The 72,089-nt window shown below is 47.8% G+C and overlaps 1 protein-coding gene across 1 annotated transcript; it reads right to left on the bottom strand.

Moving 5' to 3' along the window:
* Nucleotides 1-20,275: 20,275 nt before the first annotated feature.
* Nucleotides 20,276-47,537, bottom strand: LOC115325565 (putative ferric-chelate reductase 1). The gene is made up of 4 exons (XM_029986319.3): nucleotides 47,435-47,537; nucleotides 38,220-38,434; nucleotides 32,229-32,442; nucleotides 20,276-20,392 (listed from the first exon to the last, which is right to left on the bottom strand). Exons 2-4 carry the CDS (start codon nucleotides 38,428-38,430, stop codon nucleotides 20,332-20,334), a joined length of 486 nt encoding a protein of 161 aa, XP_029842179.2. The 5' UTR covers nucleotides 38,431-38,434; nucleotides 47,435-47,537; the 3' UTR covers nucleotides 20,276-20,331.
* Between the last annotated feature and the right edge of the window lie 24,552 nt (nucleotides 47,538-72,089).

Genomic DNA, 72,089 nt, shown 5'->3' with positions numbered 1-72,089 from the left:
TGGGTAACTGGTGTTTTCTTTTGTTTTGATAGTCAGGTTCTCTTTCTCCTGCTTCCACATAGGGCATGCACGTGAGTATGCTGGATGGGGTTCTTTACAGTTTGCACGATTACAGTGAGCTTTCGCACGCATCAGCTACATACTCCGTGCTCCCACATTTTGGGCATGTTTCTCTTCCACGGCAGCTGCGCGAGCCGTGCCCAAACCACTGGCACCTGAAGCACCTTTGGGGGTTTGGGATATACGGCCGGAGTCGACAGCTTATGTAGCCAGTTTTTACAGAAGCAAGGAAACAATGACGCGCAAAGGTGACTATGAGATGATTTAGTGGGCGTTTCTGATCCACCTTTCTGGAACATGATCCTTCTTACGGCAACTACTGCAGCAGAGCGGAGGCCCTCAAGGATCTCTTCTTCGCTGCTGTGCAGGAGGTCGTCCTCAGAGATGACCCCACGAATGGTGTTTAGGGTGCGGTGAGGAGACACTGTGACTTTTACATCTCCAATGGTGTTCAAGGTGAGCAAAGCAATGCTTCCACAAGCAGGTCTCCGGAATACAGTTTTTTCGCATTATAATCGTCTCCAAGGCACGAATCAAGGACTTTTGCAACAGCAAAAGGTGAGAGCTCGGACATTGGACGCTGACCATTTTCTGAATGAAGTACAAATATCTTCGTAAACATGTCTGATTTCGACTCTTTAGCTATGACAAGAGGTTCGGGGCGCAAGTGCTTGCCTAGTCGCCACGAACCGGGTTTTGGTATAGGAAGGCAGCCATAAAAAGGCAAAAAAACTTCGGCACCTGTGGCGCACCACCCACCACGGAGTCCAACAAGGGAACAGGCAACACCTCATAACAGTTCGGGCTTGTCTGAGTATGCTGCTCTGCCAGTGCTACGAAGATGCTATAACCGAGTGTGGTTTAAACGAGAATATCTATTGCCACTCAAGGTTAGCCCTTGCCGCCAAAGAGGGGCGAAATACAACTCCCTGTAACGCCGAATTAGAGCGCAGCTCTTGAGGAGGAGGGAAGGGTACTGAGGGTCACGTGTTCTCGGGAGGGGGTGGTCACGTGACCTGAGGTCACGTGACCTTGGTGGGGTCACATGACCCCCTCCCCAAAATCACGTGGGGGTCACGTGACCACCCAGAGAAATTTTTCCGCTAGATTTAGCGGTGGAAGTTTTCCACTAAATTTAGTGGGGAAATTTTTCCGCTAGATTTAGCGGGGAAATTTACCCATAATGCACCGCGCGGTTACGCCGACGGTGACGCCGACGCCGCTCAAGCCGGAAACGGGCGCCTAAGAGCTGCGCTCTAAAAGGAGCAAGAGAAATGAGAAAGAAATGAAGGAAACAGGACAGGTAAAAGTGAAAGATCGGAGGGGATAGTAGAAGAAAAGGCGACTAGACTGAATCACCCTGGCCGGGCCTTAGCAGGACTCCCGTCTACGAGAAGCAGGGGCCGAAGTGGGGTATTGCCTCACCCGGGGGGCCCCGAAGGGTCCAAACCTACCCCAGGCTCGGCTCAACCACCAGGATGCCCTTTTTCTCTGACACGGGAAAGCCACGCATAGCCATACGTGGGCGGGCGAACCCGCATGGCTCAGGGTCCGTGGTGACGCCACTCACCCAACACCTGCTTTCACAGGTGCCCCCTGCGGGGAGTGACACTAATTAAAGAAGAAAACAAAAGCTGCGATAGCTATATTTGTGCGGTTTGTGCAGGTGCGTTATACGGCCAGGGGGACATAGTATAGGGGGCTAATGGTAACGATCAGTCGTCTAATTAAGTACAATTTAATTAACTTTTTATTACTGAAAATAGACATGGTGCCAACTAGAAACTCGAGAGCGTCATGGAAAACCACCAAATCAGAAATTTTCAAGAGACTGAGATCGCGAGAAGCATAGTAGTGCGCTAAAGGTACCACTCGTGAAGCAGGAGTAAGGCTACCGGTCTGATAAGGCGCTCGCGTGATTTTTTCGTCAGATACCTGACAAGACACTCGCGGGTACATGATTGTTTGTTTTTGTTTGTTGGTTTGAGTTCTTTTGGCAACAAACTCAGTGGCGCCATCTATAGCCCCGATACACTTCCGGTTCACGTATATTTTCTTATCTGTTTCTACTCATCATCCTTTTAACGAGGCACGGGCCAGGGAGACGCTGATCTCCCTATGGGGGTTCGCGCGCTCGACAGGAGTGCACCGCCGAATGTAAACTTTTCCTATTTATGTTTCCCTTCCCCCAATGAGGCCATGGCGCCGCCCTTTTTGAAAATAAAGTTAATCATAATCATCATCATCGTCATCATCATCATAGGGGTGAACTAAGTCTTCCTCAAAGCGTTTCAGGGCACGTTCATTGCTATGTTTGTATGTTATGCACGTGTACTTTCTGGCTGTCCACAATTGCGCTCGAGCTGTGGGTGGACTCTGATATAGAACATGTAAACTGTGCTTTTGCAAACTGTGGAAACGTCTATATACCTTTCCACAGTTTGCAGGGCTCGTTGATTGCCCTCGGTTTGTGTTATGCACGCGCACTTTCTGACTGGCCAAAACTGCGCGCGAGCGCCGGCTGGACTATTATTTAGCACGTGTGTACTGGTGATTTTTGCAAACAGTAGAAACGCGTATACTGCGAAACATGCCATCTAGTTAAGAACCGGATGTGGTTGGGGGCCATTTGCAAACAGTGCCACCACGTTTCAACTTACGCGAGAAACAGCGAATACACAGTGGACATGACCGGGCGGCGCGAGAAGCTCACGTGACGGATTTAAGAACTCGCCCGCTACCAGATTGTCGCGTCGGGCAGGAACTCAGTTCTCTCAAGAGAGGCATGTTTTTGTGGAGTGGCGCCACCTTTTGGCGCCAAGCAGTAAGGAGATACAAATAATAAATATAAAAACTTCTGAAGGTCAATTAGTTTATAAATGTTGCACTTGTGCGTTAGTAGTAAAAAACACACAGACATAAGAAAGCAATAAAATAAGACGTGCACTTCGGAGGAAACGAACCTTAAAATACGCATACTTTGCCTCCAAACGGCGACGACCCAGAGCACTCGGCCACAGTGCAGACGTTATTTCCGTTTGTATGGGATTTATATTAACTTCTTTCTCCGATGTACACTCAGGGCGTTTTAGTTTTTCGTTGATTTCCGTTTATTACGATGATACTCGGAACAATCATTACCCGTCGCTCCTGAAGTCGGCAACGGCGGTTCATAATTTGTCATATTTCCAGTCACTTTGTCTTGTTTCGGCAAGCAAATTGCCTTTTTTTTGCGATCGAATCGACGACATGCATTTGCGCACGTCGTTTGGCAATCGTATCAATCGTATCCGTACCCCTCGGACATGCAATACGGTTCACTATACTCTGTTTCATACTTAGTGTGCAACGCTGTCAAAGCTACTGGCGCGAGCATGGGGCTTGATCTCGTTGATCATTTGCGCGCGTTCTCATGCGAACAAAAACAATAGATGAAGCCACGCGCTCGCGCTAGTAGCTTTGACAGCGTTGCACGCTAAGTATGAAACAGAGTGTCAAATCTCTCTATTAACAAGTCGGGTTTCACTTCAGAAGTCTCGGCGTAGAAGTCCGTCCTGCATGAGCACGCGGAGTATGAGACGCTCTCGTGCCCTGCGCGCTCGCGCACAGCACTTCAGTAAACAAGTGATACCGAGGAGACGCTTCACGCCACACCACTTCGGGCAGAATTGATACGGGATGCAAAGTCCCTTGATAAAATTCACGCTTGGCGTTTCTTACAAGCACCGCCAACCATTGCTCTAGGAACGCGCTAGACACGCGCGGTGAACAAATACTCCACCGCCATTTGCTTCCAAGAGCCGTTTATTTCGGTTCCTTGCCGCAATTTGCTTCATTGGCCGCACGAGGCACGGACCTCGTGCATTGGCGCATTTGACGCCGCTTTTAATACGAGCACAGGCACATCAAGGTTTTTTACCGGGATTCGTGCCACAGAGACATTTTTGTCGTCATAAAGCGGCGGTACGTGGGAACCAACGTTACTAGATTGCTTCAGTTGCGGAACTCCAGCTGAAGGGGGTCCGCCCTCAGTTACTTCAGTCCGCCTCTCGTCGTTTGCAGCGCCATCTAGATTTTGGTTTCAGAACTGTGTGTTTCATAGAGTACGGTGAAACGCCATTTAGACGCTGTGCTTCAAAATGTACGAATTCCATGAAACCATAGAATATACTGTAGTTACCATAGTCTGAATGTTACTCACAAGAGTGCAAACAGTCCACATCTTGTACACCATGGCATCAAGAGCGAGAGCAACCATTCTGTCAAATGTGTAATAGGACTTGATGCGCTGGATTTTTCTCTCTACATGAATGCTTAAGGAAGTAATTTCTGCCGTTTTAAAAACACACCTCTGGGGCACTCAACTTTTGTTTTGTTGAAAACGGTGGCAGGTTCAGTTCAGCGCCTTCCTTTCCCAAAAGATTCTTGATTTTAAATCCTTTGTCTGCCATCACTGTGTCACCTGGTGTGAACTTTTTTTCCAGGAATCCACTCTTGATCACAAGCTCTTTTCTGAAGCCGACCCCATGAACAGCTATGCGACAAACCTTAAGAGTCCGTTATGTGACATTCCTATTAACCATTCGAAAGTGTTTATTGATTTACACTGAGAGTATATTGATGTCTGCAGAACCAGAGAACTTGATACTTCGCTTCGAACTTCCGTCGCATCAATAATCGCACGTGTTGTTGGCTACCGTGCTTTAAACTCTGCAGGCATGGTCGAGTCCACAACGTAACGTGGTGACCACCATAGCAGCTCTGTCTGCCTGACAAACAGCAGATCAACCCATGTGAAGATTCTGGTCACAGTGTTGGCGGAAACATCAAAGATGTGCACCAAGTGCGTGTCAAGAACACCGAGAATAAACATGACCAGCGTCATGAAAAGCTCGTCTTCACGAAGCGGCGTCTTCAGCTGAGTCCGGGGTATGTTTAAACCGTTCAGGGAGAGGGGCGATGCAATATACGACTTCGGAGGATGCTTCTTGTAGACAGGCGTCCTGGCATTGCCCAACCAAGATGATTCCGTCAATTGCATTCCCCCACCTCTCCTTTCTTTATCTTTCTTCTCCTCCTTCTTCTCTTTCTTCTTATTTCACCGTCTTTGGCCTTGAGGGCTAACTTTGGGTGGTGGGAGATCCCACTCTATACTTCGTTTCAGCTTCGGTCCAGACGCAGCCGATGCTACAAGCGCGAGCGTGTGGCCCGGAACAGTGCTTGCACTGCACGAGCGCGCGTGCTTGGCAGGGATGCTGAAAGCCCGGAGCTCGCGCTTGTTGATATGGCTGCGTCTGGACCGAAGCTGAAACGAAGTATAGACTTACACTGGGTTACAGTCTTTTGATAACCCTGGTGGCGTAGTTGTGCTAGCCAAGCATTTTTTTGTTAAAAAGCCTCTGACACGCCAAAATTTTTTTTTTTTTATGCTAGGCGTTGAAATGGCATGTCAGGACATTACAAAATAATTGTTTCACTATAGAGGTGCGTAGTTTTTTTTATAAAAAATAGAAACAGGAGGCCCAATTCAAAGTTCCCGCCAGTGGACTGTGACGTAACAGTGTACCGCAAGGTGTTGGGGCGGTCAGAAGGGAGGCATCGACATGCGTCACTAAAAGCGGGTTCGCAGGAAGTCACGTGAGTTTCACTCCTCGTGCTCTCCGCGACCGTGCCTATGACTCTTTTAAATTTTCTGTTCTTTGTACGAGCGATTGTAGAAAACGAAGTTTCAGTTCCACTAGCTCTTTATCGCTGTAGCGTTGGTTAGTTTGCGTGCAGTAAAAGTTGAGGACGAAGACTCAGTGGATCGACGTGATGGAGGTCAATGATGAAAGCGTTGTGAGTACAAGCCAGTGTACGAGTGCGTGCCGTCAGTCCGATGATACAGAGCTATACTGGGCACAAAAAAAAGCTATAAAGTTTTGAAAAAAATTTTTTTTTAAAACGCTCGCAGAAATTAGAATTGCTTGCGTACGACACATCCAATTGCATTGCTGAAGCTTCGGACACCGAGGTCGCCGAATCATCGTATATTCTCCAGGCTGAAGATGCCTACCGTCTCTCGGAAATGCATGCAGTATGATCTCTTCTTCAGTTGATGAAATACCGGGACAGTCCCTCACACAGCACCTTCTAGGCACTTTAGTTGATCACGTTAATTCACTGACTCCTCTTCTTCTACCTTTACAGCAACATTAAAAGGACCATGAAGGCAATTTTATTTTTTTCAAAAAATAAGGTGTTTCCGCAAGCATTGGGGTCCTGGCATGCCACACAATATTTTCTAGAACAATTGTCACTCTTATTTCTGTACCTGCACATAAATTTGCGAAACCGAAACAAAAATTCAGTTTTCTTTCCTTTTTCGCCTCTGGAAAGAGAAGTGACGTCAGGGAGCATTGTCGGCATCGGTAGGATTTAGTGAACACTCAGTGTGGTTCCCGTGGTTCGCTCTAGTGTACGGCGGTCTGTGAAGAAATTTGGAAGAAATGGACGACAGCGCCGCGCTCGCAAACGAGTTTGAGCTCCCGTTCAGCGGCCTCACGCCGACTAAACGCGAGATGCTGCTAAGGACGCAGAACTCTGGCTTGGCGACCGATGCAGCAATGCGCAGCATTGCTGCATCGGTCGGCAGTTTATGCAAACTAACGTCCTTTCGCGCAACCTACTACTGCACATAAACGCGGCATGATTGGTGAGACACCAGTTCGCAAAGCGAACACGAGACGACGCACGAAACCAAAGCCAAAAGTCCGCCGCCTCCGGCGCTCGTACCTCTTTTTCTTGTTTTGTCCATGGTTGCTCGATGCTTGTTACGCGCCCGAGGTAGCAGTGCGGGATGCGTTCAACCTGTGAAAAACGGAGGGATCGCTTCAGATTATGCTTTTATACACGGTATGAAACCTATTAATTCCCAACTACAACTTCAAAATATTATCCATCGTTCAAATAAACTTTTTTCATCACATCTCACCACCGAAATCAAAACCAAGAGCGCGTCTATCGTTTGAACCAATCGCCAGACGAGGAGCCCGTTGTCGTCACGCTTCGGTGCACTTTAGTTCACCTTTCTGCCGCCGCCTCGGTGGGGTCTCAGGCATCGTTCCCGGCTAGAGCAAAAGCGCGCGTGTGTATGAAGGCACTCTATTCCCGGCGCTATTATTACCGCTCCTGTTTGCTCGATTGGTGCGGCACCCAAACTTCTGTTGTGACTAAAACTTGGTCAACAGTATCTGAGACGTGCCTGACATCCATTTCAATCGTCGAATAAAACTTCGAAACCGCCTTCATGGTCCCTTAAAGCGATGAAAAGCAAATAAAAGAAGCCTTGTCTGTTTGGTTATCGCTCGTGGAGGTGCGGAGAATAACAAAATATTAAAAAAATATTACACGCGCTCGCGGTAAGCACGAGGAGGGATACAACTCACGTGACTTCCGGCGATGCCTCCCTTCAGAGCTCTTTTTCCCTTCTGACCGCCCCGACACCTTGCGGTACACTGTTACGTCACAGTGCACTGGCGGAAACTTTGAATTGGGCCTCGTATTTCTATTTTTTATAAAAAAAACTACGCACCTCTATAGTGAAACAATTTTTTTGTAATGTACTGACACGCCATTTCAACGCTAGCATGAAAAACGAAATTTTTTTGGCGTGTCAGGGGCGCTTTAAGCCACATTACCTATCCCCCTGCATACGTCGGCAAACCTCTCACGAGGGCCTTCACTTACCCTCACTCACCTTCATCTTCACAGGTGAGGTGAGGGTGAGTGAGTTTCAGAATCAGGAAAATTCATGAGTGTGAGGGTGAGTGAGGGCCGTGAGGGCTGTGAGGAGCATGACTGCGTGAGGGCCGTGAGGGCGGTGAGTGCGTGAGGGGCGTGAGGGGTGTGAGGGCCAAGAGTGCGTGAGGGGCGTGACGGCGGTGAGTGGCGTGAGGGCGGTGAGTGGCGTGAGGGCCATCAGTGCGTGAACAAATTGGGTTGTGGGGATATTTATACAGCGTGTAGTTCGTCAGCCATTAAAGTTGTGACGAGTCACACGCTGTAGATGAGCAATTTAGCCAGTGCAGTACAACCGCTAGCCTGGGGTCTTTAACGTGCACCACGCAGTAGTGATACACGACCGCATGCCGGAACGATGCTCATCCAGATCGAAACGGGCAGGGGTGGGGCTCGAGCCCAGGATCTCTGGGTTCTGCAGCGCGAGCTTTCGCTCCACGCGCGTCGAGCTGGGTGTGCGCTTTAGCCCACTCGACCACCGATCCCCCATAAGTGCGTGAGGGGTATGAGGGCCGTGAGGGCGGTGAGTGCGTGAGGGGTGTGAGGGTCATGAGTGCGTGAGGGGCGTGAGGGATGCGAGGGCCGTGAGGGGAGTGAGTGTGTGAGTGGCGTGAGGGCCATGAGGGGGTGAGTGTGTTAGTTGCGTGAGGGCCATGAGTGCGTGAGGGGCGTGAGGGCGGTGAGTGCGTGAGGCCTCCTTCATACGGAGCAACTTTCTCAGCAATTTTGGTGTTGCTGGTGAGTTGTTCCCTAGCTTTCCCTAGATCACCGTGCCCTAGACCGACACGAATTTCTGAGATTGGTTCCGACTCGAAACAAGCGAGCAACTCGGAGCAATTCGAAGACGTTTGAAGCGGCTGCATCTAATCAGGGACGCAATATTTTCACGTGATACCTCTTGCCGGAGATGATGACAACAAAGGACTTGGTTCTGCTTTGAAATTTATCGTTTTTGGAAATAAACTGTTTCAGAAAGATGCATTAGTATTCCCAACGAGGTTGAAATGCATAAAAACACGTTGTAGCGCGTAATTGTGTGTTTAAATAGTGCAATAAAAATAAAATTTTATGATGATGACGGCAAATTGCAGCAATTGGTTGCTGCGTGTGAATGCGGGCGGCCCGTGTTGCTGGTGTTGAAACGTGAAGTTTCTGGTCAAAATTGCCCCATCTGAAGCGGGCCTGAGTGGCGTGAGGGCCATGAGCGCGTAAGGGGCATGAGGGGTATGAGTGCGTGAGGGCCATGAGGGCGGTGAGTGCGTGAGGGGCATGAGTGAGGGAGGGGCGTGAGGGCGGTGATTGGCGTGAGGGTCATGAGTGCGTGAGGGGAGTGAGGGTATGAGTGCGTGAGGGCCGTGAGGGCGGTGAGGGGCGTGATGGCCATGAGTGCGTGAGGGCAGTGAGTGCGTGAGGGGCGTGAGGGCCATGACTGAGTGAGGGGTGTGAGGGCCGTGAGGGTGAGTGAAGGGCTAAAGGTGAGTGTGACTGTGAGGATGAGGGTGAGTGAAGGGCTAAAGGTGAGTGTGACTGTGAGGATGAGGGTGAGTGAGGGGCTGAAGGGGAGTGTAGCTGTGAGGGTGAGTGAGGGGCTTAGATGAGTGTAGCTGTGAGGGTGAGAGTGAGTAAGTAGAGTAGACAGTTGGGCGAGTTGGTAGTGAGTGCGCTTGTCTGTCGTCTACGTGTTCCTCTTCTCTGTCCTTGTCCCTGTGTGCGCAACGGTCACTATGTTCAGAGTGAGTAAGGGTGACCTAAAATGCCGACCTCTGTCCCTGATGGCCTCAGTGGTGGGCGGTGGGCCATAGATTGTGAACACCTTCCGATCTCTACTGGTGCTAAGCAAAAACAACGTGATCGGACTATGACAAGAGTACGCACCGAATTCCTTTCAACATTCCTCAACAAAAGCAGCTCAAACTAAAAAGGCTACCAGGGTTTTTGTACTGCGCTCTGAGAACACTGCTAAACCACTGCCCAAGGTGTTTCGTTTATTGTTGCTAAAATTCTTCAAAACACACTAGGAGAGAAATATGAGTCTAAGAAGCTCTTTTCAGTCGATCTTGTTGTGGAGGTATTCCAAAACTTCCAGGCCACACCTCTGCTGAATATTCGAGATGCACATGATCTCAAGGTGATTTTCTCCTCAGCACACACTAAAAACTGTCCGCGGTGTGCTATCAGGGGGTGATCTGGCAAACACCTCTTAGAAAGAAATTGTAGAGGCTTGCAAGCTCAAGGTGTTGTCGCCGCAAAGCGAACCACATTCCACGGGTTGGCGATGAACGGCCCACTACAAATATAATCCTAATTTTCCAGAGAAATACGCTGCCGCTTCCAGTGAAAGCAGGCTACGTAAATTGCAGAATGTGGCCGTACATTCCGAATCCACTCCGCTGCTTCCGCTCTCGTCATGGTTCGCGCGCTTGCCGTGGTCGTGAGACCTGCTCCAGATGAAGTGGCAATGACCACCCTCCTAATGCTTGAGGAGCCATCTAAAAGTGTGCCACCTGTGATGGTGACCACCCAGCGTTCTCTAGAGCTTGACCCACTTTAAAAAAAGGAAATTATTGCGATCAAGGTGAAGGAGAACATTAGTTATCAGGAGGAAAAGCGTCGTGTCTTCGCTTTTCAGAGATGCCCTTCCGCCGAGGTGGTGTCCAGCAGGGGACCTGCACCGTCCAAGGCAACAGTGGCGACACAGGTGTTCTTTTCAGACCATGAAAAACAGCTACAGTCCGCCACCCCCAAGCTAAAGATTTATCTGCCTTGTACATGGCTAAAATTGCGCACAAATAGACAGGAAGAGAGAAGAGGGAAGAGAAAAGAGACAAGCGCAAACTCACAACTCGATGTATTGAAGGAAGACAAAGGAACAGCCCTCGGTATCAGCTCGAGCCGAGACCACACTCGCACGGGGGTACCCGAGCACGCGGAGGACACACACCATCAACCACACTCAAACGACTGTAGAAAGGATATTTTCTTGTCGGTTAAAGCACGGCCACTCGATTCCCCCCTGTTGGTGCGGCCTGCCGAAGTTTTTCCGAAAACAAAAGAGCGCGCGTGAAAGGAGAACTTCTCCCATTTTCCGTGGGGGCGCTGCACATCGGTGAGCGGTCTTGTGAGCTGAAAGTACTCTGTTTCACCTTATGTTGTACCGCAGGAAAGGCTGTAAGCGCGAGCTCCTTGGTCTGGGGCAGATCTCGGCGGCACAAGCTCTCGAGCAGTAAGGGCAGCTGTCAACGCTATGAGCTCGCGCTTCCAGCCTTCGCTGCGGTACAACATAAGGTGAAACGGAGTATAGAGAAGGCGCCCAACGCGCTCTTGCTCCGCTACCCAGATAAAATATCTGCCTGTCATTGGCTTCGCCTAGGGTGCCTACATGTCTGTCTGTCTCAGGGTGAGGACATCCATTGTTGTCCTGAATGTGCCAGCGCGTAACGCTCTCGCGCACTCGGTGCGTGACTTGGTCGGTAAAATGGCGTCTGTGCATTAGCCAAACCTACGCGCTCGAGCGAAGTGACACCGGATAGCGTGCAGTTCAAAATTCATAAAAAAACGAGTGGGCGGAAAAATGGCTGAGATGTCACCACTCAAGCAAAAGCGCGCGTGTTTATGAAGGCACTCTAGCTTCGCCGATACCGAGGCGTTGCCGCGGTTGCGGAAGGCAGCAAAACTCGCTTTCCCCCCACCTATGCACCGCTGTGCTTGGCGAAAATATCGTAGTGTCACTCTGCGCTCGCGTATGTGGTTTGTGTTGGCATTATGGAAGCTGCCGGAAATGTAAATGCGCGTTCTAGTTCTGAGTGCCAGACGGCGACGAAATGTGCCAACTCCACTCGTGAAACAGGAAATCCTGCAGTTGATGAAGTACAATGAAGTCTCTTCCGAACTTGAGTTCGCACCGCTGACTTACGTGGTTGGCTACTTGGCCTTCGTTTGCGAACAAAAGGTGAGAATTTTTATTTGTAGAAATTGTCGTCATTTCAAAGTAATTAGCTGAAACATTCAACCTAGCAAAGCATTAAGCATTTCTAAATGAAAGCAAGGAAGGCTAATGTGTAGAACCCTCTAAACTTTGCAGATGACGTGTCCTGAATGCAAGCGCAACTTAAGGGAAATGCATCACATGACGGATCATATCAGTCCATGTTTAGCCTTGACCAAGGAGGACTCAGCTATCCACGACGTGAAGCTGTCTGGCTGTGCAAGCTCGCGTGCACCTTTGTCGAGAGGGCTCTACAGTCGGCAGAGATTCGTGGTTGTGGAAGGATTTGCAAGGTCCTCTCGAGCGCTGTGCTTCCACACCTTATGGACTGCCCGCTGATGTGGTGTGTTAACTGCCGAGACCCCTACCACAGCAAAGTGCTCTGCGAGCTCTTTCTCAGGAAACTCCTCAGACCTTTTTTGGCAAACTGGGCTGGTGACCTAAACAGCCCACTAGAGAATATATTGAGGCTTTCGCGGAAGCCTCTTTCCCGAAAGGTACTCCGCGCTTGTGAACTATATGACTCCCTTGGACGGTTTCTTGTGAACGATGAAGTTTATTTTGCTGAAGTTATGCACGCGGAATTCGATATTATATTGTCTTTCGCAGATGAATAAATGGCACAGCTCGCGCGTGCTCGAGCGTCGGTTAAAACCGGAAATCGTACGGCCTAGCTATATCCAACTATAACTCCTATATTACAGTGGTAATAGAAACGGTGCATCAGTTACGGGAACAAGAAAACGAGAATTCGCTCATACTGCCAGCAGAATAAAGCTTTAACGCGCAGCCTGCAGCTGAGTGAGGTTTTCGCAGAAAGAATCATGTGCTTTTATTCTACACAGATTTGTCACATCATTCATGCAATCTGGCACTCGTTTCAATTAAGACTTGCGGCTTCACGAAAAAAAAAAATCTAAATAGCCACACCGGGCCGGGCCGGGCGTACCGCTCCTATCTCACTATATTTCGTCTTACCTTAGCATGGACTAACCGCGAACGCTGTGCTAGCGCGAGCGGCTAGCCTTTACTGCCTTGACTGGAGCACTCGCTGGACGAGCGCTTATGCAGCCGCCGAGGCTTCCTTCGAAGCAACTATCTCGCGCTTTTAGCACGCGCGGCTAACAAGTACATACTGACGTGAAACGAAGCATAGAGTTCCTCGATATGCTCCTCCGAAAGGAACTCTCTCACCAGAGCTCTGTCTCTCACCGATAACGAGCGCCACGGCCGGCGCTGCGGGGTAAAGTAGAACTATCGTTCTCACCGGCGGAGTGAGGCATACGGCAGGCCGCTCCCAAGGGGAGTCCTAAACGAGTGGCCGTGGTTAAAGCCACAGAAGGATGGCTGACACAACGCTCGCCTAAGCGGAGTATACTAAAAGCTTCAAAAATTACCCGAGTGTGTTTTTCGGTGAATCTGCCAATTATCGAGCTTTTGTGAAGGAGGTGTATACTTACACGCTTGACAATGCAGAGGTAGGTGACCCCCCACCGTTGAATTTAGAGGAAGATTGTGCTCCCTTAACCGGTCATTAATGCACCGCCTTGTCTGTCCTACGTAGGATCTACCACAGGATACACTGGACGGTGTATTAATGACCGGTTAAGGGAGCACAATCTTTCTCTAAATTCAACGGTTGGGGGTTACCTACCTCTGCATTGTCAAGCGAGTAAGTGTACACCTTCTTTAGAAAAAAACCTCGATAATTGGCAGATTCACCGAAAAACACAGTGGGGAAATTTTTGAAGCTTTTAGTATACTCCGTTTAGGTGAGTGTTGTGTCAGCCATCCTTCTCTGGCTTTAACCGACAAGGAAATAGCCTTTCTACAGTCGTTGGAGTGTGGTTGATGGTGTGTGTCCTCCGCGTGCTCGGGTGCTTTCGTACGAGTGTGGCCTCGGCTCGAGCTGATACCGAGGGCTGTTCCTTTGTCTTCCTTCAATACATCGAGTTGTGAGTTTGCGCTTGTCTCTTCTTTCTTCCCTCTTCTCTGTTCCTTTCTATTTGTGCGCAATTTTAACCATGTTCAATCATTACCAACTCGCCCAACTAACCACTTTACTACTATCTGCCTTGTCATTCACTCCACTTGCAAAAGCAGCTGACACACTTCGTGGTACGAAGGACCCAGGTGCCACTGAAGCGATGGAGGCGATTCTATCGCACCTTCGTCCTGCGACGTCTCCCAAGGCAGGGCAGTGAACCCCTCGCACCTCCTCTCTGGGGAGAACTTCGCCTAAGAAGCAGAACGTTCTACTTGCAGCGGTGCATACGAACGGAGCAGTCTGTCGGCCCAGTACATCGACCGCCCCCCAACAGGGCGAGGCAAAGGCCGGGGGTTGCCCCTACGGTCGTCTGGCCGCCTTGCCAAGAAGGTTCTGGACGCAGAGGTGAGACCTGTCGCTGCCACCCTTTCTGCTCCAGAAATTGACCTAGAGCAATGGAGTGGCGGACACCAAATCGGAAACAGAAGCGGCAAATACCAACAGTTTTTCCAAAAAGATTATTCTACCCATTTGCCTTTTTCCCTTCATCCCTACCCATATTAGGAGCATTTCCATGACAAATTACTGCGATCATTCAATGCAACTGTCGTGGTCTTTAGTGGAACTTTGACGACGTGGAGTTCCTTTTGGAGGAACACCAGCCACGAGACTTTTGTCTGCAAGAAGCTCACATCAATGCAGGTCGCACACATTTTCTTAGTCGCAATTCAATTAAAAAAAAATATATATAGAAACGACGCTTCTGGTCTTGGGAGACGGGTTGCAGTGATTGTTCTCAAGCACATTCCCTACTGTGCGGTCGATTTAGCCACTGGGCTGGAGGCAGAGGCGGTGCGCCTCCTCCTTCACAAAGTGGTCACTGTGTGGTCCTTGAACATCCCTCACTCTTTTGCTCTTACCCAACTGGGGGAGCCTAGAAATTAGGTGTTTGGTGATTGGTGGATGGCGTCACCACGGACCCCAGTCACGTGGGTTGCCATACCCACGTGCAGGGGGCACCTGCGTTAATAGGTGCTTAGTAAATGGCGTCACTACGAACCCCAAACCATGTGGGTTCGCCCACCAACGTTTAACTGTGCGTTGCTTAACCTGTGTGCGGGAAAAGGAAATCTTGGTGGTTGAGTTGGACCTTTCGGGGCCCCCGGTACTTTATCTGCATTCGAACATGAGTGTGAAGTTTTGAAGCGATGTATCTGCACATCTGGTCGCCTGGCGGGCGAGTGTTTTAATCTGTTTGTGTTTAATCTGTTTAACAAGTTTCTTCGGTTCACTTTTCTTTCAATAAACTTCAGTGGCGAGTCAGCCGTTGTCCTGTCGTGTTCTTTACCCGTTCTTCGTGCCTGTTTATCTGAGGCTGTTTTTCATAATGTTTAACTCTTACCAGCTGGCCCAAATCACCACCCTACTCCAGCTACAGGCCTATTGCCCTGCCTAGCTGCATGTGTAAGACATCCGAATGACTGGTAAACAAAAGGCTTATATTCATTCTTGAACAAAACTCCTTTGTAAGCACTTCGCAGTGTGACTTTCCTGCTGCCAGGTCGCTGCCAACCACTTCGTACGTTTGGAAGCAGCCCTCCGAGAGGCCTTTATAAACATGCAGGTTTGCCTTACAGTATTGTTTGACCTTGAAAAGGCTTACGATACTGCTTGACGATATGGTATTCGCTAAAACGTTCTCGAGGTGAATATAGATGGCCATATATTTAATTGTATCGCGTGCGTTTTGCAGGATCGCATCTTTCAGGTGCATTTGGGAACAATCCTTTCAGCATCTTTCATCCAGGAGAATGGTGTCCCGCAAGAACGTGCCTTGAGCGATACCCTTCCTTTCGTCATGTAATTTAGCTAACCGTAAGCGCCGAATTCAAGTAACCATTCATTGAGTGAATAAATGGGCTGATGAGGATGGTTTCAAGGTTTCTGCTGAGTAAACCAAGGATGTTTGCTTGTCCCTGAGAAGAGTAATGTTTCCCGAACCATCGCTTAACATAAATGGCACACTCCTTCCTGATCGACCGGAACACAACTTTCTCGGTGGGACGTCCGACAACAAGCTCCCTTTCGACCCCCCCTATGAAGGCGCTGCAGCTGAAATGCGAAGAGAAACTAAACATACTAAAAGTTCTTTCACATCGCACCTGGTGCTTGGACAGGGTATGTCTTTTACGGATTTACAGGGCTGTAGTGCTCTCTGCCTTGGATTAGGAAAGCCTGGTTTACGAATCTACGAAACCATCTACCCTCAAAATGGCTGATCCCATTCACCACCAGGGGATTCGCTTGGCAAGGGGGGGCATTTCGTACGTCACCGGTACTTAGCTTGTCTGCTGAATCGCATGAGTGCCCACTCGAGAGGCGTAGATTTCATCTCGCCGTTCAGTATTTTCTAAGAATCCACTCTGTTCTGCGAAATCTTGCTCATAAAAAAAATTGAAAACATAAGCTGTGAGCGCTTATTTCAGCACATACCATCTGTAACCCCTTCATTTGCACTACTTCCAAGAATCGCCACGGAAAAATGCACTTTTGATGCTCTTTCTCTTATTCTTGGATTTCAAGAAAGAACTGCACCATGGAAAGTTGCCGATATTCGTTGCAATTTTTCTTTGACCAAGCACTAAAAAGATTCAGTTATCCCGAGTGTTCTCAGGCGTAAATTTCAAGAGCTACACAGCTCCTACAATGGCTATAAGCTAGCACTTCTTTATCGATAGATCAAGAACCAACGACTAAGCTTTGCTGCTATTGGTCAGGGCTACACATATGTAAAAGGGTTAAATGAAAATGCCTCGATTTTTACTGCTGAGTTTCATGGTGTGATAACTGCAGTAGACCACAATGCCAACGATCGATATAGAAATTCCGCTATTTTTCGGGCTCTCCTAGCTCACTCCAACCGCTCAACTCTCCAACTTCTTGGAAGCACCTTCTGCTGGTGCAACTTTGTAATGCACTTACAAAAGCGCAGATGAAGAAAATACAGATTAAATTTTGGTGGGTTCCTAGCCATATCGGCATTGATGGGAATCAGGCAGCTGCCCGCTTAGCTTCTGCATGTGTAGAACGGACAGTTGACTATGACAGTATCCCTGCTACTGATTACTGAGTACCACTAAATAGGCAAATAAAGTTCGCATGGCAAAGGGTATTGGATTCCCGTCTACAAAATAGACTCCATTTCATTAAATCCGTCCTCAGTGAGTGGCGCAGTGACAAACACCGATAGCGTTTTTATGAGATAGAATTTTTTGCAGGTTGAGAATAGGACACACCCAGCAGGTTACTCATAGTTACCTCCTGCATAGGAAGAGTGAACCGACCTGTGGTATTTGTTCAGAGCCACCAGGTATCCTTCACATTTTTATAGCCTGTCAACACATTGAAGAGCGCCGTCGGACATGTTTGTTTTATATTTTATCAAGAAGAAATACTATTTTACTGGGTGACGAGTCTCTTGTCCCACTCCCGCAAGTTTTTATTGTTTTGGAAGAAAGTAATTTTCTGCGGAAATTATAAACACCGTTTAGAAGTCTAGTTTCTAGTAGTGTTTACTTTGAGGCTTTAGTCAATCTATAAAAAATGTGGCTGTCCTCTACACGATGTTTCTTGGGCACTAGAGCCCCGATGCTGCCGCGCCAGAAAAAAACACGAAAACTAGCGCTATTTACTTACACCTCGTTAATCTTTTTTTAGATTCGAATTCTTTCTTTTTTGCCTCACAACATTCTTTTCGACAATCACTGTCCTGCGAAACTCAATTTGTTTACTTTCCCTGACGAAGTACTTTCCATTCTTTACCGAGGATTCCGGGTTCACTGCTTCTTCCTCGACTTTTGCAAGGCGTTCAACAAAGTCTCTCACAAACGTCTATTTTTGAAACTTTGTAAACTTAAAATAGACTCAATGTTTTTTCATATATTCAATCCTTTCTAACGGATCGTTCGCAGTTTGTTACTAGCAAAGAAGCTGATTCTTGTCCTAGCCCTGTTACTTCTGGTGTTCCCCAAGTGTCCGTTCTAGGGCCCCCTTTATTTCTGACTTATATTAATGAAATGCCCATTTGGTGAGTCCCCATTCATTAGTTTAATTGCCAGCAACTGCGTAATCTACCGTGAAATTACTAACGAATCTGATGCCATACTTCTTCAAGGCGACCTTTGTGCGGTATCCGAATGGAGTAACGTGTGACAAATGTCTCTTAATGCTAAAAAATGTAAAGCTTAGAGGGTATCTCGCGGAAGCACGCCAACATCATCGTACTCAATTTGTAACACTCCTCTGCAATTTGTGTCGTTTTATAAATATCTTGGTGTACATATTGGTTTTAACATGTCTTGGAAATCTCATACTGATCACAGCATCATCAATACTAATAGTATGCTTGGCTACCTAAAAGGAAGCGTCTCTTCAACACTTATGTCCTTAAAACTAATTTTATACAAAGCCCTATTTCGCTAAAAGCTCGAGTAAGCCCCAGCAATCTGGGATCCCGGTCAAATAACGCTCGTGCATAACATCAAAGTTATGCAAAATGGTGCAGTACGTTTCATGTTCCGTAACTATCATTGCACGGCTAGTGTCTCATCAATGAAAACCACTATATAACTACTTCTTTTTCACTACGCCGAAAAATATAATGACTGTTTTTTTTACAAAACTTATCATTCTAACGCCTCACTGAGGGACTCATTTTTTCTCAAGCCATCTTTTATTCTCAGCGCGTCGATCACCACTTTAAACTTTAAAGTATGTATACCTCACTGCAAAACCTTCACGTACTTTGACTCCTTTATTTATACCTTCCTGAATTTTTTTAATGAATCGTAAATTGATTTATTTAGTGTCCTTGACAAATCAATGTTGCTAAGCATGTTAGGCTGCACTATTGTTTACTTTTCAGCAGTAGTGCATTGTTTGCCTTTGTTCTTTACTTTTGTGTGACCTTTTTTATGTTGACTTTACCAACACCATCTGTAAGAGCATCAGGACCCCTCTGGGTCCTGATGCTCTTGAAATTAAAAAATAGTAAACCGTGCAATTCTTTCGGGCAGACTCCTTTTTTTCAAGCTTGGCAACCAGCCGTTGGCTTAGCCAGTACCTGTGTGGGTCACTGGAGGTGATATTTCTTAACCACATTCGGGGTTGTAGATTTAAATAGACGAAAGTCTGAATTAAAGGCGGGGGACATAAACTGACACAAAGAAAGTGACGCAATAAGGCCTATGAATAGCATTAGCCGCGAACTGCACCCTTCCTACTTTCCACCATATGAAGAAAAAATCTGATTTCTTCGTGTATATGTATTTCGGAATACCAATTTTTGTAATTTTTGAGGCGGTATTTTGGGGATATCCCATAACATAAAACACAAATGTACCTTAATATTTGTATTTTGGCCTCTTACACTCTAATCTCAGTATTTATATTTCTGAATACTCGTTGGAGGCTTTCTGTTCAACTCTGCACTTCATTGTCACGAAGAATGACTACATGGCAACTTCGATCCCTCACAGTGCTTTTCTTTTTTGTCTTTTCTCCTCGGGTTCAAAGTGCAGCAAATAGCAGTTTGCTTCGTCTTTCTTTTCTTAAATGTCGGCTTTGAATTTTTTTTCCATAAAACCAGATTATCTAGCCAACTTACCCGATTCCCAAACGACATCAAAGTGACGAAGAATGGCGGCGGGTACGGTATTTGCAAATTTCACGACCTATAGGGGGCGCATTTGTTCCTATCAAAATGGCTGTCTTATGAACGATCGTCGCGGAAGTGAATGGTTCCTGATTCATTCCAACTTGTGGTATTTCCCTTGCTGCTGCCTGCCCTAGAAAATGATACAACGCACTGGTTCAATAAGACGCAGCCATTTATTGACTGTGATAGCCGCTCGTCGCGACCCCAAAAAGGCCCCGGGCATAATTATGCGCTGTCCTTTTATTTGCGAGGGAGCGCAGCTCGTGTGAACGATTGTTCTGGCCATCTTGTGGTGAAAAATTTCCAGAGATGATTTAACATGCGGGAAACCCGATCCAACTCATTTCATTCACCTTGCGCTCTGTACCACCAGGCTGCCCGCACTTCTGCCCATTTCCAGAAAACAAATACGGGCCGGCACAGGAGATCTTGGGGTAGCATTCCTTCTGGGTCGCCGAGATGAGAGTTTTTGCACATTAGCTATCACAGGTCCCATTGAACCTTTTTGCAAGGCTTTGGACCGCCACCAGCTAGATCTGGCGGGTGAGGGTCACCAAGCGACGTGCTGCTTCAGGAACATAAAGGCATCATAGGTGTTATATGTATGATACTCGCCAAGGTGTGCTTTCTGAGCACGTGAGATTATACAGACGGTGCTGTTTCCGTGGATTGCATCTGCTGCATGTTTGTAAACAATGGGGAGAAGATATGATTTTCAAGCCCATCCCTAATAATATTTCCAGTCACGAAGTTTCATAGCTGGGCGTTTATTCGTCGGTTTTTCTGTACAAACATTGGGCCGGGTTAAAACAACGTGCTTGGAATGGCGTGGTAGAAGTCCTTGAATTCTTTGACGACCGTGACCCTGAAACAGAATGACAAAAAATGTAATCTGTGTGCGGGGACTGATTCCTCGAAGTATTCGCTGAACCTTAAACATCATCCTCTTTGGCGCTAGAAACAATACGGCGTTCGTTGTGGTTGTCGCGTGATAACGTTACCCTGCGTCATTGAGTAAATCATATTTTTTTCGAGCCCGAGAGAAATCTTTGTAGCACCTCCGGAAGTTGGAGCGTAGAAGAGGCAAAAAGAAATGTATACACCAACTCGACTCTGTTACGTCACGCTGCGATTGTGGTGCTTCGGGCGCACTTCCGGTCTGCATTATGAGCGGATATCGCCATGTGGGCCGGGCATTACTGTGTTGGTTTGGAAGAAACCAGACTTCAACCGGCTTTTTTGTAAAACCGCCGCGACTGGGGCTGCACCAAAGGAGCCGGTAAAGGTGTCAATATCAGTTTTCACGTGTCTTCTTCCTGTCCGGTTCGTCCGAGAACGTAGATAGGTGCCATGAATAGATAAATACCAGACGCCTTTAAACCACAATTGCTTGTGCGGAAAAACTTTGGGCTGAATTCACGGCTACGTGTGGTCGTCAGAAATATTTCTTTTTTTGTACCGACACCAACGCAGAAAAACCGTCAAGTTGTCCGGACTACCCGCGGACCACGTTCAGTACGCAATCACGCTCAAAGGGCCGTGTTATCGTTCAAATTGTCGTCTGCTCTTTCGTAGTCGTCTGCTTTTCCAAACTATCGTCTGGATGTCCAAAAGACAACGGCCCGTAGAACTCACATTAACGCGGTAATGGTGATAAAAAGTGAGGACAGGTCTCTAAAGACTTTTCAATTTGGAGGTTGTTTGTGGTAGGTGGACTCGAATGTAAACAGTGCATGCAAGGGCATTTTTAGCATTGTTACCAGTGGCTTTCACCAACTTCTTATGTCTGATTCACATGGTCAGGCTCTGCTTACGATTTTCAGTATTTCGAGCATCGCAGTTATCCTCCTCGTTTTGGCAGCACGAGTGACGGCGTGATTGAATATAGGGTGCAGAATCTTCTTAAGTGAATCAGGCTTTAGCGTCCATTGTGCGGCGCTCACACGGAATAAATCGCGGCACGTCACATTATTTACACAAAGTTTTGCGGTGTAACGAGCCTCTTTAATCTCGCGGAGGCCTCATGATGCTCGCGCTCATTTTAAAGTCCTTCAGGGATCATCAGGGGTTCTCTGCTGGGTTAACATCTTGAAAAATTAAAGTCACATGTAATTTTTTTTAAAGAACAATCTGTCAAGGCTTTATTATATAGTGTATTTACCCCAATACTGTATTAAATTATGATATTGTTCGGAGAGCTATTCACGATAAAAAGTTAAATATAAAGAATCAAACATGCTAATACTGATTATTGGGGAAAACTTAGGTTCTCAAAATGTCTGATTCACTACCGTGGACAACACAATTTCTTATGAAAACTCTAGGCTAATATAACTGCAAATTAGGGAAGGTTCCTTTTGAGCGTTTTCTAATATGTATTTGTAAAGTGATGACGAAATAACGGCGCTACTTGAGCGCAGTAACTGTAACAGGTTACTTTTCCAGTTTTGTAACTGTAATTCTAGCAGGGTTACTTTCCAATTTGTAACTGTAACTGTAGCAGGGTTACTTTTTTTTCTGAGTAACTGTACCTGTAACACTGTTAAATTGAACCAGTAACGCGCCCATGACTCTGTGGAGCGGACATTTAGAGAGTTCGTAATGTTGCCACGGAATGGCGCCACAGCCCTGTCTGCAACTTCCCCCTTCGCCAAATTTGTAGCCGCCCAGAGGGGGGCGGCGGGTGCACCACTGAGACTCGCGTCAACCCTCCCTCTCCCCCCCCCCCTCCCCCCCCCCCCCCCCCCCGAGTACTACGCTCTGCCTTCGGCCATGTCGCCCCCCCCCCCCCCCCCCCCCCACACACACACACACACTCCCGCCGGTGCTGCGGCCGCTTGTGCTCATCTCGTCTCCTAAAGCTCCAAGAGTTGTTCATCGGCGTTCAACCGCAGATTTATGCTTTCGCGTTCAACAACTCATGAGAAGTGCTTAGGTGCCCTCGGATTGTTTAGATTTTGCAGTGAGAAAATGGTCGGTTGTTGTGCGGTTGGATGTTCTAATCACAGTCATCAGGGTTTTCGTTTTACATTTTATTTATTTAAAAAAGAAGAAAAAAAAAAGACAAACGTCGCAAGCTTTGGTTGAATAAAATCAAGCGCGAATATTGTGGACGCCCACGGAAGGCTCCCGACTTTGTGAGGTAAGAAAGCTTGTTTCAGCTTGAAGCTTTTTAAAAAATTTAGTTTCCGTCGCAGTAGCAACGAAAACTGGCCAACTTGTTGCTACAGAAATCTCGCATGTAATGTGAATAATTACAGCACGAGACAGAGACGTCCCATCCGTGAAGCGTTTTCCTCTGTTTCCTTCTAACAGCGAAGTGAATGAATTTATGATTTCATGCCTTCTAATACATTTTTTTTAATGAAAAAGGCTAATTTGGTTGTCTTTTTTATCTTCCATTAATGTCGATGTAATGATGTGCCGATGGGTTCTTGGATTTTCTCAGTGCCCTTAGGAGCGCTCAATCAATTGCGTTAAATCTATGAAAACGAGCAAGCTTACCATTCGCGACAGGATTCGGTGGAGGTACGCCGTAAGCTCGGACGGCGTGGCCATACCATATCAGGAGTAGCGACCGCTTCGGTCAAGCAATCTCGTTTGACGCGATGCCGCATAGTCAAGAGGAAATGCAATTGGGAAGAAAAAAAACTCTGCGAAGCTTTCGGGCGAAGAAATTCAGCTCGCTTTACAATCGAACAGATAATTTTGGCAGCACCAGTGACGTCGTGATTAAATATAGCGTGCAGAATCTTCTTATGTGAATCAGGCTTTAGCGTCCATTGTGCGGCGCTCACACGGAATAAATCGCGGCACGTCACATTATTTACACAAAGTTTTGCGGTGTAACGTGTCTCTTTAATCTCTGGGGGGGGGGCCACATGATGCTCGCGCTCATTTTAAAGTCCTTCATGGATCATCAGGGGGTCTCTGCTGGGTTAGCGATGGCTTCCTCGCATACGCTCGGTTATTTGAACACTTTACGTAAAGCCCCCCTTCTTCGAGTTACAATTTTTCATCGTTGCGCACTGCCGAAATAACAATAGCCGTCAAATAGAACAGAAAATTGCGAAATGTACTCGAGCGTAATTTGCGCGCCGCACCGCACGTGTGCGAAGCGTATGAACTGGCTGGTGACGCGGCGCGTACGGAAAGAGAATCGACCGGGAACCAAATAGATATCGCTCTTGAATAAACACGACACATCCCAAAAACATTCATACGTTGGATGAAGCCGAGAGCCAAGCATGTGGGCACAGGATTGAGGCGTCGGTTGGGCTCGAAGATGGCGAAATGGGCATGGTCATGGCGCGCTCCGTGGTGTGTCAGTGACGTAGTTGACGAGCTGTCTACGAGGCCACACCAGCAGGCCAAACTCTCCCCTATTTTTGCGACTCCAGAAAAACGGACGCCACCAAGCGGGAAAACCGGGAACCAGCTGGACCAGGTCGCTTTGCGCCCCTCCGTGTCTCTGGTGTCTTTCGCGGATACGTGTTGTCGGCGCGGTGGCGAACAATGTAATTTGACGAAAGTCCGAATATTTCTTAAGTTTGCCTGAGTATTCATTGGTGTGGTGATGCCTCAGTAGATTGTTTCCTTCCATCACGTGTTTGAAAGCTCGTTTACTCCACTACATGCGGTCGCGTGCTTCCGATTTCTTGGATGGGGAGGAATCACGGAAAAACATTTTGATTTCTTGTCTGTCTCGAATCACATTCAAAGTGACGACTACTTGGTGACTGATAAGGGGTTTCTTTGTGAGGTTGTAGACCAGTGGACTGAGGAAGACAGACGAGGTGTTTCACTGGAGGGTACTCCAATGTTGCACTCAAGTGAATGGGAAGGTTCGATAGCTGCTTTTCTTGAGTTTTGTTGTGTTCGTTTAGCTTCAAGTTTGAGTTACCCACGCCGGTGGTGCGTTCGCTATTCATCTTGGCTGCTTTTCGGCGAAAAAGCCTCTGGACCACACTGAAGGAGTTGGGCTGATTTCGCAATTACTTGATTCAGGAAAACCTGCTCGCTGCACACGATTAATGAGGGAAATTATCTGCTTTCAAAAGGTGGGGGCGCGTCTCGCAAAGTTAAAAGCTGTCACGGCGTTATGATATATCTATCTACCCCCGTCGAAGCCAGCAGCAATATACGTCTACATTGCTCAGGTAGAGCGGCCACAAAAGATACTAATTTTCTCCGTTCAGGATTCGAAGTCAAGTTCAATGCAGAGGGGTTATGCGTGAATCTCCCATGAAGACTCTCTTCTCTTTTTCCGCATTCGTCTCCGTGCTACCGGCTAGAACCATTTGGCTGAGTTTAAGTAGTATCGCTCTGTCTGTCAAATAAAGTTTTGATCAGCAGTTCACTTTATAGCTAGTCAACTAAGCTCATATTTCAATTCGAAGAATATACTAATATCGCTTTAGTGGGACATAGTACGTAAAAATGACTTCTCGAATTGAAATACGAGTATCCGCTGCTTAATGGGGCGCCAGCGGGTTAACGTGCTCCTTCGCTCAAGAAGCGCTTGTTTAATTTCCGTAATTTTCCTGCAGCTTGCGTTCTTGACCGAGCAGACGACTAGAGCTTTTTCTTGAGCGCAGATACGCACAAAAGCTCGATTTGGCGGATATGTCGCATGGTCGAGGCATGCGGGTTAGCTGGAAATTTCTCTCGGTGGAACAATTCTGTAGTCATCACCGCTTTTCTTAGATGCTTAGATGATCAAAACAGATTAGAGTCTATTACCGTCTCTCTGTTTCGGTTTTGAACAAAATCTCGGAAACGAAAGTTTGACATAAAAAGAACAAAAAAATGAAAGCCGCTTACAACTCCCTGTAACGCCGAATTAGAGCGCAGCTCTTGAGGAGGAGGAGGGAAGGGCACGGGGGGGGGGGTAAACTAACCAGGGGGGTCACGTGACCTTGGGGGTCACGTGACCCCCAATGCCGATGATGTCATCACTGACGTCACTGATGACGTCATCCGTGACGATGACGATGCGGGTACCGATGACGTCATTAGTGACGTCACTGATGGCTTCACCAGTGATGATGACGATGACGATGCGAATGTCGGTGACGTCATCAGTGACGTCGCTGATGACGTCATCAGTGATGATGACGATGACAATGCGGATGCCGGTGACGACATCAGTGACGTCACTGATGACGTCATCAGTGATGATGACGATGACGATGCGGATGCCGGTGACGTCGTCAGTGATGATGACGATGACGATGTGGATGCCGGTGACGTCATCAGTGATGATGACGATGACAATGTGGATGCCGGTGACGTCATCAGTGATGATGACGATGACGATGTGGATGCCGGTGACATCAGTGATGATGACGATGACGATGGGGATGCCGGTGACGTCATCAGTGATGATGACGATGACGATGCGGATGCCGGTGACGTCATCAGTGATGATGACGATGACGATGTGGATGCCGGTGACGTCATCAGTGATGATGACGATGACGATGTGGATGCCGGTGACGTCATCAGTGATGATGACGATGACGATGGGGATGCCGGTGACGTCATCAGTGATGATGACGATGACGATGTGGATGCCGGTGACGTCATCAGTAATGATGACGATGACGATGCGGATGCCGGTGACGTCATCAGTGATGATGACGATGACGATGTGGATGCCGGTGACGTCATCAGTGATGATGACGATGACGATGTGGATGCTGGTGACGTCATCAGTGATGATGACGATGACGATGTGGATGCCGTGACGATGACGTCATCGGGGGGTCACGCGACATCGGCGGGGGTCACGTGACCTCGGGGGGTCACGTGACCTCGAGGAGGGGGTCACGTGACCTCAGGGGAGTCACGTGACCTCGGGGGGGTCACGTGACCCCCCACGAGGTCACGTGACCCCGGTGGGGGGCTCGCGCGGTGCATTATGGGACATTTCCCAAGATGCACCGCGCGGTTACGCCGACGGCGACGCCGACGGCGACGGCGACGGCGACGGCGACGCCGCTCAAGCCGGAAACGGGCCCCTAAGAGCTGCGCTCTAAAACACCCGGAAAACAAAACTATGCGCTGCAAGTTTATATGCACCAGCTACACTTAACCGTCTCAGTTCAAATACCAAAATAACTGGGCATTAAACAAAAAAAAAGTTGTTAAATTGAATGTGCCACCCGTTCAGGCGGCCCGGCCGAGCCGATGAGACCTGGACCCAGCCGCCATGTTTGTTTGGTGGTGGCGCCCCCTATAGGTCGCTGGAGTCGCGAATATGGCTCTGCCTTGGGATAGAGTAACGGTATATGCTCCGCTGGCGGAGCAGGAGAGAGCACTGGCAATGGTGCTCATAGGGCGGCCGTGCTGGGTCCAGGCGATATTGTGGGAAGCGACCGTCGCTTCTGCAGACGCCCCGGAGGCGCGGATGGCGTGGTTGTGAGGTGGCTTGGGGAGCACAGAAGATATAGTGCGTCGACACGCCTTGCATGTGCCGCTGTCTCATTATTATCTTTTATTTTTATTTTTTTTGTACAGCGGAGCTGTTAAGGGCTAGGTTTCCGAGGATCGTGTCTGGTACAAAACAGTTGTCGACAAAAACGCCTCTGGACAGCTACTGCCATCTATAAGCGCCGTCGCTCGTAGATGGCGCCAACCTTTCCAGCTATCATAGAAGAATGGATAGTTGGGCGGCGCGTTGGCGGGAATTCATCGTATGAAAACAGCGCGAAAAACAGACGACGACAAAGAAGAAGCACGCGTAAAGAGCGCAGCGCTCGTCACGTGTGTTTCTTCATCCTCGGCTGTTTTGTGCGCTGTTTCCTACGCTCTTATCAGTTTCGGCTTGGACTTAAGATCGGTCGGCCGCGCGCCCTTTCGGGGAAATAAGACTGGCTGCGGAAGGAGCCGCGACGTACGCAGCAGCGCGAATGGGTCCGTAAACGCCATAAAGCCGTTGTCGCCTCGACTTACACTGCGTCGAGCGCTTCAGATTCCCTTGCCAAAGAAGAGCACATCGCTTGCCTAGAAAGGCGCCACCGAGAACAAAACCAGCGAGGTAAAGGGCGCCGGCGGGCCAACGCCACGGACGACGATCGTGCCACGGATGCGAAGCGCAAGCGCGAGGCTCGGCGACGACTGCACTCCACGCCGCCTGAACAGTTCCCGGGCACGACGGCGATGTTCCGAAGGGAGTTCGTGGATTATCCGTTTGGCGCCACGTGCGACCAGGGTGTTGGAACGAAATGTTTTTCGTTCCGTTTTCATTTTCGTTCCATACAAAAAAGTTCCGTTCCGTTTCCGCTCCGGAACAAAAAAATAATGCTCCGTAACGGTTCGTAACGGTTTCTTTCTATTAAAAAAAGAAAAAGAAAATATCGCAACAAAAATTAAAAGGAACGTAACGTTTATTTTTACACAAAAATAGATAATTCAGGCGCTCTAGAGGAATCCGCGGAAACGACATTGCTTCTGAGATCATGTTCATTGCCTTGAGCATGAGATCATGATCAAGGCACAGAGCATGATCTCAGAAGCAGCACGTCATCAAGTGTGCTCGGTGAAAGGCAAGACCTCTGGTCCGATAAAATAAATTTCAGCGCCGAGAAGGCCCTGAAGGCCCATAGGGATGAAGAAGTACACTTTTGCAACAGTGTCTCAGACTGCCATATCCGTAGAAAAACAAAAGATGGACTTCTACAACGCCGGGTCACAAACTTCCCTCGATTGCCGTGATCTGTTGTCTGTCTGTGTCGTCCGAAGAAAGCATGGAGAGAGAGGGCGCAAGCAGAGCCGTATATGTAGAGAGTTTGGCCATTCGTTGGGAGGTATAGGAGTCAAATGAGGAGGCGCCATTGGCTGAAAGCTGGCTGGGCGTGTTCCAGGGCGTGTTCCAGGGCGTCTTCAGAAATTCGAATGTGACCAACCAGAAGCCGGAAATAATACCCTGGCGGTGGTCGCGAGAAACAAAGCTGATAACTGCATTGGAGTAACTCTCGATGACTGAAAATATGATACACGTGATGTTTCAATCACGCTCATCCAAAATTATGTGGAGGAGTGCGACTAGCGGAACGATCGACATAATCCGTACGCCAAGCGCCGAGGGCCGGGAATCCGCCGTCCGAGCGGTCACACTCTGTCCGAGCAAACCAGAGTTGAGTGGCGCATTCGTTTCTTACATCTTTCTGCATGATCATGATCAAAACAACACGTGCACCCTATTTTCAAGCATAAAGAGTTACTACACTTCACTCTGACGCGCTTATTAAAACCATATACGAACATAGACCTTTGATCAGAACTGTTTCTCGCTACCACCACTAGGGGATTCTTTTCGGCTTCTGGTTGGTCAAGAGAGCATGCCAAGCCCTCTTTCCGAGTCTGCCGCACGCCCTGGCTCTGCCCGCACCTCCCATTGACCAAACTCTCTACATATACGGCTCTGGGCGCAAGAGCCATGGAGAGCATTGCGAGCGTGTGGAGGCGTCGCGCCACCGCGCTCTCATTGGTGGGAAGCAATGGCGCCTTGCGTCATGTTTTTTTGTTTCTCGTTGTATTTTTGTCTTTGTTTTTGCTATGCTTGTTCGCCCGGAGTTAAGACGTGGGGGCGATGGCTTGCTTGTCTTCTCTTTAATTATGGTACAAACCAACGGCTGTCTCTTCGCTGCGCGAAACGAATTACTGAAATACCTGATATTTTCCCTTGAACCGAAAACCGATAAGAAAATTTTTCGGTTTCACTCCGGAACAAAATAATAAATAACGTTTCGATTACGTTTCCGTTCCGCCCAAAAATATCGTTTTTTTCGTTTTTCGTTTTTGGTTTTCGTTTTGTTCCGATACCCTGCGTGCGACTGACTCTGGGTCGCCGGAGACGTATGCACGATCGGCGGCGTGTCGGACGAGAAGAAGCGGGAAACGGGCGCGTGCGCGTTGCGGCAGTGTATCGAGTACAGCTCCGCTGGTCTTCCTTCTTCACGAGAGTGGAAAGGCTGAACGTTTTTTCTATGATTTTTGTAGAACGTAGTGGCCGATGAAAACGTTTGCACTTCGCAAGCCATAGCTGCGCGTTTTTATCTGGTCCGAGGTTTCCTGATGTTCCGGTCGCGTATCACTGCGCGAGCGCCGCAGACGCGAGCAACGCGATCGTCCTCCGCGAGCATACTGCACCCAGTGGCTACACATGGTGTTAATCGTCAGATTGTTTTTGACCTTCGTGCTATTTATTTCGAAAAAAGTACCTTCCTGTTTCTTTGGATTTTGGTGTAGGGTGTATACATCCGCAAACGCAAACCGAGAAACTAGCTCCGCCCGGAACTCGGCGCCTGCAACATCTCTTTCCCGCATGAAGTTTGGATCCAGCTTGGCGCACGCGACCGCTTCTCCTCTGATAGAGAGTTGACGGCGAAAGGAAAAGGAACGCGATACTGTAGCTCTGCAAGCAGATCCTATGCAGTTACTCTACCTTGGGCCACCGCACACGCCACCTGACGGCGCCCCACCTGTGATCCAAGTGCGCTCTTGACTCGCTGTCCCCCCTACACCTCGGCTGCTAGCTGTTACTTCACGCGAACGTCGTGCGGGTGCGCGCTTTGGACGCCCTGGAAGCTCCTGGCATCGACTTTGCTGACCCGTAGACGCCCACGGGTTTCGGTTTCGTTCTTCGGCCTGCCACGCCGTTCTTGACGCGCAGTCGTCTTACCAAGTCACCGCGCCGTAAGCGCACGGTGTCGTCGCCCCTCTATACACACCAGATGCACAACAAAGAAATGGCTCTGTCGTTTTCCGCGCATCGCAAGCACGTCCAGCATGCACACGCAAAGTGACCCGATGACCTGTTTTAGGGAGAAGAGGGGGTTCGGGAACTCTCACCCCGCGGAAAACGCTGAGAGGCCGCATTCATCATGCCTAGTTATAAAAACCGCTGCGCAAAATGCTAACGCCTTTCTTGGAGAATCAGCGCGGCGGCAGCAGCGATTTCAGCCCACTTTTTTTAAGTGGTGAAAATAAACACATGACTCCAATAAAAAACTTGCTGAGTTTCTTATCAGTCAGTTTTAGGAAGACTCCAAGAACGCGGGGAATGCAGGGATGCGCTGAAGTAACGACTCGGGCAGCAGGCGCAATGCCGTCGATTCGAAAACGCGAGTAATATTATCGTCCGCGTTTACTCGACGCCGTTCCTGCACCTGCTGTGCTGGTGTTCATTTTAGCGCATTCCCATGCTTACTACGTTCTTGAAATCCTCCTTAATTTGACAAATGTTGTCATTTTTTATTTCTAAATTTTGATTTCTAATTTGAACTATATATCAATTTACTTTAACTTAAAAGTAAAGTAGCAAGTGTTAGGTAAATAGTTTGCCAATTAGTGTTTTCTGGAGTCTGCTATGGCTGGGAGTTTGTTTCTGAAGAGTTTTATTTTTCCAACCAGTTTTAAGAATTTTTGAAAGTTTTCGCAGAACTCGGTATGATTGTCATAACGAACCAACTATTTTTTACAGTAGAGCTGTAGTTGCCTAGGGTTCCGTGGATTTTTTATGTGCGTCAACAAAAACTTGCAACGTTGTCTCTTTATCGTCGTTCAAAGCGTTCACGTGCCTAGCTTCCTTCCACTTTCGCGGGGACGCTCTCCCGTCGCGCTGTCTACTTTCTTCCGGGTGGCGGTCCCGTCGCCCGGAAGTTCTAGTTTCCTCCGGCTCCTCGGGGCGGCGATAGTCCTCCATGCGAATGTATATAGGCAACCAGAAAGACAAGTTGCGTTCTTCATTTCAAGTTCTCTTCTCTGGTCGTAATGGGGAGGCCGTGCATAGTCCGGACTTCCGAAGATCAATACGCCTACGAAGAGCAACCGCGGGTACGGCAACGAGAATGGAAGCGGCGCCGGCGGACAGCAAACACAACCGATCAAGATCGTGCATAAAAGTGCTCGCCCCTATGTTCAAAATGTTGTCACGTCTGTGTCGTGTCCTAAGCAGCTTCGCTGGTCATCAGCCTTCACTGGGTGGAATGGCTCATTTTCGTTTCTTTTCTAGGAACTGACTATGGTAACAGGGCCCCTCACTTTAGAAACTGCATTACGGCGACGGGGCAACAGCAACCGATACAAGTCCGAAAGTGCCTCGTGGCGCTGTGGATTCAGCGTCGGCTTCACGAGTTGCGGGTCGGCGGTTCGAATCACGTTCTGGCCGATACTTTGTTCTTCACTTTTTTTTTTATTTAGGTCACAGACGCTATATTTACGTGTAGGGACAGGGACAGGACCGCGTGGCGTGTGTTAATGTGCTTGTAAACTACACGTTATTAATTCTCACTGTTCCCACCGCATACCAACACAGGACGGGCTCCCTCACTCTTGCTGGCTGCACTACGGTGAATAACGAATAGTCGGACGCCGCGAAGCGGCGTTTTCTGGTGGGCCAAGTGGATTCAAATTTTTGTAATGAGCCGCCGCAGACTGTCGCCGCGAAGCGGCGTAAGCGCAGCGCGGCGGATGGGTGAACCCGCGCCCCCGTTATTCGCTAAAACGGGGCCCCCTCAGTTTTGCCGGCTGCACTACAGTGACGGACCCCCTCACCCTTGTGAGTGCCTTCTTTCTAACCATTCATTCGGTGTAAGCAAATGTGAAACAGAACAGCAAAAATGGCGGTGTCGACTGAAATATCTGCGGCTTCGTTTATTTTCCAGCTTGTTCAAAGATCCATCGGGTGAACTTACTTGAAGTGGACCTTGCCGGACCTGTTCTCTGGAACCAGCCACTGAACCACGACCCTCTTCTTCAGGTTCTTAGAGGTGTGCGTGATTCCAGAGCAGTGGCTGAATGCCCTCGAGTCCGGTCCGGTACTCCTGAAGGAGCCCACGTCCATCTCGTCCTCGTCGAGGGCCTTGATGAGGAACCCCATGAAGGGAGAGGCCTCCGAGGACAACGTCACTGCACACGAAAAGTATGCTTAACCCTCAATGTGATATGCCTTTGAAAACACTTCAGATTGCACAGTGTACAGTAATGGTTGTGGTGCAGAGTCTTGCCAAGCCAGAGCATCGGGGTCGGTTATAATTTATTGTGCAAAGAAGCCCGCGATTGAGAACACACGTATATAACTTTACAAAAAGAGCTCTCTGGCCGCCGCCATTTCGCGATTTGAGTAACCCTATTAGCCAGAATTTTCTGCCACCTGCCTGAGCTATAGAAACCCGTTCATCGCGACTCCCCACCCGTATTGTGCATTCGGAGTTCACCACTTTGTCTTGTAAGTTCTCACTTTATTTGCGTGTTCAGGAAGCTTACCCTTTTTTTTGTTATTTTCCACTGGGAGAGCCAGGGAACACGAGGGCTCGTAGCCTGTTCGGCCTTCGCAGGAAACGAGCGAAGAAAGCGAACGTCAAGTAGTCAGCGGCGGAAACATGTAGGCACCCTAATGGCGCATTCACACTGGAAGCGGATCCGCGCTTGCAAAGCGGTTGCGGATGCGGTTCGCTAGCGACCCCGTTCAGACACACCGACAGGCGGTCGGCGGTTTCTCGGCGATCACGCGTGATCTTTTGAGGCTTGCCTTTGGCAACCCTGTTTTACAATCCAAAATTTACTATAATCAACGAGTCGAAACCGAACTTTTGCTATTTTGACACTGTGAAGATTTTTCTCCGGTATGTTCGCATGCGTCACGAGTTCAGGCAGCGAAAAAAGAAGTAACTCGGCTGTGATTCGCTAGACTTCGCCGACCAGGAAAGCCCAGCTAGGCCCGCCTTGCTGACTCAGAACAGGATGTCCCCGACCTTTTCTTCGAAGTGGACCCTTCCCGCATGAATAGCTGACCTTGTTTTCGGGATAGAGGGCCAGTTTCCACCCCTCGTTGTTCACTCTTATCATTTTCGAAGTTGCGAGCGGTGGGGTGGACCGTGGTGTGGGGGAATATTTTCGGTGCTAGCTGGTCGTGGCTTCGTTGGTGGCGGACTTTCCTCTCGTCACTCGCACGCACGTCAATGGAGCCTACTGTTTGTTTGACATTAAGCTCAAATAAACGCCGTATGAATTAGCTCTGCATCGTCTGGTACGTACACTTTATTCCTCGATGAGGTTCCCTTTATTTCTTTTGTTGGTAGTAAACGTTGCAGGTCGAGCTAGCGCAGGTACCCTGCCCGCTCCGCAGTAGTACGTTGGCTACGCAATCAAGCTCATGACGCCTCTAACGGCCTTCGTGGTGGTCATGCCATGCACGGTATCGAAAGCTTTCAATAGTTCACACGACTATCTTACGGCGAATTCCACTGGGCGTTTTGGAGCGCGCCGGGATCAGTTGACTAGATCCGGATTGGAGCACAAGATCCGAACGGGGTCGCGCCGCCTACGGATCCTCAGTGGAACATGACCACTGCTCCGGGATCGGCGGATGCCTTCCCGTCATTCAACTGCCCAGGAATCCTCTTTCGCGGCCGCCGCGGTCGTTTCGAAGACGTTTTCGCTACGCGGAGCTAACACGTGTTCGACGCACGGGTGGCAGGAATGGCTCAGGCGCTTCTAGCAACGATTGCCGGAATGCCCGCAGCGTCGGCAAATACCTTCTCTTCTTCTTCCTGGAAAACGAACCGGCTGTCGAGCCAATGGGTAAGCAAGCGGTCATTAGGAATTCTTCTGATGTCGAGACAATCTAGGAGCCCAGCCCGTGACGTGCTTCTTCTTCTTCTGAGGCGAGATGGGCGAGATCAGGCGAGATGCCTTACGAGCAAGGAAGTCACGTGTGTGCGCCGAGGGCTCCGAAATCGTGGGAGCGACTTTTCTCGTGGCGAATTCCACGGGTCGTTTTGGAGCGCGCCGGGATCGATTTTTCCGGAGTGAGCCTATTTCACAGGGCGATCGGGATCGAGACGAACTTGTTCCACTGGTCGTTTTGGATTAGCTCCCGCTCCAGATCTCGATCTGGATCAGGGAAACGTCGCTCCCCCGATTTCGGAGGATTCAACTGGAAGCCAGCCGGGTCAGCCCTCGGCGCACACACGTGACTTCCTTTCTCGCGGGCATCTCGCCTGATCTCGCCTCAGAAGAAAGGGTGATGGCCGCTTGCTTTCCCCTTGGCTCGACAGCCGGTTCGTTTTCCAGGAAGGAGAAGAGAAGAGAAGGGTTTTGCCACCCTACGGGCATTCCGGCAATCTTTGCTAGACGCTCCTGAGCCATTCCTGCCGCTCGTGCGTCGAACACGTGTTAGCGCCTCGATCTCGAAAACGTTGATGCTTGGAGCTTGGAACTTGGAACCAGCCGCTACCAGACACCTGATTTGTTTAAAAAAAAACCAGAACGTTTTGGGGGAATGAATCGATCACATAGCAGGCGGTAGACAAATAGACAGCGTTGAAAACTATTTATTCCACCGATTGTTATGAAGGCCGATGGTGTCGGTGTCGCAGTTTTGAAGCACTGTCAGTTCAGCTCAACACCACGTTACAAACGACGGTTTGGGGTACTGCCGGTGCTAACGCAATTTCACAGTAGAAATAGGAATTGCATGAAAGAACCGGACAGAAACACTTCATACGGTGGCGTAAATGCCGAACATATATCAGCGATGTCACTTTCCTCGGTTAGGGCTATCTGCTTTGTCAGCGAATGAAGAACATCTTGATAAAATAAAGAGCGGAAAATACTCCCCGTGTCAAGTTTTCTAATTACAGCCACTGGTTGATGTCGTACCGTGGTAATTCCCGGCCCTTCGGACGCACTAGCGCTTTGTAGAGTCACATTTCCAGCGATTCCGCGCCGTACACGAACGAAGGCAAACAATCAAAATGACGGAGTGTTCCCCGTGTTGTCCTCGCCGTCAGCACGGTGTGACAGGGTTGTCGGACAACAAATCGGGCAACACTGTTGCCGGGCAGCAGCAACATGTTGCCCGACTGTTGTTGAACACGTGTTAGCACCGCGATTGCGAAAACGTCTTCAAAACGACCGCGGCGTCCGCGGAAAGGGGATTCCCCGGCAGTCAAATGACATGAAGGCAAATGCCGATCCCGGAGCAGTGGTCATGTTCCACATGGGGATCTATCGCCGGCGCGACCCCGTTCGGATTGTGAGCTCCATTCCGGATCTGGTCAACTGATCCCGGCGTGCTCCAAAACGCCCAGTGGAATTCGCCATCGGATCCAGATCAAGATCTGGAGCGGGAGCTAATCCAGAACGACCAGTGAAACATGTCGGTCTCAATCCCGGTCGCCCAGTGAAATAGGCTCGCTCCATAAAATTCGATCCCGGCGCGCTCCAAAACGACCAGTGGAATCCGCCAATTAGTGAGTAGAAAAGCTGACTTTTCGTCGATCAGGGACGGGTTCCGACGTTCTACGGGCAGAGACTAGCGAGCTTGGGGTGTGCCACCCGGAATAATAAACAAACTCTTACCCGAACCAAATCACCGGTGCGAAGCCCGTTAAAATTACGGATCAATTCTTTTCGCGGCGGATCCAAGTGACGGACGTGAACATCATGTTTCTCCGTTAATTTGTCGAAAGCTAGGACTACAGCGCCTTGGACGCCTCACCAGCGAAGGGTGCCATCTTGTTATAAAACAACACTGACGTCACGTCAGCGTCGCGTTGTGATTGGTTGCCGCTTTGCGTTTCGTAAAAGCGGTTGGGAGAAGTCGGTCTCAAAGCGGTCGGCAAAAACGCGCTCCAATCGCTCGATTCTAGCCGCTTTGCGGTTGAAAACGCGCGGATCCGCTTCACGTTTGCGGATCCGCTTCCAGTGTGAACGCGCCATAAGTCAGCGACGAAGCCTTTCGATGTTCTTCGAGGATTATATCTGCTGAGATTATCTCCGAAAAGCCTTTCCGCCTTTGTTACGGGTCTTCGCGAAAAATAGCTAATAGGGTTGGGTTCGAGGAGTGGGGACGGAGTAATCACGTTCGTTCATTTGCTTTGAAGCTGAGCAAAACAGCAGCTATCTACCAATTGTGCCCCAAAACACACCGGATTCCGTCCGATCGTCGTGAAGTGAATATCGTCGACACTGTATATTGGATATGCTGTGTTATTTGAGACCTTTTTCAAATCATGTTCGGATAACGCGGCACCATGCGGTACGTACAGTATGTATTGTTCGATTGATGAGACTCGTTGAATTTCATGTTATGAGCGGGGAATATCCCGTGCAGTTCAGATATCCACGGTTGTCAAATATTTTTGACGGTTAGGACCTTTGTAGATAGACACGGCTGAGTGTATTGTGCCGTAAAAAGATCAACCTCATATCAAACAAACGTTCCAGTTGCATTTTTTCTTTCGCGCACGGACTCACCAAAACAGCTTTCATTTCTTTGTTTTCGTTTCCAAAAATAGTACAATGTATTCTTAAAAAAGCCAGAAATTCTATTCGCCATAGAACAGAAAATAAAAAATAGAACGCGGCAGTTTAGCTTCCCCTAGCGTCCGGTAGTGCAACTACGCAGGCTGCCACAGCCCACTGACGCGAAAACCCGCAGCCCAGCGCAGTCGGACAAGATTGACGTACCCACTGAAAACCAGGGACGCGCGCTGTAAATCGCTTCGTTTGAGACTGCCGCTGGAAAGGTCATTAGAAGAAAATCTCGGAGTACAAGTGCCATAAAATTATGTTCTAAGTTCCGCGAGAAACGAGTTCCTTTATAATGAGGTTACAGTTTGAAAGTCATTGGTACACTTAGGCGGTTTTTGGGGCGTCGGAAAACCTTTCAATACCGGACTTTTTTTTCAAGTGTATGCGCTTTATTCCACTTTAATATCTCTAAGTTTATCTACCTTTCTTGTTGTCAAAATTCAATATTTCAGTTATTCGAATTAAGTGTACGTCAAACAACAGGTTAACTCTCAAAGGTAATCACTTTAGGATAATCTGGCCACGTTTGCATCTCGAATATAAAGCTTTCTTTTATAGGACGTTCACCTGCCTAATAATAATGACAGTGCGAACATTTCTTATTATTCTTTGAATTCACATTGAAAGAAGTGGCTTCTTTCCTGGAGGAAAATTAATGTCTACAACTCTCTTTGCACGCTCAACCACGAGCCAAGTATAGCACAATGCAATGAACTGGCTTCTTCTATTTCCAGTGCTTCCTATATCCGTCGCTGTGGACGCAGATTTAATTCGTGATGACGCCAACTGTCTTCCTTGGAGTTGCATAATCACCAACTAATGATTGAGTAAATGTTGAAATTTAGTTACTTGTTAAAGTGCGCAGAGCTTTACAGAAAACACAATCCAGTTTCTGTTTCATTCTTTTACCGTTTAGTGCTACGAACGTGTATTATACTTGGGAAGGAGACGTGCTCATTAGTTTATTTGACTGGTGCAGTGCGTCATCGGCTGAAAATGATCAATTTATGGAAATAGCAGCATACACTGACGTCTGCGGTACTCTGCATGTACACTTAGGACTGTGAAAATCTCATTTCCATCCTACAAACTAACAAAACATGTATTGCTAGCAGTGGAAGTTAAAAACTAGTAGTGGCTGTTAATATGGTCGCGAAACCACTTTTAATATTGTGTATATAATTTATTTAGTCAAAAGCATAGAATGGGATATTCCTTAGTGCTTCATAGACACCCCAGCGCACATTCGTGAAAGCATTCACGCAGCGGCAAGATGCCTTTGGAGGCCCCTACCATATTCGAAAACTGCTTCGTTTTTCGTTTGCTTTTGATTTATTTGATCTAGAGACTTAATTGTGAACGCGCACCTGTGATGACGTCGCCGGGCTTGTAGTCTTTTTTGTTTTGGACGAGACGGTAACCCTCGGCGTGACCCTCAGCGGCGCTCTTGGCAATGTGTCCGTGATGCGGAAAAAGGTTTCCGCAGGCCTGGTCGTCAGCTCCGTGCGGGTGTCCCACGCAGATTCCAGCAAACAAGAACACCAAGACCATCGACATCGCTGCCTTCAGTGCCATCATGTTTCTGCAGTGCAAGAGAAACGCTTTTATTGGAAGAGGGGAAAATACAGAACGATATGACACATGACTGATGCAACTAACGTTCGTTCAGATATGACAGGTAATTTAGTGGTTAGTTTTAACCTGACGCTGTACAAGTAAATGAAATTGTGCGTAACGCGACGCTAGCTGGTTGTGTGAACAAAAAAACATTTTGACAAAGATCAAAGAGCGTGTTGGTGAATGTGCTGTTTCTTCTTGTCCCGAAGTGTTTGTATTATTTCTTTTACTTTTGGCACCATTTTGTTTTGAGGTTTCTTTTCAAATTTGAAGGCTCCAATAAACCTATCAGTGAAGGAGGACGTGCTCACAACGAACAATAATATAAGCGGTAAATTTTGTTGGCCAAAGCAGTTTTGAAGTCAAATCTAAGAAAAACGATTACTTGTCGATGTCGTGTTTGCGCTGGGGGTGTTGCGCAGTATGCGTTTATCAACGACAAAGATATATTTTTTTTTACATTGAATTTATTATGGCTCGTTAATGTGGTACACTGTTCCTCCTTTTGTTATGGCGTACACAGTTTCTAGAGCTGAAAACCGACAAAAAATGTGTGTTTTGTTCATAAATGCGCGATACACAAACGAGCGAAAAACAGAAGCACCTATGTACACTCGAAAGATGATATGGGAAAACAATACGTCCGTTTTCAACAACGTCCGAAGAGGCAGGTTTTAACATCTCGAACGTCCTGTTGTCGCCTGTCATTGACGTGGATGGGAAGGTAAAATATCGCTGCATTTGACAATGCGCATACGTCACCTCCTCTTGTCCTGATTATGCTACATATCCTGCCCTTTATGTATACTGCTGGCTCACGCTCACGTCACCTTGCGTGTTGGAGAATGGGCATACATATGAATGGTCGCGTATATGGCTTCTCATTTTCGGCAGCCGATAGGCTAGAGTTACCTTTTACCAAATCAGTAATATTATTAACATACATCAATGACTTAACAAATTTTCTATCCTCCCCCGTGCGTCTCTTCGCAGACGACTGCGTCATCTACAGAGCCAGGTGACCATAAAACACTTCGAAATGACCTGATATGAATGAACAGTGGCCTAACAAGTTGCAGATGAGCCTAAACATGGCAAAGTACAAGTTACTAAAATTCACCCGTCGAGCCACCTCGTCTAACGTTTCCTAACCCCAAGGTATCAAATGCGTTGGTCACTGCAGTTTGTATAAATGCCTGGGACTTCACCTCACCAGCGATCTCTCATGGAACAACCACGTTAACAAGATTGTTGCAAAGCTAACCGCACACTTGGATACTTAAAGTGTAACCTCAAACTCTGTTCGCCCATAGTCAAAAGGCCCGCCTACACAACCATGGCTTGATCCCAACTAGAATAAGCATTATCGATTTGCTCATCATTTCAAAATTTTCTCTCTAATAAACACTCTTACAAATGTAAAACAGTGCACCACTAAGGTACATTCACTCTGAATACTCTTCCTATACCAGTACCACTTCACTTCGTTTTCGGGCTGATCTTCAAAAACTTTCTTTTCATCGGAGGCTCTCCCGACTTGCCCTTCATAAAATTTATTATCACAATCCGCCGATGAAAATTGCCCTTCTCAGCGCCACAGATCGAATTTCCGCTAGGGCTGACAATGTGTGTAACATCAAGTTCACCCACACTTCATCCTTGCTCTTCGAAAATTTCATGCTACCTCCTGCTGTTCACGATTGGAATTCACTACCCAACGACATTGTAGTCGAAATTAACATCCCTAAGTTTTGCGAACTTATCAATGTTTTCTTGGGTCAAAAGAACGAGTTATAAATTTGTGCAGTGATTTGCAAACTTGTTATCGCCATCTATTGTTTGTACCGCGTTTTTTTTTTTATTGTTTTTTTATGTTTTCTTTTGTGTTTAAACAAATGTCTTCTTACTCTCCCTTGTGTTATACCCGGGCACGGGTCTTCGAGGTAACTATATAAAAAGAAGAAGAAGAAGGAGAAGAAGAAGAAGAAGAAGAAGAAGAAGAAGAAGAAGAAGGAGAAGAAGAAGAAGAAGAGAAGATTGTTGGTGTAGGGGACTGGACGCACCGACAAGCGAGTCCAGTGTCTGCACTGGAAAAAGAGAAAAAGACGCGCGCTAGCTATGGACCGATACGCGGAGCGGCTCTGGTTACCGACACGGCCGGAAGGCCGCGCATGCGCGGTAGCTATGTGGGCAAAAGCGGCCCGGCTCCCCGTGTTATCGCAATTGCGTGTATGGCGTGCGCTCGTTATTGATGTTGCAGGGATGCTTGTAGCTTTATTTGTGCGTCGTATTTTTTGACAACGTATGTCGTATGCTATGCCCGACTATCTGAGCTCGCTACTCGAGTCTGAATGGCAGCGGTATCGAGACAAACTGTGCGTGGACGGCGTTACCTACGAGGATCCCTACGCCGTTAACAAGGCCTACTGGACTTCCGACGTGAAGTTGGTACCACCGAAGTCGACGGCTCACGTCGTCGTTTATTTAGTTCTTTCGCCAAGCCAGTTCATGGCCGACACGGTGCAGGCGTACAAGTCTCTCAAGGCCTACATTTACTTCGAGTCGGTTACCGCACTGCCAGCGGGATCCGCAGACTATGGGTCTGCGGAAGTGTATCTATTAATTGATTAAATACACAGAGCGTCTTCGAGTCAAGGTATGATATTTTTCCTACCCTCTTGACCACAAGGCACGACAAGCAGTAACGCTTTGTCCGTTCTGCGGTCTTGGCTGTAACACGTTACAACTAACGGCGTTGCCAGTAACGCGTTACTTTTTTAAGTAACGTAGTAACCTACTCGCCACGTTTTCGACACAGTAACGGGTAACGTACTTACGTTACTAGGGAATTGTAGTAGTCTGTTTTCCTCCTCCGCGACGGTATCCGGGAAGAAAACGCCGCAGCTGCGCATGCGCGCTGCCAGCCTTGTCTGCATAGTTCAAGGTGGTGTGGCGGATTACGGAGCCCTATCTGGGTGCTTAGCGGGCTGCGGAAACGCTCTACCAGACGTGTACGTTATCCGTTACAAGTAACGAAATTACTTGTAATTCCTTACATTTATAAGTAATTTTGTAACGGAATAATTACATATTTTCTAGAGTAATTTTAAAGTAATTCCTTTACATTTTTGACGTAACGGATTCCTTGTAATTCGCTACATTTTTTTTTGTCAGAACCAACCGCCTCCCCCCGCCCCCCTTCTAAATAAAGATTTTTTTTTTTTTTTGCATTTTTGCAAAGTCGAGCACAGTGACACTGTCACGCAATCGACCAGCGCAAAGGCAGGCTTGACACTCTTCAGTTTCGCAAAGCCTTTTTTTGCAACACCAAGCCCCTGAATCTATCGTTTTTTAGACCCTAACATCAATGTAAAAAAATTCAAATGAACAATTCACGAAAAAAAAGGGGGGGGGGGGGGGGAAGGAGGCAAGTTATTTCCGTTTTTTTTTTTTTTTGTTCCTTTGAACGAAAAAAAAAGAGGTGGACACCAGGTGATTGTGCGCCTCTTCGGGAAGCTCAGGGCGGTAAGTGCGCTGAAATGAATTAACAATGTCCTTCTCGGCCTACGGCCATTTTCATAATGTCACAACAGGAGACAACGCTCCTTCTACCCTACCCTTTTTATGAGTCAGCTTTTTGCGAGCATTTAGAAAATTGTAATAGTCTTCCCTTCTACTTCTTCCTGTCTTGCCCCAGCAGGACGCATCTTATCTCAAGCAAATATTTTTTCAAATAAAACATAATGGCGGCTGACGTAGACTTGATATTCTGGGCTTCAGGAGAGAGTGAAATTCGTGAGTCGGGCCATAGCGCGGCTTACTTAGTACTCTACACTTTGCTGTTCGTGGCATCAGTGGACGTCTATCTGGAGAACACCGAAGTAAACTGCAGTCGGTTCGTTCTCCGTGCGTTTTTGAACGGCACCAAGAAAGGTACACACGGCGAACGTGCGTTTACATTTCCCTGTTTTAACCAACGTTCTAATTAATTGTTGTTATGAGTGTCCTTTTTCTTTTATTACTTAAATTTATATACTGGAAACTTTTTTTTATTCACCGACGTCTCAAGTGAGGCTCCAACTGTTCAGAATCAAAGGAAGAAGAATATCGAGCCAAACCTTATTTATTATTTAATTATCACCTTACTGTCACAACTATGTTTTGCTATTGATGCTTCTACAGCTTCGCGATTTGGAGAATGGAGAATTTTAGTAGATCGGTCCGATGACTCCGATAACGATATCCGGTACTTCGCCGCCATATTTGCGTATGCATCATATCGTTATCGGGTGCCGTTATCGCGGGTATCAGAGGTATCGGAAGGATCTACTAAATCTCTCGAATAGCAGGCAACGGCTGCAACGACGAAGCTTTGCTCTACATTCGAGGTAAATAGTACTACCCTTGCTTCGCTGAAGAAGCTCAATGTAGAGCATGAAGCATTCGTGAGGAACAATATGGCAGTCCCATCCAGTGCCTCAACTTAAATGGTATTCAGCGTAGCAGTCGACATATTGAGTAAGAGATAATGCAAAATGTCTGACGAGACACTTGAGGGCCAGCTGTCGCTCAAAATACTCAAGGTTATAGAATGAAACAAGTGGTAAGAAAAATAACTTGAATAACCCTTTCACCTTTGTTTCTTACTTGAGGACAATAATGTTAAAAGTAATGCCACGAAATTAACGGATTACTTTTTGGGGTAAGAATCAGTTACTTTCATGGGAGGGTAATTGTAATTGTAATAAATTACAATCTAGCCTTGAGTAATTGTAAATGCAATACCTTACTATTTTTCAGTAACGTGTACAAGTCTGCGGTCTACTACAATTCCCCACTATTTCAAGTAACGTAGTTACGTTACTCGTTACTGCTTCTCAAGTCTTAAAGGGATACTGAAGCGAAACTTGAGATACACCTATTATGGTCAGAAATAGGTTTAATATGATCAATGATATCCGTAAATCATAATCGGGCGTCTGTATTTTGAACGGATGACTATATTTTTCACCCTGAAGGGCCCGATTGGGCGCGCGTCCAAAAATCAGTCATCGGAGAGCGCGATGCGTCTTGGGATATTCGGCGCATTCGTGACCTCACTTGTGCCAGCCGGGAAAGGCTACGGCGTGGATGTTGTGGTTACGAGCGTTGCCACTTGGTGGCGCGTCGACGATTTACGACCTGTGACAACGTGGCCGTTTGAGATGTGCAAGGGCTGTACGCACGCTGCACCACGGCAAGTCGGCAACCACGGCACCACTGAGAAAACCAGCTCTGAGGTCGGATTTTCAAAGCGAACTTACGACGAAAAAGTGCGTACGACAAATTTGAGAGAAAACCCGTATTCTCGAAACGAAATTGTCGTAACTTTTGCGCAGGTTACGACAGAATCCTACGACGGCTCCGCAGCTTTTACGATCAAACCAACATGGCCGACAGCGTCGCTCAGTTACTTGGTAGCGACGACCAACGGACATTTATTTTTCTACGTGCTCTCCTCGTGCGTCCCGACTTTAACCAGCAAGAAAAAAGGAAGGAGTACTTGAAACAGGCCACGACGACCAAGAACGCAGGATCCAAAACAAACCCGAGAAGAGCTACAACGGCCAGAATTCTACCGAACAAGCGAGCACGGCAGAATATAGTAGGCCTAGCAGCAACACCGACTCGGCGCACCGTTCCTCCGGCGGTCCTTGGCCAAGACCGTCTGCCCATGACCGGCTGGCCTGCTGAATGGAATATGCCCGCGCGACCCTTGTGGGCCCTTCCTGGATGAATAGTTTGATCCCTGAACTAACTTTCAGAGGTCAATCTTTTCCCCTTGTCATCTCCATCCCCTTGTTTTCCGAGACAGCGGTGACGAACGCTGTCGTCGAAAAGGGACTCTCATTGATTCTATCTCCTTGTTTTGTATGATATAGAGCTCACATAAACGCCATACGGATTACCTTTGCAACACGGTATGTATACTTTGTTATTAGTATGCAATTTTTATTCTGACACGACGCTAGGTCACTGTCGAGCTATAGCAGTTCGTGGGAGCTACGCGATCGTCGGTTCAACCTTTCTTTGCCTAGTGTCAGGTCAGTATCGAGTTGCAATCGTAAAAGATCGGTCCAGAAGTGCTTACCGAAACTCGGTCTAACAAAGCGAATCCAGCACTTCCATCAAACGCGCGTGTCCGCTCCGAGTGTGAACAGGTATTTGTGTGGCTCTTGCTGACACTCTCGTAGTTCAAACATATCTTTTTTAACGTCGGCTCGAAACTCGCAGCAACTAATACCGGCCGTGCCAGAAGCACGCTCGGGTCGTGTCGTGCAAAGAGCCGCAACGAGAACGAGCTCAATGTGGCCAACTACGCTTTGGCTTTCTCCGCCAAGACTTTGCAAAAGCGTTCAGGCCTAGGCTAATTCTGCCGGCATGCCGTATTGCCGCAGAACGGCGCTGCTCCTATGCCACAAGTGATGTCACGAAAACTTCCCACCATCCACCAGATGCGAATTTGAAATCGTTTAATTAAGTTTAAAATTAGTTCACCTCTGTTTTACAGCGCGATATTGACATTTCCGAGGTGGTGCCTGTCCCTAGCCCATATTTATGCAGAAAGATCTGCGCTAAAATTTCGTTTCCGTACCCCTTTAAAGAAAGTACACTTAAATTTTTTCTGTGCTTTAGGCGTCGAGCCAAAACACGGAGTCAAGTTTTTCTTCGCGTCTTTTTTTTTTTTTTGTGACATTTAGGTGAAACCGTAAAAAAATGATAAAGAAATTATGTTCAATTTCCGCATGAACATAATGTTTCTTGATATATGAGCTTATGCATACCTGTATCGTCAAAACCGTAAAAGGTGTAACATCAGAGTTTAAAAACCAACGCAGAAGTGACGTGTGTTACTTTTTATCGGTAGCGGTAACGCGTTCCTTCTATTTTTGGGTAACATAGCTCGGTAACGCGAACCTTTTATTTGCAAGTAACGAGTAACGTATTTCGTTACTTTTTTGTCGGTAACGCCCACAACACTGCCCTTTTGTCGCCGATCCCCTTCTGCTGGGTAGCACGGGCGTAGCGAGCCTCTGACGAGCGCTTGGCCGATGCTTTGTGCGCGAACACCATGGGAACAAAATCCGGGTGGTCCCGATCAGACGACGGTTTCCCTGCACATAAGCAAGCCTCGGGACGGAGTTTGAAATGGAACCCGCACTTGCTTTCAAGAAAGTGCTTGCCACACAAACAGTCGTTAGCGCTAGGCGACCATTATTTTCGATCCACGGATATTATACACCTACTATGCCTTTCAGAGTCTGCCGGGAACTTGTGGAAACTCACTCCGCTACTTTTCTTGCACATTTCGGTGCAATTAACTGCAACACAGCCTCGCGGCATGCTGAAATGCTATGACGGCCATGCGAAACGTGCGTCGTTTTGCCCAGACGACCCGGCTCCGGCGCGATCGCAGCGCCACCGCAGCTCCGTGATGTGAAGCCCGCGTGTCGGTCTATACGCTCACTTGCTCACGAAGGGCAGTTCTTAACGAGACACCACTGAAATAGAACGTTGTTTTGGAACGTCCGTCTTCTGCCTGTTTCTTACACCACATTTGTTCTATTTCAGTGGTGTCTCGTCAGGAACTGCCCTTCGTGAGCGCGCGAGCGCGTGAGCGTATAGCTATACTCTGTTTCACCTTGTGTTGTACCGAAGGAAAGGCTACAAGCGCGAGCTCCTTGCTCTATGTCACACCTCGGCGGCACAAGCTCTCGTGCACCAAGGGCAGCTGCCAACGCTATGAGCTCGCGCGTCTAGCCTTTGCTGCGGTACAACATAAGATGAAACGGAGTATAGCGCGCGCGTGTTTTTCTCTTTTTCCAGTGCCGAGACTGGAATCGCTTGTCGGTGCATCCATTCCCTACAATAGTGTTATAGAGAATTTGGCAGCCTTGAAATGGCGCCGGCTTTATGAAATGAAATAAGCCTCGAACCTCAAAAGAACATGTGCTCTGCTAAACACTAATAGCCTTCTTTTTTTTTCTTTTTTTTTTTTTTTTTGTGAGAAGCACTTATTTCTTTAGAGACAAATAGAAAAATGCTGCGGATACGTTTTCTTACCGCGTGCACAAGATTTCGTTCATATTTTCTTAACCCTGTGAGCCGAAGCAAAAAACAGTGGGAGCCAATTAGGGCCTCCCATAGTGTGAAGTTGTGCCAAACCACTTGAGCTCAAATCTTGTCTTGAATTTCACTTCACACATTCGAGGGGCGGATTTGGTGAGAAATAATAGTAGCTTAAGACTTTAATTATGTGAAGGGATTATATATGAAGTAGGCTTTAAAGCTGAGCTTACCTGTGCGCAAAGGAGATGTGATAACAAGTAGATCAAACGCCGGGGTGCTGAGTGACTTACAACTTCGCCAGTTTCCAGCTCTTAAACCTTTATGCAAGTTTGATCATGGTGACAAAGACTGAAGCTCAAATTGTGGATCGGCTTTCCAGGGAAGAAGAGAAGTGCGTCTGAACGGCACCCTACCGAAGATTCGCTCTCATTCCAGTTCTGACACGCCATGAGATAGCGTGTGTGACAACTGTTTCAGCCGTATGTTACATCTGTTACAGATCTGTTACAGCGGTCGGTTAAAACCGAACTCTGAAAATATGGTAATAAAACATTCTGTTGTAATACCATTTGAACACTTTTTATCACTCGCTGCATGATGGCATAGCGTAGATAATCCGCATCTCGCACACCAAGGATACTTGAGCATGGATCTAAGCAAGCCGACTTTTTCATGGGTTAGCATTAGTACCCACATGACAGTGAAAAGGTGTGGGTGTCCGTCTGCGGACAAAACAGTTGAAAGCGAAGCGCGCCGCTTAGAGAGGAGTTGGTTTATACCCAGTCAATCGAAGTTTTAAAAACAAAGAGCCCTCGTATCTATTCAATTGGGAAGCTAACTTCCAAGGCGACCTTACCTGTCCACAAAGACGAGGCGACAATCTCGAATGAGAGCCAGGTTGCAGCGGGACCTAGCACTAAGTTCGCAGTCGTTGCCTTTTATGTTCAGATTTGTAGCGTAATCAGGTTTTTAGTGAGTTACGACAAGGGGTAGCCAGACCTACTTAATCGTATGATTGATAAGGAATTTCTTTGTTCCAACCTAGATTTCGGCCGGTTACTTTTGTATGAGTAATCTGAAACATTCATCTAAACGCAGGAGACTATCTTTTTGGTAGCACCATGTTTCTGCAAGGAGCATTTTTATATTTTGTGGCTGAATGCACACTCTCGGAAGCCATGTAAATTATTTCGTTGCGCACACTTCATGGCATGAGTGCGTTTTTTGTTTAATTCCTGTACGTCAAGCATGGCTCAAAAGCAATGGAAAGGTGTGACGACGCACTCTTTGTAGAAAAGCGCGTTGTCTTTCAATTTTTAGCTGCCACTTAGTTAATGAACTTACATAACCTGGGAACTAGCCCCTATATTATATCTGTAGTGAAGTGGTAATTTGTACGATATTTACAACTTACCAATATATAGTACACAAAAATATAGCACTAGTACACAAAAGGTGTACTAGTACTATATTATATCCCTCTGGCCGTATACCTCAGCTGTATAGACTGCATTAGCGTACATTTCAGGAATTTTTAAAATAAATCTTTGCATTAAAACCAAATACCATGTATATATTTTAAATATTCATGTACACATACATAAGCAGATACCTATATACCCTTATGAGATGTTAGGTTCGAGTCTGTTTCAATATCGGGTTAATAAAAAGTTTAGAAGAAGTTTTCCCTTTTTTGCTCTCTTACGTTTTGTCCACTTTTAAAAAAATTAAAATCTTCCATATTTTTTCTTCCGTTTTAAAATGAGAGAATTTAAAATTTTTTGGAAAGACCTGCCTATATAAACTTTTTAAACTATAATTTTTATTTCTTCTTTTACCTCTTTTTTTTTACATGCCCAGCGACCCCGATCGACGGTCAATGAGCAGGCAGGGTTAGGCCGATTTCGCCGGGCCTTGAGTGCTTCCTTTGTAGACTTTTCTACCTCCAGGATTCCCACAAGAACACAGCGGAAAAAATTATTTTGCGTCAAGGTCCATCTCCTGCATTCTGGCGCAGTGTCAGAGAGATATGGGAGTTGGCAAGCATTACCGACTGCATTGCAGTTGGCAGGTGAGAGGATTTGCATTTGATGCGATAGTATACACTCTTTGCGAGTTGCATGCCAGGGAGCGAATTTCAGCTCAAAAGATAGTTGACCAATTGCTGGGTTTTCAGATAAATCCGACAAACACTCGCCGGTAAAATTTTCGACAATTGGGATTTATCCGAAAAAAAGCTCAGAATTTCGAGGTCAGGATAATAAAATAAAAATAATAAAATCAAATGAAATTAAGGTTTTTTGAAAGACGTTTGTGAGAGCTTAGGGTTGGTGGACCTGAGAAGTTGAACCTTCTGTTTCCTTTGAAATCTTTGAGTATTGACACATAGGTTTACTGTAAATCTCGTGAAAGTTTGTTCTAAACATGGGGCCGTTGCACCTCTGAGTCACGACAAAAGCCACTGTTCCGGTCTCCAGTTTGGAGCATACTATTTCTGCTTCTTAGAATGAGGAAGGGTTTGTTATAACAAAGAAATCTACAAACTTGTAGGTTTCATAAAAGGGGGCAGAGCTGCCGGAGCTTCCATCCTCACCACCGACAACCTTCACCGGTGTTTAGTAATTTCAAAGCGTTAACGGTGATTGAAGCAATACTTCTTTGCAAGATTTGTCGATAAACAGTTAGTATTGCCAAATGCCAAAGGCGCCAATTCTAAATGCAGCCGCAGAATTGTCATTCGATGCAGGTGAGTTTTTATGAACAAAGGGTACGTTCCTGTCCGTGTATTTTTAAAGCGAAAGCTTTAAGGGCGAAATTTTGCAGAGATTTCGAGCTTTTCGGCTGTTGTCGCCGCTATGAAAAAACTCTTCTCTGCCATCTTGGTGCGAGGCCAGGGAAGTCGGGTCTTCCCGTCGGCCGCGCCGCGCAAACTTAAAAAAGAGGAGCGCCGACGCCCCGCCAGCAACGGCTCGATGAAGGAACAGTCTTTCGGTCGTCTGCTTCAAACACTTTTTTTCAAACATTACTCGAGTTATACGAAAACTCACTCTGGCAGTATCCAGTTGCTACGGGTAATGTTGGATGGCTTTATAAACTTCCACTGCGCTTACCCGCTTCCTTCACGGATCACTGAGCACTCGTGGCGGTCGTCAGTGGCATCCGCGACGCCAACCACGACGGCTATGACAACTAACCGCGTCACACCTCCGCCCACAAATACGTGACAACACCATTTCATACGCATTGCACAACCATGCGACAGCTATCGCTTTCACTCCTTCGCATATTCCGAGTGCTTATTTTTATTGTAAATTTAAAATACTGCAAACCGAATAAAATCAGATTTCGGATTTAAAAAATGAAAGCCGTTTACAATTCCCTGTAACGCCGGTTAGTGCGCAGCTCTTGAGGAGGAAGATGGAAGCGTAGTGAGGGATAGGTGACTCCTTGAGGTCACGTGACGTCAAGGGGGTCACGTGACCTCAGGGGGTCACGTGACCTCAGGGGGTCACGTGACCTCAGGGGCTCACGTGACCCCCTGAGGTCACGTGACCCCAGAAGTCACGTGACCTCAAGCGGGTCACGTGACCTCAGGGTGTCACGTGACCTCAGGGTGTCACGTGACCTCAGGGGGTCACGTGACCTCAGAGGGTCAACTGACCTCGGGAAGTCACGTGACCTCAAGGGGGTCAGGTGACTTCAGGGGGTCACGTGACCTCAGGGGGTCACGTGACTTCTAGGGGTCACGTGACCTCAGGGGGTCACGTGGCTACTGGGGGTCACGTGACTTCTGGGGGTCACGTGACTTCTGGGGGTCACGTGACTTCTGAGGGTCACGTGACCTCAGGGGGTCACGTGACCTCGGGGGGTCACGTAACCTAGGGGGGTCACGTGACCTAGGGGTGTCACGTGACCTGGGTGGGTCACGTGACCTCGGGGGGTCACGTGACCTCGCGGTTACGCCGACGGCGACGCCAACGGCGACGCCGACGCCGCTTAAGCCGGAAACGGGCCCCTAAAAGCTGCGCTCTAAAATCAAACTTGGAATCTAGAAATAAATCCTCCAAGAGACCCCGATTTTTTTTGCGAAAAATAAAGTTGGCGAAACGGTCATCATATTTCACACAAAAAAAAAAATCAACTTCGTAACACAAAATCTTAATGGTAAGAAAGAGAGAGAGGGAGAGTTCGTCCTAAAGTTTCAGTATCAGAAAGTGCACGCTAAAAAGATAGACTTCTTTTGTTGACGGGAACATGCTAGGTGTTTTATTCCGAATGCAGGTTGATGCCCGACCCAATTAATTTGCTCCCACTCCCGGCCAAGGTAGATGAACTATTGTTTCTTAAGCCTGCATTGGAAGAACTTAAAGATTAAGTAGGTGACGTACAGACCTCAGTCAAATTCTGTTCTGGTCAGTACGATGCACTTTTGGACATGGTGAAGGGTAACGAAGAAAAAACGGGGAACCTAAAAAGTGAGCTGGGGAATGCGAAGGGGATAGTCGGCGAGCAGTCACACACCATTACGCAACTTCAGAGTGATCTAAGCGACATGCAAACATCTGTGAATAAGTCGTCTTTGGAAATCCACGGCATACAGTACGGCCAGAATGAGGATCTGTGTTTGCTGCTCATTAGCATTGCCACAAAACTTGAACTACCAGTTCCCCACCCCAGCAAAGTGATTTGAATGAACTCTGTCGTCTCCCGTCGAACAGGGGTACCGCTGCCCCAATTCTAGTAACGTATGCGTCGTGCGACGTGAGAGAAAGGTGAATGAGCTACCGTAGTCGCCTGCGGAAACTGCCAAAGTCGGATGCACTCTTAGGTGTATTTTCTAACGAGCACCTGTCCAGGATCTGCAGGAAACTGTTCTGGAAGGCGAGAGTAAGAAGAAAGGAAATGGCTTACAAGTTTGTCAGGGTTAAGTCAGGAAAAATCTACGCAAAGAAGGCGGAAGGCATGGACATCGTCCCTGTAACCAATCTTCAAGATCTGGAAAAAATACGCTACACTATGGCATTGACCTTAAACAGGTGTAAGGATTTCAAAGAGTTTGAGCAGTACACCTTTCAAATCATTTTCTTTTGTACACGTTAACATTAGAAGTCTGATGAACAACTGAGAACAGTTTAAAGTTTTGGTAAATAAAGTTTCATCTCGTATAGTCGTGTTTGTCTTTTCTGAATCAAACGTTCGAGAAACACTGTGGGATCTTTTTCAGTTCCCTGGGTACAATTTTTTTTTGGTTCTCTCCACAGTATTCTACCCGAGGGGGGCTCGTAGTTTACGTAAAAAGGGAATGGCTTGTTTAAAGACATGAAGTGGCTTTCAATTACGTAGAATGTATTTTTTTTTTATCGAGAACTCCTGTCACTTCCTTTCTCTCTTAGCCTGTTATGGGCCCCCGTCCAAAAGCGTCAGACAATTTTTTCAGGAACTCTCGGAGATCCCAGCCGCGAGTTCCAGTCGGGGGTTTCTTTTCATTGTAAGGGATATCAACATAGATTTGCTGAAAAATGACAAGTCTGAGGTTTGTGACTACCTCAACACACTTGCTAGTGCGGGTATCGAAAGTACTATGAGTTCCCCAACAAGGGAGGAATTTATGGCTGGAAGGCTGATATCTTCGCGTATCGACTGTATTCTGGTTAGGACTTTAGACACAAGGGTGAGGTCGGCAGTAATTTTGCAAAAGCTGGCTGACCACCTTTTTTGTTGGATGCCAAATGGTTTGGCAACGCACGTCGGGATGTGCCAACATCTTTCGACCAACTTTAGACATTTTCGATAGACAAATTATAGACTCACTGGCGTCGTCTTATGATTCGAGCTCGTTTCTCAAAACGGTGTCGTATTCTGATGTTTACCAAAAGTTTGTTGTTCTCCACGACTCTTTGAAGTCAAAGGCACGGTGAAACGTTGTAGTGAAAAAACGTAAGCCAGATTGCGTTTGGTTAAGCGCAGATATTTTGTCTTTAATGGCGGAGAAAGAAAGGTTATGGGCGCGTTGTAGGCGATCACCTGCAAATGCTCAACTGCGCGGAGTCTTTCGTGCAAGCAGAACAAAGTTAATCCCTTGTTCGCTCTGCTAAAAGGATCTACTTCCAAAAGGAATTTTCAAAAAATCGTTTTAATATCGCGAGAACCCGGTCCCTTGCAGACGGTCTTCGAGGGTACCACCGCCAGCGCTCCCTTCATAACGTCATTGCTAAGAACTTTGGTGACGATACTAAGGGGACGGTGGAGAAATTTAACACCTTTTTTGCTGCGTCATCCGAGCAAACTATCAGTGGGAGCGTGCAGGAATTAACCTTGACGGGTACGAATTGTGTGACCGCTTTTCTTTATGAGATTGATGAAGAGGGTTTGCGTTCTGCCGTGTTCAGTATTAAGTGGACCAGATCACCAGGCGTTGACGGAATCACCGTTGGTTTTCTACAGAGGAACATTGATTCGTTGAAACATTTGCTGCTTTGTATGCTCAACGGTTTCATTCAGACATGTTTGATTCCCGAAGCTTTGAAAGTGGCTATTGTTAGCAGAGGTCGGCATTTTAAGTCGCCCTCACTCACCCTCACCCTCACAGCCACACTCACCTAAGCCCCTCACTCACTTTCACCCTCACAGCTACACTCACCTTCAGCCCCTCACTCACCCTCACTCAACCTCACGGCCCTCGCGCCCCTCGCGCACTCCTGGCCCTCACCCCCCTCACGCACTCACCGCCCTCACGGCCCTCGCCGCCCTTACGGCCCTCACCGCCCTCACGGCTCTCACGCCCTCACGCCACTCACCGCCCTCACGCCCCTCACTCACTCATGGCCCTGACGCCCCTCACACACTCACCTCCCTCACTGTCCTCACGCACTCATAGCTCTCACGCCACTGACCGCCCTGACGCCCCTCAAGCACTCATGTCCCTCGCACGCCTCACGCACTCACCGCCCTCACCGCCCTCACGGCCCTCACGCACTTATGGCCCTCACGCCACTCAGGTCCGCTTCAGATGGGGCAATTTTGACCAGAAACTTGACGTCGCAACACCAGCAACACGAGCCGCCCGGGTTCACACGCAGCAACCAATTGCTGCAATTTGCCATCATCATCCTGGAATTGTAGTTTTCTTGCAAAACGAGTTTTTATGCAGTTTAATCTTGTTGAGAATACTAATGCGCAGTTTATTTCCAAAAACGATCAATTTCAAGCCAGAACCAAGTTTTTTTGTTGTTATCATCACCGGCACGAGGTGTAACGTGAAAATATTGCTTCCCTGATTGGATGCAGCCGATTCTAAAGCGCCTTCGGATTGCTCCGAGTTGCTCGCTTGTTTCGAGCCGGACCAGATCTCAGCAATTCGTGTCGATCTAGGGAAAGCTAGGGAACAACCCGCCATCCACACCGAAATTGCTGAGAAAGTTGCTCCGTCTGAAGGGGGCCTCACGCACTCACCGCCCTCATGGCCCTCACACCCCTCACGCACTCACCACCCTCACGCCCCTTACGCACTCATGGCCCTCACACCCCTCACGGATTCACCGCCCTCACACCCCTCACGCACTATGGCTCTCGCACCACTCACCATCCTCACGCCCCTCACGCACTCATGGCCCTCACATCCCTCATGCACTCACCGCCCTCACGGCCCTCACGGCCCTCACGCACTCACGGTCTCAAAGCCCTCACGGCCCTCACTCACCCTCACACTCATGAATGTTCCCGGTTCAGAAACTCACTCATCCTCACCTCACCTGTGAAGATGAGGGTGAGTGTTGAAATAACAGCGCAAATACGACAGGAAGGAGCCATTTGCGCTGTTATTTCAACAATATGATCAACCAACTAGCCCACCAGATGACCGTGATGAGGGTGAGTGTGGGTGAGTGAGGGCCCGCATGAGTGAGGTTTGCTGAAATATGATTGTTAAACCGATTTCCAAGGGGGGTCAATCAAAAGCAATAGAAAACTACCACCCCATATCTATTCTGCCTGTTTTAGGACACTTGTTGGAAAAGCATCTCTTTGTGGTGAGGAAGAGTTTTCTGGACCGCCACCCATAATGTCAGCCTCGCAGTATGGTTTCGTGCCTGGAAAGGGCACGCAGTTGTCAATAGATGACGCCGATTTTTTTAACTCCGCGTTCGATGACAATATGTTTTCCTGTGCGCTGTTCATAGACGTTGCAAAAGCCTTCGATACCGTCAACCATGATATCTTGCTGCGTAAACTGCTTAAGATAGGGTTTCGCGTGCCCTTTTTGCACTTCTGGAAAAATTTCTATCAAATCGATCACGACGAGTTCAAGTGGGCAATGAAACAATCTCCGTTTATTATCTACAAGGGGGTTCACCAAGGCTCTGTGTTATCGCCGCTGCTTTTCAATATTTATGTCAACGACCTTATCTCTATCATTTCGGGTTGTAAATGTTATCAATATGCCGACGACACTGCTGATTTCCAGACATGTGACTTTCGACAGTGCATGTAATAATTTGCAAACGAATGCCAGTAGAGTGGTGGACTGGTACGCCTCCAATCTTGTAAAAGTCAATCCAGTAAAAACTAAGTAGATCTGTTTCCGCAATCCGCTAAAACATGGTTTCATAGATAAGCCTTTCTATTTACCCGGGGTCGATAGCGTATCTGGCAGTAGTGTTCCTGTTCAATGGGTAGGCAGCACGAAGTACATGGGTATTAATTTTTAAAGCGACATGTCCTGAAAGAAGCAGTTAGCCTACATATGTCGTGTCTCACGGAATGTAGTTTGTCTGTTACACAATATTAGAGTTGTTGTTCCTTTCCACGTTAGAAATATCGCCGTTCATGCCTTGGCGTACAGAGTGCTAAGCTATGGTGTGACAGTGTTCGCGCACAGTGCAGGACTCTGGCACGAGATTGTAAACAGTGTTTTGAAGTGTCTTTTAAAAGAATATGGCGTACAATTCAAGTTTTTCAAACAGCACGAACCTCTTCGCCGATCTAGAGATATCGAATTTATTTTCTCTGTACCAACAAACAGTAATTGTTTTTTCTTTTGGACGGACAGTTACAAGATCCCACATGTATCATCTCGTATTCTTAGGCAGTCGATCAGATTTGGGAAACCACGCTGTTTCACGAGATACGGAGTGAAAACACGAGACTACTACGTTCCCGACACCTTCAATTGGCTACCCGCCTGTGCATTTTCCCTATATTCCAAGACGAAAGTTAAGACATGGCTCCGCGCAGATATGTCGGACGGAGTGTAAACAGTTTTAAACATTTGTCTTTTTTTTTTTTGGGGGGGGGGAGGGGGGAGGGGGGAGGGGGGTTAACCAGGCTGCCTTTGAATCAGCCTTGAGTACAGTAGAGTTGAGTTGGTGTGTGTGTGTATATAGTACCTCTTGTTGATTATATTTCCAGCTCTTTTGTGTTCGCTCATATTTGGCGACTTGCAGGGCCCCGTCCCACAAGCCATCATAGGCTTTGACGGCCCCGTAAACACACTTGTACCTCAACGTTGACAATAAAATTATTATTATTATTATTACTATTATTATTATTAATATTATTATTATTATAGGTGAAGCTCAATCTTGTTTTCTTTCGGAATTTTGGCATGTTCACGTTATTGTTTTCTTCTCGCACCGCAGACGGTACACGGCGCCGTTCAGATAGGCCCCAAGGTGGATTGTCTCTGAGCCAGCAGTGCAAGCAACAAAACAACAAACAATGCAACGCTATTTATGTTGTGCGTGAGTGTGAGTTTGTGTATGTGTGTGAGTGTTTCACTGAGAGCTAGGCCGCTTGTGCGAGGGCTGAAGGTTTCACAGAGGTTCCGTCGGCGCCGCAAAGGTTTGCAAAAGGAATTGTAATTGTGCCTTGAATTTTGCAATTACTGACGCTAGGAAGTATTTAAACTACAATTACAATTCCTTTTAGCCAAAAGTAATTAATTATATTTATAAATTACAAAGAAAAGTAATTAAATTACAGGTATTCACTTACATTAATTGAATTACTACCCCAAGTATGGCGCGCTCGCACGCATAGACACCCACGTACACGCGCGCACAACCGAAATAGTGTCGCGTTGTTTGTTTTTCGTCGCTTACACTATGGGGTGGGAGACAATTCTCTTTAGAGGGTACCTCAAAGGAGCCGTGCAGCGGCGTCTGTGGTGCGAGAAGAAAACTATAGTGTAAACATGCCGAAATATTAAAAAAAAAAGAATAAAACATTGAGCTTCAGTTTTCAGGCACGGCTGGTAGTTTTAAGTGTCGATGCGCCTATTTTCCTCTTTTTTTACAGTTTTTTTATGTTCCTCACTTACTAATGTCCTATATTTGTATCTTTCTACTTTTTTCAAGTTTATTTCTTGGTGGTTTTACTTCAGATATTATTTGCATAAGCATTTTAGAGAGTGACCTCGAACCTGCGAATATTGCCACCGACGATTTGGGAATCCCCGATTTGGTTCTTATATTTTTCTGAGCCGTTATAATTTCAACTCACTGTAGATAATTTACAAAAACATTTTGTTTTTATGAGACTTTGGTCATATTAGCATCCGTGGATTTTAGTTTTATATTTACACTTGTGAAATATTTATATGTGACCAATTGTCGCATTTTTATTTGCCTGGCTTACAAAAGTCTGTCAACCCAATTTTTTTCTTTAGCGGTCTGGCCTCTTCTAGCTTATGAACTAATTTGTTTATATTTATTAAAAAATATAAGAACGTAGTACTTTATTGCCTCGTACTGTCAAGTTGTAATATGAATTTAACAAAATTCACAAAAGAAAGTAAAATACGTAATATTTATGCAGCTTTTTACTTTTGCCCAGATAACTTTTACATTAAACCTTCAATGTTAACTGAATTTCGAACAGGCATCCGTTTTCATTTGGGTACATATCTATGAAGCGAGCGGCTTTAATGTGCCGAAATTTACAATGCTGCAAAATGGGGCCATAGAAATAAGTTGTAAGCTTGAAGAGCAATGTCAAACTGCCTAAGTTTGTTTTATTTAGAGAAAGCAATATCTAGCTTCACAGTTTCTAACAATTGGCACATATATTTTTTTAGATCGGACGAACGAAGAAAAACGCCTAAGTTACTTCATTTCGTTTATTCATTTAATACATTATTAAAGAACCCAGTGCCTTACATAAGGGTGGGTGGGTGGGGGGGGGGGGGGGCATACACAACAAATATTCAAAAAATAAAAAAAACACAGAGGTATGAGGTTGCTAAGCATTAACAAAAGTGGCAAGTGCAGCTCTGAAACCGCATGATTCGTGAATATTGACACTATTTTCTGGAAGTGAGTTCCAATCAGAAATGGATAACTGAAGCGGTAAAAATATAAAAAGGTTCCTTCTTGGTGGGGTGAAATTAAGTTTTTGAGAGTTGTCCGTACGTAGTGAAATGTAATGTTCCTCCGGGCAACACAACTCTCTCTTTGATGGGCTGTGGTAATGCAAAGCATGCAGGGAGACTAGTTGGGCAGCTATTCTTCTATCTGCTAGTAGCGGAAGGCCGAGTTCTTTTTTTAATGTGGTAATCATACTACGCGTATAGGTTTTACGGAGGAAGCGAGTGGTTCTATTTTGTACTCATTCTAATTTTTATATAAGGTAAGCCTGGTGGGGGTTCCATACTGTAGATACATACTCAAGCTCCCGTACTTGTACTAGAGCCCGTTCCGCGTTGTCACGGGCCACCACTCGCTCTGCTGCGTCGCGAACCTCAAGGACCCTTCAGGACGCCTCGCTCGATGCAGCCTCCGACTGCAGGAGTTTAACATGACTGGTGTACAAGTCAGGCCGCAAGCACAGCGACGCCGGCTGCCTGTCCAGAGCCCCTGTCGAGACATCTCCCGGTAGCAGCGACGTCGACGACGACGAGTGCTTCCTAAGCTCAGTGAATATCGACGGCATGGCACGACATCAAAGGAACGATCCTGAGTTGCGCGTGCTAATCAATCATCTCGAAAGACGAGGGGGTACTGTCCCCCGTGTCTTTTCGAGATCCCTGCCGACGTTCATTTTCCGACAACGTGGACTTTACAAGGAAAACTTCAGAGACAAGAGCTCGCCATGACGGCTGGTTATCCCTACCGATCTGGGAGAGATCTTCCAAGCCTGCCACGACGACCAGACGTCCGGACACCTTGGTTAGAGCCGTACGCTGTCCCGAATTCGTGAAAGGTATTACTGGCCCAAGCTCCCGAAGGCCGTTCACCTCTACACACGATCGTGCCACGAGTGCCAGCCGGGTAAGCGACCGCCTCCTGCTACGGTTTCAATGAGCGTCGATACGTTGTGGTCGTCGATAACAACCGTAGGCGTAGACTACGGGGGGGGGGGGGGGGGGCATCGGGGTCGTGCCCCTCTAATCAGATCCGGAGGGGGGGAGAGCAGAGCCCCCCCCCCCCCCCGGATTTTGTTTGACCGGATATTCTGCAGCCGCAGGCTTTATTTCCACGTATTAAAGAGAAAAAAATCATGGCCGAGTGGATTACTGCTTATGAAGCACAGGGGCCTGGGTTCTACCCCCACAACTTCACAGCTGGCACAAGCATTTTGTTTTTCAGATTTGAGATCGCCGGCGTCTGCGCCGTGGTACCGGCGATGAACACACATCTATGCTTGCACGATGATTAACATTGACATACAGCGGCAGACACATGGCGATATACATACGCTGTAAAATGTACCCTCTAATATAAACTACTGATAATTTTCGGTGCAAAAAAATTGCGCGGAAAAGCAACCCCCCCCCCCCCCCCCCGGAAAATTTGTGAACCTGCCCCCCCCCCCCCCCCCCCCGGGAAAATGGAATCTCCACGCCGCTGATAACAACATTTAAGTTGTTGGGCACCGTTGCCGGAGCGCTGTTGCGAGGCGTGTCGTCGGGAGAGTGAGACCGCTCCGGCGTTCGTGGAGGCTCTTTACGTCGTCCGTCGACAGCAACTTCACCTCCGGGAGTTGCCGCGAGTAGTTTTCCTGGCGGGACAAGTGCGACAGGTTCGCACGACGAGGTCGGTGCATCGGCGAAGCTGGACGTCGTCGTGACGGCGACCGAGACCCGTGCCGAGGTGCAGGCGGGGGTGACTGGGGTCGCCGAAGGTACTCTTCAATCTCTTGTGGTTGCTCACTGTAGCGTGGGCGTAGGTCGGTTGGGTGGAAGCCGTGCAGCCCCATTTGCCGGTAGGGGCAACGGCGGTAGAAGTGGTCGGCTTCCCCGCAGTGGTAGCACAACCGACGTCGATTGGCCGTCCTCCACACGTCGGACTACCTTGGCGGGGGTTGCTCCGGGCGGACCTACTGAACTTGTGGTTCCTGGCATCGAGGCTACTGCGGCACCGGAGGGTCTCGTCGGAGTGGTGCCGTGACCTGGCGGTTAGCTTGCGGCGGTCGTCGGGCCATGGCAGCGTAGGTGAGCGTCGGTTCTTCGGGTGCGGCCACCGTGACAAGGGCATCTGGTAGGAACGCTCGCTGAACCTCGTCTCGAAGGACCTCGGCAATATAGACTGGGACCAGGCGTTCAACAGTCGGCAGAAGCTTCTTAAGCTCCTCCCGGACGAATAAGCCTATGAATGCCCGGAACGCCGTGGGCAAGGTCGCTTGTGGACTGAGAAACCGCACTGACGCCGGGTAGCCTTTGGTAGTGGCTGGCTTTGGCGAAAAGGGCACGCTCTGTGGTCGTGGCTTTCTTGACGAAATATTCGACGATGGATGAGGAGTTGGGGACAGGACCACCGAAGATGTCATCCTTTACACCACCCATCAGGATCCGCAGCTTCTTTTTGTCGGTGTTTGAGAGTTGGCGTAAGTGACCAGGCGAAGAACTTCCTCGATGAAACTCGTGATAGTCTCGTTGGCGCCCTGGGGCTTCATTCCAAGAAGGTCCTCAGCCCTCTCCCGCCGATACTGGTTGGTGAATGTCCGTCTCAGCGCATGCTTGCAGGCGGTCCATGAGATCGACGAGGTCTTCCGATTCTTGAACTAGTGCCTGGCCGTTCCTCCGAGCGCGAAGTAAAGATTCTGCAGGCGCTGTTCGTCCATCGGTTGGGCTGGGCCACTCCCTCTTACTTTTGTAGCCAGTCTTTTATGCCTTCATAAGGCTCACCATAGAAGGACGCGGGCGTACGGGCAGCGACGGGTAGGACAACGACGGGTGGAGTGGTCATCGTCGCGGTCTTTTTTGCTTTCTGCGGCAGGTGTCCGAGTTCCGGAGGTTGGCCTTTGGTACGGCGGCTTGCTCGGGCGTCGGCGTCATCTTTTAATGGTAGCCGTCCGAGGCTGAGCACTTCACTTGGCCGGTATGTCTTCACAGGTGTACGCTTCACAGGTATTGAAAGCGATACCCGGCACCTCCACCAAAAATGTCACGAATGACAAATAATAAGGCGACGAAAACTGAAACAAACTAAACCTTTAATACGGCGAATTTGTACCCAAAACAAAAATGAAATAGAAGATTGCAACAGAGCGATGCGGGTGTCGATAGCGGCGTAACAGCAGGATTGAACGCTGGGGCGAGACTGACTCCGCTCGCCATGCGGAGTCCCTTATGTACACTCATGGGTTTCTGGAACATTCGGCGAAGAATTTTCGGTGCGCAGAACATTCGAAATTTGATCAGACGAGAATGTTCTCGAACTTACGAGAACGCCAAGTGGAATTGAATAAATAAAAGGACAGTCCGCTGACTGGAACCAAACCTACCCCTGCCGTCTGTCAGTCAAGCGCGGTAACCAGTCGGCCAACCACGTTCTTTTTTTTTCTTTATTGCCGGCTTAGACATAAACAAAAATATTACGATAACGACAAAACCCTCACATAAGCCGCTCTACAATTAACGCGACTTGGTTAACAGTGCTTTAATTGTGTAACACCTTCCCGTACAGATACCGAATCAGGAACCTCAGGATGTGCCTTCCACACTTCCACCATCCGTCGAACAGATTCTCCAAAGTACTCATGAACCGGACGGACATCTACATCAGCATGACGGACAGTCCTGCGAGATTTCCATGTGCTATATAGGCCCAGAAGTATGACGAGATCATACGGTACACCATTTTCATTATCTATGGCTAAGTACCTAATACCGTGGGCGTCCAGAGGTAGATCTTTTTTCAGTGTTCGTTGTAATACATTTTTAAAGAAAACCCCATCCCAGCAATCTATAAATACATGCTCAACTGGCTCTGGTTTTTTTACACATGAAACGTTTTACACTCCAGGCTGCAAAGATACACCTGTCTTCAATCCACGTTTTAACCGGTAAAACTCCATGGTGCAATTAAAAAAATGTTTTTACACCCGGCGGGACAGACATTCTCTTGACGCGCTGAAACACGTTCTGCCCCGGGCCCATAGAGTATAGGGATCCGTACAGCGGGACGGGGAAGGCAGCATCAACAACGGTTCTATACAATAGCTTTCGAGTTACATTACCTAAGTACTCTAAAGAAAAACGTGTGCACAGAAACCTTGTCGCTTGTACAGCCTCGCGAAAATACCCATGAATCCTTCCATACAAAATACTCTGAGAAGACACAACAATATCAGGTTAGGCTCTACCTAGGCACACCTGACTCACTGTGCGCAAAAATAGATCACTCACGTCACGAAGAAAAGTCAAACGATTTACAACCTGCCTCAAAAAGAAATGTGCCAATGATATGCCCCCCACACGCAAGCGCCGAAAGAGGCTCGTCCGGCTTGATCGTTCCCAGGACGATCCCCAAATAAATACAGAAAAAATCCGGTGCAGTTGTTGTATGTTGGTAGACGAGCCATGCAGTACCTGCATCACGTACCACACCTTCAAGACAAAAAAAACTAATTGCACACTGTGGCACGCGCGAACATCGACAAATTTCTTCCTTTCCACTTTTCCACCTTTGTCACGATAGTTCTTTAAGGGGACCCTAAGTATTTGATTGGCCTAGTTACCCAGCTGATGTTTCCAAACACTCTAGGCGTAGGCTCCTATTCACCATGCCGAAAACGTAAACACTTCTGCCAATTTACGGCGCTTCCACTATACTCGCAAAAGCGTTTGACAATTCGCACTGTTTCACTAATACGTTTAGTATCTACACAGAAAATAGCAATATCGTCTGCGTACAATGATACGCGCACCTCACACGAATTCAGTGCATATCCACGAATGTTTTGGTTTTTAATTATACTTTGACAAAATGACTCAATATATATAAAAAAGAGAGGAGGCGACAGAGGAAAACCTTGACGAACGGAACGAATAACATGAATGCGCTGGGTGACAGCCTTATTAATAATTAAAGTCGTCGAACACCCTTTGTAGGCCATACGGACCTCTTTTAGAAGAATAAAGCCTACAATAATATGTTGTAGTACTGGTAAAAGGAGTTCATGTGACATCCTATCAAACCCTTTCTTCAGATCAATCTGGAGCATTGTAACACTACGATGCATACTGTCTCAACACTTGAGAACGCACCGAGCTACATGAATGTTAGTTACTATTGTCCTTCCAGTAATTCCACATGTCTGATGCTGCCCAACTATGACTGTGATCACCGACTGCACCCGCGTAGCTAATATTTTTATTGGTACTTTGTAATCTACATTTGTCAAACTGATAGGTCGGTATACGACGATAGCTGCCGCAGTTTTATTTATTTATTTTGTTTCTTTGGTACCTACATCGCCCGGTTGGCATTGCAGTAGGGGGGACGAAAGAAATTTACAAAAGGAAACGAACGGCAGAACAACAGCAACAAATAACAAGGCAAGCAGGAGAAACATGCCAATATATACTGCAATAATATGAGAAAAAATGATTAACAACATGCAGAAGTCACACAAAAATCATCGAACCGACAACAATAACATAATTTCATCAAAACACGATTGTGCATTGTGCTCTACAAGTGAGTTTTAGGAATGAGAACAGTATGCGAGCTTGAAAAGGACGGGGGCAGTCTTTTCAGCTCATAAGCTTCTCGGAATACACCACATAACACAGGACTGATTTCGTGCTTAAGCGCTTTGTAAAAGGCAGAAGTCAGACCATCTGGGCCGGGTGATTTTCTAGGGTTCAAATTTCAATAGCTTTTTCGATTTCTTCTACACTGATAGCGTCCTATAAAATTGTCATTGTTTCACTGCCAAACTGCGGTATTAAGGACAGAAAATGTCTCTGAAAAAATTTATATCTACCGGATGATAAGAAAAGAGTGTTCTAGGAGAGCCCCCAATGCGCGTCCTATATCTGCAGAGCCAAGGGTGACAACCCCTCGATATTCTATATCGGCTATCTTGTTACGATTGGCGTATCTTTTTTTCGCACTGAGTGCTCGCTTTATTGGCGCTTCGCCCAGGAACAATTTTCTCGCTCGCGAGCGGACAAGCGCGCCATGATAACGCTCTTTATTTAAAAATTGAAGTTGCTATTTCACTCTGCATATGTCACTCTTAAAACGCCAAGCGTTCCACTTTCTTCATCAATCGCCAGGTTCCGTCTCAGAAAGGTTTCGCGTTTTCTATCGCTATTATAACACTCGTCCGTTCTAATGCTTCCATTTTAACTTCTTGCTTAAACAGTCCCCAACTCCCACCAAGATCCTTACTGTCTCCGTCAAAAACCTTTCCCAACGTTTTTTTGACACCATCTGTGAAAACGTTATCCACGATTAACTTACTATTCAGTTTCCAGAACTCCCCCCCCCCCCCCCCCCCGAGAAAAAAAAACACCTTATACTTCATCATCAGCAAGGGTGAGCGACACTAGACAGTGGTCACTGAATGATACAGGCAACAAATGATATTGGCAACAGAGTGGCAGTAGCTCTAGTGAAACGTAAGATCTGTCTAAGCACGCAGGACTAGAGCCCTCAAAATGTGTAAATTGGGCATCTGGCGTGCCAGCCAAAATGTCACCTACATCGTCTAACCCGCATTGAAAATGATATCATTTAACAACAGTGTGCTGCCGTCTCTGAAAGGAGTTGCACTTGATTTATTATGTGCGGAGCGGAAACCATTGAAATGCCCCAAAAAGATGATCATACATTTTGTGTCAAATAAGGACCGAATACGTTCAAACAGAGATTTTTGTTCTTCCGCACCGGTATGCGCGTAGATGCAGATGATGCATCACTCACGCGACCCGAAGGTAATATCGCAGACAATCAGCCGCCCTGTCTGACAGGACGTAACAGACTCAACCAGCGCCCCAATACTTTGACGGATTGACAAAGGACACCCTGCAGACAACCCCACTGCGTGACTGACATAAACGTAATAACCTCCCGTAAACGGACGCACCATGCGCTCTGTCTGGTCTTCGTTTTCGACTTTGGTCTCTTTAAAGGCAACAACATCAAGATCCTGCTCTCTGACCAGGCGGTATAATTGCCGCTGTCGTCTTTGGTCCTCAAGGCCCCGAACGTTTAGGGTCGCAACTCGCACAGGCTTTGTAAGCGTAATCATCGACTAGTCAAACCAGACCAAGCGCACCGTGCTTACTTTTGTAATAGAAAAACTGGGTGGTTTATTTGAGAACAATTAAAACGTAATTTGGGTACAAACTCGAAAACTTGGGTGCGAGCAGGATGCCCATCCGACCGCCTCGATGGTCTCGATCGTCTCCATAAACACAATATGGCGGATACTCAAAAAAAAAAAAAAAAGGCACGATGTCCATCACGGATGGCCGAGTGTTAGCTGGCGCTAACACTCGGCCATCCTGCTTCTTTAACTGTCCTCAGTTAACGTAGTCCTTTGACCACACAGGTTTACGCTCTGCGCGTTTTGACTGACGCAGGGTACGCCGGGGACTACTTGGTTGGTCTATATCACTTGCTTCTTCACAGCTGGAGTATGAAGGGTTGACCTTTCTCCACCACTGTCCATGCTGGTGTGACCGTCTGGGCACTCGATTGAAGCTTTCTCTTCTGAGGCCAGTTCAAACAGCTTCAGTTTACTTGCATGGGCTGTTGTCGTGTACTGGCTGTTTTTTGGATGTTCGGAAGGCATGTTGCTTACGCGGTAGGTATCCGATGGAAGTACCTCTACAACCGTGTAGGGTCCTCAGTACTTAGACTGCAACTTGGTGGACTCTCCAGTAGAAACAGGTGCTCGTTTCACCACTACCACGTCGCCTACTGCATAGTGGAGTGCATCACAGTGTCTCTGGTCATACCGTCGTTTAGCTCCAGTCTGAGAATTCAGAATCGCCTGCCTGGCTTCCTCCCGTAGATTCTGGACACTCCGTTGGTGCTCTGTGCCAGGTTGGACCAGTTCTTGGAGGTTGCTTCCTAACGTTGCCACAAATCCATGCAAAAGTTCAAATGGGGAACGGCCTGTGGTTTTGCTGACATGCTGTTGATGTCTGCTTGTAGCATCTGCGGGTGATGAGCCCAGTCACGTTGGGTTTGGTACTGTGTTGATGCCGCAACTGCTGGGATCAGCATTCGGTTGATCCGTTCGACTTGGCCGTTTGCCTGAGGTCGCTGTGTCGAAGTCAATGTGTGCTTGATCACTCTCGTCAGACAGTAGTCCTCAAAGCCTCTTGAGGTAAAGCAACTTCCTCGGTCAGTTTTGCCCCGGCGAGGGGCACCGTAGTCGCAGATGAACTCGTCCAGGAACCTGAGCACATACTTAGTTTCCGTGCTGGGGTATGCACGTAGCCGAACAAACTTCGTGAGGTTGTCGACAAGCACCAGCAGGACGTTGTTGCAATGTGTACTCTTTACAAAAGGACCCAAGTGATCCATGCGGACGATTTCGAACGGTCGCAGGCCTGGTCCGATAGGGTTTAGCTTTCCCTGTACCTTACCACCTGGTTGCTTGAGGAACAAGCATTCGATGCACTGTCGTACATGTTGCTGCACATACGCCACCTTTCCGGGAAACCAGAACTTCTCGCGGATTTTAGACACACTCTTGTCAACAGCAAAGTGACCACCAGAGTCGTGGAACTTTACCGTGATGAACTTCCGCATACTTCGTGGGACCACGAAAAGCTTCCGTGAGCTTGGTCCGCTTTGGAGCTGGTAGTACAAGATTCCCTGGCGCACTTCGAAATTGTGCACTTGAGATTTTTCCGACGAGGTACGCTCACTTGTAGGTTTGTGCAGTATCTCAAGTAGAGCTCTCAACTCTGGGTCTTGTGCCTGAATCATAGCTACTTTGTCTTCAACCGATACTGTGTGACAGGTGCGATGCACAGTTATGGGTTTTTGTCCTCATCACCATCTGCTGTTAGCTCGCGCTCATCACTTGGGCACGGCTGAGCGCATCCACATGTTCCATTTGAGCTCCTGGTCTGTGCCGTATGGCATAGTCATAGTCACAGAGTTCTTCGAACCAGCGGGCAATCTGAGGTTTCACGGATTTCCATGTGTTTAAATACAGCGTAGCACTGCAGTCTGTGACGATAGTGAACTTCACTCCAGCAGGAGACAGCGCAGTCGTCCCACTGACCACACAACTGCCAAAAGTTTCAGTCGGCTAGAATGATACTTCTGTTCAGTCTCACTTGTACGGCGACTAACGCAGTACACCAGGTTCCAAGAACCTGTATCCCCTTTTTCCAGGAGCATGCCTGCAAGTCCCTTGCTGCTCGCATCAGTGTGAAGCTCGGTCTCCTTATGGTGGTCAAATAGTGCCAGCACGAGAGCTAACACCAACTTCTCCTTGAGCTTGGTGAAGGCTTCATCTGCCTCTGGGCACCACTCGAAAACTGCTCCGGCTTTTAGCAGCCTATGGAGGGGTGCGGCGATGCTTGCATGCTGCGGTACAAACTTTCGAAAACAGCTCACGAGCCCCAAGAAACGTCGAAGTTCGGTCACACTGGTAGGTCTGGGCATATCGATGATCGCCGAGAGTTTTCTGCTTCCTGGTCGGATCCCCTGAGGTGTCAACACCACTCCCAAGTACTCGACTTCTGTCTTCCCAAACTCACACTTCGACAGTCTCAGAGTTAGACTGGCCTTGGAAATTGTGTCCAACACCTGCTGTAGCTTCACCAGCATCTCTGGCCAGTCCTTGGCTGGTACCAGTATGTCATCTAGGTAGCAGGTTTCTACATTACAGCCCAGTGGTCCTAGCACCCTTGAGATGATTCGCTGATAGACAGGAGGTCCGTTAGCTAGCCCAAAGAATAGACGCAGGGGCTCAAAATGTCCATCTGGAGTTGTGAAAGCAGCCTTGTGGATGGACGATGCATCCATGGGGATTTGGGAGTAACCATGGGCCATGTCCAGAATACTAAAGAGAGTGTTTCCAGCGAGTCGGTCCAATACTTCATCAACCCGTGGCAGTGGAAAGCTGTCCTTGACGGTTTGGGCATTCAGGCGACGGAAGTCGAGTACGATGCGATATTCACCAGTCTGTTTCCTCACCAAGAGAACAGGGCTACTGTACTCCGAGTTGCTGTCCCGGATGAGGCCATTAGCCTTGAGGTCGTCTGTAATCTTGCGCAGAACCTCGCGTTCAGTCCAGGATGCACGATACGGCGGCCTTTTAGCAGGCTCACTTCCTGGCTTTTCATCGATTTTCATCGTAACCACATCCGTACGTCCCAGTTCAGTCATGTTCTGCGCGAAACATGTTCGGTGCTCGTTGATGACTTTGCACAGTTCACGTTTCTCGCCTTCGGTTATGGCGGGACCAACATTGACCTCTTCTGCTGTTATCGGTGCGAGTCTCTTCTCCCGTTTTCCAGGCTCGCTTTCGATGACCTGCTGCAGCGCGCTGTATACATCAGGTACGTCAGGATTCATCGGTGAAGACTGGCATCGTGACACGACTTGTCCCCTCTTCAGAGTGACGTTGCAGTCCACAGCACCGACGACGGGGATGTCTGTCTTGCCTCGTCTCATTTGGCAAAGAATATCAATTTCCCCACCCGTTGAGAAGACGTGGGGTCCCTCAATTGTCTCATTCCCAGTCGTAACTGTGACCTACTGGATGCAGTTCTTTGGGACTGTCACGGTCTCTGATGCACGAAGCACTATTCTTTTGTCCTCCAGCTCCACGTGAAAATCCCGTAGAAATGAATTGGCGACGTGCGCGACCGAAAGCGTCGCTGTGGTCGGCCTTTCACGATTGGCCCAGAAGCTGACTATGACGTCGGAAAGGGTATACCATCGACGGAAATAAGAAGAATGAAGGAACTTTAATTTCGACGGTGTTGGCAGTGTTCCTTTGAGAGCGCAATGATTTCAGGCTTCCACCATGCTATTTACAAACACCATCGAACTTGTTGTTCGCAAGGTAATGACGTCACAAGGGGGAACCATAGGAGGGCGCCACCAAAACATCTCGCCGCTAATAGCGACGCTCATCCACCAGTGCAGTTTGTCCATGCTTCCTGATCAATACGAGGTGAGGGTGGTCAATGATGTCAGTCCCTATAATTACGTCGGGTCCAGTGAAAACGTTGTCGCCGACAACGCGCATTGTGGTCTCATCCACCTCGTGCTCATCGCAGCGAATCTTGACACGCACCTCCCTCAGTGACATGCACTCACCGCCCACTCCTCTTAGTACTTCTGTGTTGCCTTGAATCTTCTTACCGAGACGCTTGGCACACTGCGCCTTCATGAGACTCACTTTTGCTCCCGTGCCCAGAAGGGCGATCACTGGTTCTCCCTCGATTTCAATCTGCTTGAAGCTTTCCGACGAACAGGTCTTGTTTTCACAACGCACTGTGATCACTTGCAGTGCATCCGACTCACGTTTGGGTCAGTTTCTCGTACCGTGGCCCTCTCCTCCGCACCTCGTGCACACTCGTGGTCGAGGGAGTTTGTCACAATTCTTCGCGTAGTGTCCCAGCTTTTGGCAATTGTAGCACTTGACGCCGCGTGTTGTCGCTTTGTTCTGTTGCGGCACGGATGGTGGCTCCGCTGATGGCTTGGGTCTCGAGGATCCAGTTGACGCAAACTTCGCATCTCGGTTCTTCTCGAAGTGCTCGTAGCTTTTTATGTCACGCAGGAGGTCGTTCACAGAGTGGTGTGTTCGATTCCGCATAGCGTAACTCAGCTCTCTCGAAAGTAGTCCTGTGATGATCTCGTCCTTCGTTTCGTCCACGTTAAGCCCGAGGCGTACGCAGAGTTTTTCTTTCTCGCGAACGTATGTTTCATGACACTCGCCTTTCCTCTGAACTCGTTGCTCCATGATCCGCCACTGTTCCGTCTTGGTAGGTGGGCGCACGAACGCGTCCCGAAACGCGGCCTCCCAGGTAGACCGGTCTTTCCACGCCATACCCGTTGACTGCTGCCAATCGCACGCGGGTCCCGACAACTTGAGCTTCGCCACAGTAATTTTCTCGTCGTCGTTCCATCTTGCCAACTCGGCGACCTGGACGAATTCCGTGATCCACTCGTTGTCCACGATATCACCCTGAAGTCCCGTGAACTTGGGAACCGCTGCCGACGCATCCGGAGACACCCGCATGGCGACGTCCGAAGGCGCTGGTTGCCTCATCTGCGACAGCGTCAGGCGTTCGAGGAGTTCTTGATTCTGGCGCAACACTTGAGCCATCATCTCTATCACGGCCGTAGCATTGTCCTGGACTGACGGGTCGTGCTTGACGTCCTTCCTCGACATCGTAAGTCACTCTTGGACTCACTGCGTCACACGTGGTTTGCGCTTAGGCTTCGCAGCGTTGTTGCTGTTGACGACCCACCGGAACTCGTCACCGATCGATGTAAGCGGTAGTTGCATCCCACTTCTGATTGTAATAGAAAACACTGGATGGTTTATTTGAGAACAATTAAAACGTACATTGGGTACAAACTCGAAAACTTGGGTGCGAGCCGGATGCCCATCCGACCGCCTCGATGGTCTCGATCGTCTCGATAAACACAATATAGCGGATACAAAAAAAAAAAAAAAAAAAAAAGAAGCGCGATGTCCGTTATGTTATGCTGGCGCTAACACTTTTGAGGAGCTTCACCGTGCAGGGTGTCATTCCGCACAGTTGCCTGCTGGGACAGCCTGTCGCCGTAGTGCTGTGAAGACGCCCGTGGATGGCTGGCGACGCGTTTCTTTCCTACCACCTGTCACTGCCTTTGGAGCGGGCGTAGCCGGTGTTCTTGCGAGACCTCCAGGTCATCTTCATGACGGCGCTTTACTGAAGCCGCCTCAGCATCCATCTCCGCTAGCTCAGGATGGTCGACCGGCCCGGCATCGTTTCCTGCACCACTGTCTCTTGCCTCGGTTGTTGACGAGCGTCCGACCGCCGGAGCAGGAGCTCCGGTCAACTCCCGCGACGGTAGGGGTCCGCTGGGTTTCGAGGGGGCGGTGTCAGACTTGCCAATTTTCTAGTCGATGCCGGGCTGCTCAGTCGTGGTCACGACAGTCGCCGCTGCTAGCTCCGCCTCGTGCTCATTCATTGCCAGCTCGCTCTCGTCGCCGGCCGTGCCCCCCGCAGCTCGGGCGTACGAGCGGACGGAGTCAATCCTTTCGTGTCCATAAGCTCGGCACTCGGTACACCTGAAGACACGGCAATCACGACGGATGTGCCCCTTCCTTCCGCGCCGAAGGCAGATGTAGGAATTGTAATTTGAGTTATACTACTTTCGAGCAAAGTTAATTGTAATTGTAATGAAATTACATTTTGGAAGTAATTTATTTATGTATATTAGGACCCAAACAGTGTTGTAAAAAATGATGGGTAGGAAAGCACAGTTTTTAGAGGAGCTTCTGGTGCGCTGGTGCTTGTGCACTTTAGAACGCTCTCTAATGAAAAACGCTCTTGCCCATCTGGCCCCGAAACGAATATACCTAATCTTTCGAACAACAATAATATAATAATAGAAAAGGGGTGTGAATAGGTTATAGACCACTGTCTGCACTGTTCCAAGGGCGCCGCCATGTTTGTTTATGCTTGCGCCATGACACGGCGCTTTTCCAAGACTCGGTGTTTTTTTTTCTTTTTTTTTTTTCTAGAAACCGCATATATTCCAGCGCAAGAACGTCAGACGTCCATAGTCACGAAGCTTCAAGAACAGCCACCGATGCAAAAAGTGCTGTAAAAAGAAAAAAAAAATTGTTTTATGCGCAGCCCGCCTTTTCACAAGATCCTGCGTTTCAGGTGATTACTTCAATATTGTATTTCTGGGGGCTAGGATATCGGACACTGGTCTATATGATTTAGAGTTCCGTGTTTTCGGATAAATCTGAAAACAAATATGTAAAAAACACTTGCCGTTAAACGTTTTCTCAGTTCAATTTTATATTTAAAAAAAACGACAAATTTTGCGGGTATGACGAACAAATAAAAAGCAAAAAAGACGGTTTTTAAAAATTAACTTTGGAACAGCAGTGACAGTGAACCTGAAGAGACGCCGCTTCAATTTCCCTTGAAATCTTGAAGTACAGACGAATGGAGTGTGCCTCTTAGGGCCGGTTGCACCAACGTCGCTTAGCGCAAAGCGGAGCTTAGCCGGGAACTTAAGCTTAGTTTCGGTTTCGTTCGGTTGCACCAAACTCGCTTATCGCTAAACCTAGCACTA

Source organism: Ixodes scapularis, unplaced genomic scaffold (genome assembly GCF_016920785.2).
Source record: "Ixodes scapularis isolate PalLabHiFi unplaced genomic scaffold, ASM1692078v2 PGA_scaffold0__279_contigs__length_252992795, whole genome shotgun sequence".
NCBI lineage: Eukaryota > Metazoa > Arthropoda > Arachnida > Ixodida > Ixodidae > Ixodes > Ixodes scapularis.
Note: the sequence above shows the minus strand (reverse complement) of the source record. Positions and strands in the feature narration are given on the sequence as shown.

Excerpts from the sequence above, each read along its gene's own strand:
- LOC115325565 (XM_029986319.3), bottom strand. The coding sequence starts at position 38,430 with ATGATGGCACTGAAGGCAGCGATGTCGATGGTCTTGGTGTTCTTGTTT. Across the intron at positions 32,443-38,219 it reads GCCCGGCGACGTCATCACAG|TGACGTTGTCCTCGGAGGCC; the intron begins GTGCGCGTTCAC and ends TTTCGTGTGCAG. Across the intron at positions 20,393-32,228 it reads TCCGGCAAGGTCCACTTCAA|GGTCACGGTCGTCAAAGAAT; the intron begins GTAAGTTCACCC and ends ATTCTGTTTCAG.